Below are 72089 nucleotides of genomic sequence, written 5' to 3'. Positions count from 1 at the left end.
TGGTGTAAACAATATGTTGTTTGGATGCTATTTACATTTGGCACAAACCTGAACACTAAGTGCAAGTACTGATAAATGCTGTTCACACAAAATCAAAATAGAAGTGATGTGCTATTTGTAATATGGGTAAGTTCAGATCGACAGTGGATGGAGTTAATTAAAATAGCATCAGCAAACAAAGTTGGCTATTTGCGCTTAATAAAAATAGACACTCACATACAGTGCATGTATATTGTAAATACTCAAATTATCTACTATTTATCCAAATTACCAGATTACTTGCCGTGTGGAATATTGTCTCCTATAATGCAATGCACTCTGGTTGACTATTATCGGCAAGACTTTTTTATTATGCTCAGTCTCTAAGGCTGAAATATTATTACATTTTAATATAACTGCACTCTAAAAAATGCTGGGTTAAAAACAACCCTATTTGGGTTGAAAATGGACAAACCCAGAAATTGGGTTGTTTGACGCCAGTGAATGGACCCATTCAAACAACCCAATTTCTGGGTTTGTCCATTTTCAACTCAACTTGGGTTGTTTTAACCCAGGATGTTTTAGAGTGTGGTTTCTACTTTAATATATTTTAAAATATAATTTATTCCTGTGATGGCAAAGCTAAATTTCCAGCATCATTACTGCATTCTTCAGTGTCACATGATACTGCTCAAGAAACATTATTATTATTAATTGTTTAAAAAAAAATCTAGGACATAAAAAGTTCAAAATAACAGCCCTTATCTAAAAATGGAATGCTTTTGTAACACAATAAATGTCTTTACTGTCGCTTTTGATCAATGTAATGCATCCGTGCTGAATACAAGTATTCATTTTTAACAAAAAAAATTCACTTTTAGTTAAAAAATGTTTTAACTAAAAGTAACCCCCCATTCTTTTATTCTTTTAAATAGAAAAGAGTAGTTTAGATTTTTTTTATTTTAAATTGTAATAATATTTTACTATATTTTCCATTAAATTAGCATTAGTAACTTCTTTTAAAAACAAAAAAATCTTGCCCATCCCAAACATTTGTAGCCTGACAAGCCAGACCCACATCAAGATGTTTGGTCTGGCAACTCACCATTGACAGGGCTCAATCCGAGGGGCGGGATAAACGGTTGTCTTTCAGACTCCCTCTGCACGTAATTAGATAGCGCTACAACCAACCAGAGCAACGTGAAGTGGAGCTCATTGATAGATTAAACATTCGCCGTATCCGGTCGGCAAAACTCTGAACACATCTTCCCTTCTTAAGAATGATTTCAGTGCATCTTTTCTCAAAGGAAAGCTTCCAAGTCTTCCAGAGTCACAGCCAAAGCCGATCTCAACTCTAACGATCCCATCATTATGTTAAGCCCACCCACCGACTCTATACACAATGTGATTGGCCTGACCAGAGTTTGGTTTTTCAAGTTCAGAAGTCTATTGAGAGTTGCTAGACACTCGCGACAAATTAGATTTACTGCCGCTAGGGTGCGTCTAGATTTCTAGGCTAAAACCTTTGAACAGTAGTATACATTTAAAATATATATATTTATAATAGGCAGTATACACGTTGTGCTGTGCAGTATTCATTAATTAGTAAGATATAGTAATATAATTTTATGAACTTATTCTCACTTAACAAGGCTCTGAGGCAGCTACATCAGGCAATAGAAATACAGCTGCTTTTTATTTTTTTATATGGTTACACTTCAATAGCATATATCATATTAACAATATCAATATCATATCTTTCTCAGTAAAAGCCCACATAGCTGTCAGTATTTCCTGCACATATAACCACACTATGACAAGTTGTTCGTGCAAATTTCCTATGCGCCTTATTTATTCTGTGTACACACAGAGAGAAACGGATGTGGATCAAATAGGAAGCAGGATACTGTGAGAGGGTTCCCTCCTGACTCACACCAAATCACAGAGGGGTCTAATTAAAGCCATACTCCTTTGGGTGAGGCCCGAGTTCCATGGATGTATCTACAAATGCTACAAATATGAAAAACTTTCTTGGCTGCCGAAGGGCAGTACTGAGTATTGACTTGTTTGTCTGCTGTTTAGAGATGAAAAGCAGTGTAAACAAACAAGGGAGAGTGGAAGTCTAAAGCTGTCACGACCATGAAGAAATTCTGGTGGCATATTCATGACAGATACCTACTTCTGTTTTATCCATCTATGAGGAACATCCAACCAACCAGCAAGACATCCTCTATGCCTGTCTATCTAGAAATAACTATCTGATTGTGAAAAGACCAGGTGTAGAAGTCCCTCCGAAATACTTTTGAGATGGACTTAAAGCTGATCACTCAAACCACATCGGGGGTGCTTCGAGATGCATTCGAATAGGACAAGTGTAAATGCATCTGATTCTTGAAGCTACATATGAAGAGTTCAGATGCAAAAACCTCCAAGTCCATCTGACATGGTTTCTTTTAAATGAGCATTTTTATCAGGCTGCATATGTTTTGGCTCAGTAATTTCACATTAATAGCAATGAAAAGGTTATTGAAATGCCTTATTTTAAAAAATGTCACTGTAGTCAATATATTATTTAACTGATTTAACCACCTTTTGCTGCAAAACCAGCTAAGTCCATGAGCTTTTTTTTTCTAAATCCACCTCTTTGGACAACAAACCATAGTAAACAGTTGCAAAATCACTAAAGATGCAACTGGAAACATTGCAAATGATGAAAGCAGAATTCAAAATGTAACAATGAAGAAACTGATCCACACAGTAGGGGGAGCTGTGACGCAAGTGGCTGCCACGTCCGTTTCTGTCAGATTTTCACACTCACAGCACAGCAGCACAAGGAACACTTTTGTTTACTTGCTACTCGCGAAATCCTGTCTTTGCCACTGTAATGACGGACGAAACATAATATAAAACTTGCTTCTCTGCAATTGAAAGTTGGCTCATATGCACACCGTCATTCATCTTGAAATCATATGATTCGATTCGCGTCTTCTGATTGGTTTCTGTGGACTTCTGTGGTTTAGTGGTTTCTGTCAACAAACCGGTATCTCTGAATGGGCTATGCTGGGATTTAGCGAATTTGAAGCGAAAGCATTTGATGAACGAATACTGTGCTGAGAGCATTCGATCAGTATCCAATTTTTGACAGTGCCGTTTAGCAGCTTTTGCATCTGAACTCATGTACATTTGAATAATCTCAAAACGGTAAAAATGAAATGTGTGAGCGTGTGTTATAGGCTATAATGATGTTATAGCCACATCTGACAGGACTACTACAACACGCATTGCCGCAGATGAGTATCTTCAGCAAGCCATTGAAACTGCTGCAAATGAAACTGAAAGTTCAGTCACAGACGCTTTACACACATCTTCAGCAGTGTTCATTTGTTCAGTAGTGAATCTAATTGTTGTTATCAGTGTTGATGCAGATTTCTCTCCTATTATGATCTTTGATCTTAAAGTGAGCTGATGATAAATAAATTGCAGCTTATGGGATAGATTTAATAAACAAGGCAAATTAGAGTGAGAGCACAATTCCAAAAAAACACAGATGGGAGTGGAAAGTTCTGTGTGTTTAAAACGATAAACAAATGAAAAAGATAGTTCATCCAAAAATGAAAATTAGCCCATGATTTACTCACTCTCAAGTCATCCTAGGTGTATATGACATTTTTTTTGTAAATGTTAATACACAAATAAAAGTGGAGTTATATATTAAAAGGTTCTGGCTAATCCAAGCTTTATAATGGCAAGGATTGCTGCTCTGTGTTTTTTTTTTTTTTTTTTTTTTTTAAATGTATGCGATCGGCCGAAACTTTACTTAATAAAGTTTTAAATATGGATATTTTTTTTACACAAACATCTTTTTTTTTTTTACACAGAATCAATTTTTTTGATTGATCTGTTTTAAGAATTTACACAAAAAAGAGGGGAAAAAAACAAGAAAGTGAAGTCGCTGAAATTTTTGCTACAGGTAAGATTCAGTTTACGGCAATTCTCATTCATTTTTATGGTATTCACAAACAGTGATTGACTGTCATACAACTCTGAAAGAAATGTAATGACATCAAGGCTGTGGTGTGATCGGTTATCCAGGAACATGTGATTCAAGTTGGCCGTCTTGAATGGTAGAGCCACAGATCCTGGTATCTCCCAATAAGACCATCTCTGTTCTACCTGTCTGCCTAGAAAACATGTATGCAGGTATCCATCTGACTTTCGTATGATTATTTTTCCCCAAACCAGTTCAGCAACTTTCATTGGCAATGTTAGGTTGTGTGGTAGAGTTAGGTTTGAGTATTTTGTTGTAGCATATAGGCACTCAGCAATCTGATGGAAAAGATCAATTAAATCTTTAAAAATAAATGCATGCAGGTAATGCATTCTAGGAAAGGAAGTGATCTGACTGTCTATCTATAACTACAGTGGACCACCTAGAGAATTTGAGAATACCATTAATGTCCAGGAGAGGTTGGCAGGGACTGACTGAGTCTGATGGCGATGGGATGTGAGGCAGAGCGCTCTGAGCAGAACAGAACAGCTGTGAAAACAGACCAGTCTCACAATACAGACCAGAGCCATGGACTGCACACTACCCGTGTGGTCCAGCCTAACCAAGGATGACATCAAGGTGATCTGCAGCAGGATCCTGACATCTACACATCTTCTGCCACTACAAACAACTGCTGATTCCCAGAATCCCCAAAATAGCATAATTGGCTTTCTATAAATGATCAGGGTTAGCATGTAGATGCGCTAAATAATAATTATTTTTGGTAATTGTTGTTAAGAATAAACTCCAATAATCATAGCTGTATGTGCAAAGTGGACTTACATGCTATTTCTAGACCCAACGGGTGAAGGAGTCCCTTTCAAAAATAAACATCAAAGCAGAAGATAGATCTTTTGAGAATGCTGTGCCCCAACCACAAAGCGTTCACGCTATGTTCGCAAAAGGCACAGACTAATTCATCTTGGGCTAATTAAACAAGCTTCTATTAGCGGCTAATTTTCTGCCATGGAAAGTCACCTCTTGATCCTGGGATCTAAAATAAGCCTGCTGACAACAAGAGGAGAAAACAGGGTTCAGGCCAATACAAATGAAGTTCCAGCTGCCAAAACAGATCAAGCATGGGATCCTGGCACTCTCTCTGCCACTTAATGCCACGTGCCAATTTTTTAATCACACAAGACGTGCATTCAGACATTTGCCATGCGATTCAGAGATGTGCCATGGATATAATAGATAAAACAACATACTGTACATAAAGTCGATACAGACTTTCCTCTGGTGTTTTCAAATTCTGGTCACAGACAAGCGTATGCTAGATCAACTGGCACACACAACCAAACATGCACTCAAAAGTTGAATTAAAATTACACATACATTTCATTGCATATGGTCTTGCTTTATCTCCTGGCATTAGCTCTCAGCCTTCTTAGAGTTACACTTAAAGTGTATTGTTACCACTACGGTATCTTAAAAACTTTCCATGGTTACACACATCACAGCTCTTTAGCAACGAAACACTATCTACCCCCAAAATGTAATATAGATAGTTAGAACATTACCTTTACAAACACGTTAAAATCAACCCTTTTTTAATTAATAATTTGGCATAAATGCCATAATTAGGAATGTGCATATCAACTGGTTCTAATTATTTTTTTTTAATAATTGAAGTGAATCAGTTGGTTTGGATGGTGGAGTGATTCACAGTTTCATCAGGTTTTAATCAGTTGGATAAAAGGCATGAATTGACAGTGCTGTCACAGACACAAAAATCATTACAGTTTTGCAAACCAATCCAGCAGTTTGATGGAAAAATTACACCGTGATGGGTCACGTATGAGTCACCAGTGTTGGTTTGTGAGTCTGTATGAATGCAAGACATCTGATGAAGGAGATAGTCTTGTACCCATACTATTGTTTAAATTAGCACATTAGTACACACCAATTAGTCTACTATGGAAGAACTATAAAAGAGCATTCACATCAGCGGTACTTCACCCTCAGCAAATCAAACATGCAATTACTGAGAAGATTAAAAAGATACACTAGCTCAGTTCCAAACATCAGTGAAATTATAAGAAGATGGAATACACAGGACATTTTCACCAACAGCGAGTGAATTGAGGATATTTCCTTCTGGCTACAAAACTGCATTTTACATTATTTTATTGAAAAATATTTAGTCTTTATGCCAATGGAAAAGTTTTTTTCCTTGCATTTTTGTGGCAAACAGCGCATGTCATTGTGTCACGTCAAAGCATTATATATCTCATATGAAACAAAACCTCTCGTAAAAACATTTATACAAGTTTTGGTGGCTTAACGCAAGTAATATATCACATATGTTTTGCAAGAGTTCTAGAGGGGACACGAAACACTTTAGGCATCAAACTTATGAAGGTAAAGACAATTTGGAAGGTTATTTTGTCAATATGTACATTAATGAAAACAGTTCAAAACAGCCTCAAAACTGGATCACTGGTTACCGAGCAAAACACAGGATGGGGTACTTGGACTCTAACTGCAATTATGAATGGACTCGGACGGACTTGGTTTGACTTGTACTAGAACTTAAAAGGACTCTGACAAGGACATTTTGAATTTGGACAAAATTAAGACTAAATGTCTCCCACTCAAACTCAATTGATTAAGGATTTGGACTCAAATCGAACTCTACAAGGTCGAACCCAACACTAAAACACAAACTCTGTGCTTACTCTACTACAGTGATCTGCAGGGATGCATGTTCACGTTAAGGGGACATGAGGTTAGCACAAGGCCCACGAGGTGTCACCGGCAGTGTGTGAGAATCAGTTAAACATTGCTACGCCTTTGTCTGCACATCTTTACTCATTAACACGCAGCATGAAAGAGAACACATGGCAACAACACGTCTCTCACACACACACACACAACCGTCTGCTCATGGGAGGAATAAAAAAAATGCACTGCCTGAGAGCCAGACACGCAAGCTGATATATCAAGTTGTGTGTTTTTCAGGAATGGCTGCTGCATTTCATTTTTCATCATTTCCCTGCCCGCTCTGTGGCCCCCGACTCTCAGGGCCGCCCACAAACTGAGGACTTCATACCAGACAAGTGCATCACCTCGCATCGGAAAGAATGAACACATTGCTCTCTAATGTGTTTCAAATGAGTGCAGGTATTTTTGAGAGAGTTGGCTTCGTCAAGTATCCCATGACACCCTATACAAGCACCACGTGGCCCAGAGGAATTGTTAGGGCGTGCGGTGTCATTAGCATGAGACGTATGTACAACAATTTGCTAGCATATACAAATTACAAAAGCAAAGATAAATGAACACAGAATAGAAGACAAACACTTTGTAATCTTAATGAAGCTTGTGGCAAATATGAAAGCCTGTGGTCACCACAGCTGTTTCCCACTGAAGAACATTATAAACCATTGCTTAGACGAATGAGCTCTATAATGAAGTCAATACCCAAGTCATGAAACTGTTTTACAGTGAGCATATTTCAAGGTTTTGATTGATGCGTCAATGTGCTAAACATGTGTTAATTCAAAACGTTCAAAAGCTTGTCTACAAATCCTCTTGGACTCAACAGTAGATGCAACCCTATCCGCACGGTGATGTTTGAAGTGAGCTGACCTGCATGGACTCTGGATGGGACCTGCTGAGATGACAGAGCAGAGAGACATCAGGGCCACTTGCTCCCCCTCACAACATCTCCTTTAATTATTTTTATAATGCAAGTGAAGGAGTGAATGGAAACTATGTGCAGCCTCCTGTGGTGGTGGAGGGGGTTGTTTCTTTCCCCTTCTTTTTCCCCTTCTTTTTCTGTGGTACTACTGGAGGGGTTTGATCTATAAACACATCAGAGCTTTCTCTCCCTCTCTTTTTGAGGAGGGTGGTATGACTGTGAGGTCTAGGCAATGTAAATACATTACCTGTCCACATATCTGACCTCCAGTAAAAACCAGGAAACTATGGTTCTGTCTTGGTCTATTGTATACATAAAGTATATTCTAAAGGGCCAATTTCACAAAGTGTGTTCTTGTGTTCAATCTGCATTTTTTGGTCATAGTAACTAGCGGCAGTCGTTAATTTTATTCATGATTTGTCTTATAGAATTGTGTCTGCTGCTCCTTCCACAGCATCACTAACCTCAAATTGTAGTCTTTTTTATTTCCACTCTTCTTTTATTTAAGCAGTGTGCCCTGACTTTGACCTTATTTGTTTGCGCTGTCCTTAATGTTCTCATTAGCATCCATCTCTTGGTTCTATCTCTCCCTCCCTCTTCCTCCTCAAGCATCGTCCATCCTCACTTTTTCCCCGGTCAGCATGTCATTATGCTTACCCACCAGAATGTGGAATCACTCCACTTCATGCAAGCAGAAAAACCACAAGTTGTTCTAGCTGGAGTGTGCCCAAACACTGCCAGTTGTGACAGTGGCTTCAGCTTGCACTTCCCCTGACTTCTAGGAAATTAGAGAGGAGAGTAAAACGGCTCGTGAGTGCTCTGTCTGCTACCTCTCACAGTATGTTGGCGCTAATCCATGGGGCTATGTGCTTCTACTACAGGTTTCAGAAAGCTAACGCTGTGAATGAAAGGTTCAGAGATTGTGTAAGAATGATGGTCAAGGGCCAGATACTCTCAGCAATGGTGGTGGTCAGGTAAAACACAACGGGTGCTGCTATGGAGGGCCAACAAAGTGATATCATCCGTCCTCTACCTGAGAGAACTGGCAGTGATGGTTGAATGCTTTTACTGGATGTGCATGCATAAGGGTCGCAGGCAGGTTCGTGTTCCAGTACGATCTGACCACATGGGCCTTTGCTCCCTCACAGGCCATAAAAACCATGTCCAGACGCCTCGTGTATTGGCCAACAGATTAAATCGGCGAGGAGATGATTTCCAATATCAGCCCTTATAGTCAGAGAGTCACTAAACGAGGGCAGCTTTAAAGACCTAATGACCAGGGCCAAGCATCATCTGCCAGTTCTGCGACACCTGCAGACGTGGCTTGTGAAACCACTAGGATTGGAATGAAACGTCTTCACATTGTGTGTGATAGAAAATGTGCTGCCCCAGCATCACCAGAGCAGGTCAAAGCGCCAGGCCAAAATTTCCCATTACGCTAACAAGAAAAATTTCCATTATTCTTTTGGTTTGTTCATTTTTTATTTGTCTGGTAACAGCACATGTCAAATATTCACTGCTCAGCTCTTTCCAAGCCAAGAAATGCACAACAGTGAAAAGAAAAGAAAAGAGAGCGAGAATATTGGGAATATTCATTTCCCAAAGTTTGTGGATATGATAAACATCAGGCATAAATGGGTTTAAATTATTTTACAGGCAATTAATAATTTTGCTACCAAGAAAAAAGTTATAAAATAAAGAAGAAAACATTGCCGTACCTCCTGCATGTCACTATGTCACTGCATGTCACCTTTGTACTTTTTTGACTAATATGGATCGTTTAGGGGTAGACAGAGTTTAAAAGTGTTAGTTGACGGCACTGTCCTAGTGACAAGCTGCTTTACCACCACAGGTGCAGTTTTTTTACAACATTTATTTTTCTGCAAAAAATAAAACATACCATATCCATGTATCTGAACTGAATAGACATCTGAAGGTTAGGATAAAACAGTAAGGAACCAATAATGTTGCCTTCTTTCTTAGTATTCGGCAACCATTTGGTAACAAGAAACATGACCTAACAAGCTGTTTCTAATGAGAGCTATTTCTGCCCCTTACCCATTGCGCTCTCCTGTTCAGTTCTAGCGGGTAAGATTTACTGTTTGGTTTGGAGTTCAAAGCCATAGCAGTAAATTTTTCATTTACAAAAGAGGACAGGAGAAGTGAACAGTACCCTTGTTATGAGCCGAGCTGTTGTGTTTTTTTTTTTCTTCTTTTTTTCCTCTTTTTTATTGCAGGGGATTAATAAGACAAGCACTTGGCACCCTCAAAGCCAAAACTTGACTGCTCAAGACCTGCTTAACTCACTAAATCAAAATAAATTATCTTTAAAAAGGTAAAGCTACAGAAGAGCGCTTGGACATCAGCCGCACAGTTTAGCCTTCGCTACCCAGGACCCCAGCGGGGCTTAATGGGCTCAAAGAGGCCAGCGAGGTTGGAGAACACATGACTGACACCAGAAAAGACCAATTATGAGAGAGGGCAAAGAAGGTCATACCTCCATACCAGCTTAAAGTGCAGCCAATCATCAAACAACATTGCCAGCATCATAGGCAGTGAGTGTGCAGGGGCGAGAAAGTCTAAAAAGTTACAAACTCATTCAGTTCAACCTCAAATGACCCCATTGGAGATTGAGATCTCTGCTTTACTAAGAAGGGGAAAAGAAATCTGTCATCATATAGCTACACTGTCATGTCATTCCAAACCTGTAACAATTTCTTTCTTCTGTGGAATGCAAAAGAAGATATTTTGAACTATGTTTAATTAAGCTCCGAAAATAAGGCTATTTACAGACAATAAGTTTTATGCAGAAATTAATTTTAATTTAAAAAAGCTGTTTGCGTACAATTACTATTGTTTATGGCAGTAGTTATTAGATGAAGGAGATGGCATATTAATCTGATAAGCTATACACATAAAAATTCTGTTTGTTTTTTTTACCTAACCTGTTTGCCTGTAGTACACAATTAAAAATAAAGGTTCTTAAATGGTTCTTTCGCAGGGCATATGGTTCTATAAAGAACCTTTAATATCCAAAGAACATTTCCATTGCACAAAAGGTTTGTTGTAAAGTATAAATATATATTTAAAAATATATTATAAAATGGTTAGAAAAAATGTTTCTTTAAAGAACCTTTTATGAAATGGTTCTTTGGGGAACCAAAAATGGGTTCTTCTATGGCATCACTGTGATAACCCATTTTTGGTTCTTCCTGGCATCTTTATTTTTAAGGATGTATATGGACTAAAGTGGCTCGAATTGGGAATTTGTCATTGGCTGAATCCGAAATTTCCCCCTATAATCCTCAATCACTATTCCCTACGTTAGTACACTAATACAGTTCACTTGAAGGATTGAATGAAAACGAGTGAGCGAATTTGAACAGTGTATCTTGGCTGTATGTTCGCTATTGCAGTGCAATGTGGGATAGCATAAATGCATTTGATAACGTCTACTATGGTTTTGGACACCACTACAAATGATTGTCCCTTCAAATAATGCCCTATTCGAGTTCAGATTCAGCCACTGATAGATCCTTAATTATCTTTCATTATCAGGGCTGTGTGCTAAAAGAAAAGAGGGACATGCAATGTCCATCATCATTTTGAAAAAAGGCACCTAAACACATAAACAAGAATCAGCCTTCAAACATAGTGATTTGTCCTATCTGAACTAAATATCTATTGCGCAAGCACCGACCACCAGATAATTAAAAAGATATTACGTGTACGAGAAAGTGAACAGTGTGGGAAAATATCATGGAAAATATTAGCAGGATGGAAAATGTTACAGGTATTTGGATTCCATGAGATACTGTAATAATATAAAGCACTTTGCCTTCAAGATGACAAAACTTCCAGAAAAACATTAGATTTCTTCAAATCCCACCTACTCACACACCACACACATAAACACACACATACACACTTCCCTAATGAGTTGGTTTGGCTGCAGTTGTAGTCGGGCAAATTCGTGTATTATGACATAACCCAAAGCCCTCCGACAGACCTGAACTTTGAAGCTGTCTGATTTACAAAGGCCTCAGAGGACTCGCTGAGCAAAATACACACTTTCTTTCCTGAATTTCACTTTCTCTTTGTCTTTCATTCTCTCTGGACATCTAATTGATTAAGGATGTCAAATTAAAGTTTAGATAGAGGAAAGACCAACCTCAGCTGTGTGACTAAGTGAGTGTAGACAGGTCAAAGAGTGACAAAGTGTAAAAAATATGTGGGAGTTTTAAAGAAATTGTGTGTTTGAACGAATGAGAAAGCAACAGAGAAAAGCGTGTGAGTAAAGGAATAATTACCTGCAGATGTTAGTCTTTGTTGGGGGGTATAAATCTCTAACCACATCAGAAATTATCCATAAAATTTACAGCTTAGGAAAACCATGTGTGTGGCTATTTAGCACCCTAAATCTACAAAGCCTTCTCTAGCATTCTCCCACAACAGGACAGCGAGACAAGGGGGGCAGTGTAACGGAAGGAAATGAAACCAACCCTCCCCTCTTAATTGTTTTTATGTAGCCAATACAACCTGCCCCCTTGCTGACATGTGAACGGAATAAATCATCCAAAAGAGCGAAATAATACACTATTAATGTTAAATCTATCCTGCTGCAAGCTTAACAGATGGAAAAAGTTCCTTTATAGGGGGTTAAAATGTGAGACTATCAATCAAAATAATATGGAAGAATGGCTTAGGGATTTGTTAGGACTGGGTAAGATACATGTCGTGATTTAAACGAGAAAATATATTTGCCCATAAAGCTATTACACAAAGTTTCCACCAGCGCTGGAACCAGTCGTACATCTGAGATGCATAACTCCAGACGCATCATTCCACTGGTTGTCTGTTGATTTACACAAACATGTGGTTCTGGGCTACTGTGCACTGACTGACATTTGGGAGCTTGATAGTAGTCCGAAGCCCTAGAGCACAGCAATGAGCCCCTGATCTAAGAGGGAAAGTCAGCAGAGATGATCGAAAAGTCAATGTGAAATTTAAGGGTTGAGATGGAACAAAAATTCAAAGTCACATTTGCTGGTGCCTGGGTTGGATATATTGATCGATGCTTGGGATTATCACTGTTTGCAGTTCTTAATTTTAACTGAAACCAGAAGAGGAGTAAGCAATTGTATTTAAGAGGCCAAGCGACAAGCCATACATTGCATATTTTCTGCAATTATTTATAAGTTGTGGCAGATTGAATATTAAACTATACCTCATTAGGTGATGCTATCACCAAATTATTATGGTTCTCTCGAGACTCTCAAGCAGGGCAGTGCACGGGGGGTGGCCGGGTGGCTAGAGCCACTGCCCCTCTGCCCTAATCAGCTAAGGTGCCCCTCTTGTCCCCTTCCCTCCCTCACCCCCAGAAGATTCCCATAAAAGTGTCCTGTTCCGCTAAAAATCCACTAATCCATTCCGTGTTTTCCGTGTTCTAATTGTTCAAAGTCTGTTGCTGTGTCTGCTCTCTGTGTATCTAGACTACAGACAGTAGTTGAGCCGTGGAATTAGTAGTTTGGTAGTTTGTTTGTTTCAACATTGCAAACATGGATTCAAAGCTCCAGCATGCCAGCGTGTAGGCTATATCGCCATACACTGTTTACTTAATATTATATTTATCTGACAGTTTGTCACTCTTTAACTCCTGTAAAATATATTTCCTTATTATAATCAATTTTATGAGTTAATACTAGTATCTATAACATGAGTCATGCTTATATTTTATTAACACCATATTAATTGTATATAGATTTTTTTTTTAAAGTTAATAAAGGATATTATAAATATAAATGAGTTGTATTATAGTTTAGTCTACAATGGACACCCTAAGAAATGCACACCCTAAGAAAAATGTGCTTTTAATCATGTCTAAGGTCATACTTGTGCAAAAAAAAATCTCTTTAGCAAAGTTTGCAGTATATTCAGTATATATTAATAAATAAAATAATTCATTATTTTTAAAATACAGAAACTATAATTAAGTAAATAATCAGCAAACATTCAACACTGAATGAATGAGATCCCATAATAATTAAATAAAGTTTTAAAGTAGTAACAACTAAATTTATTTGTATTATATATGATGATTATCATCATATTTTTATTATAAATATGATGATTATCTCTAAGGTGGACACCCAACTTTGATATTTACCATCTGAATCATTACCATGTCATTTCAACAAATGTTAAAGTAAGTCAGCTGTGTTTATTATCATGTTAGATATGCCTTTACCCCATACCATACTTTTACATATTCTGTTAAAATGAAAAACTGTTGGGTATGATTTACAAAAATCATAAACAAGACCTTTGTCTCAAAATATATTCAATCATTTTAGTGATTTTCATTTGCTATTTAAATCTCCAATAGAAAAAGAAAAGAAAGAAAAAAATTAATCAAATTAGCGCAGAATCAACTTTTTGGAAGCATAATTACAACAACACACATAGAATTAGAACTAAAGCCTAACAGTTGTATTTACAGTATGATTGTAAAAGGTTTGTTATTCATTCTCTATATTAAAGGACAACTCCGGCAAATGTTTAAGTTTATCTTTATCATTATATCTTTGTGAGTACAGTCTATAGAAGAAAAAAACGAACCGGATTGATCCTTGCAACACGGAGCTGTTAAAGTTAATGCCCAGAGCCCCCACTCAGCTAAAACGTCAGTTATGGGGGCATAATCGTAAAGGGTGTCTTTGTGCCTCTTAACAGACACAAAATGTATGTCCAACATGAACCGGTCCCTTGCATGACAACGAGATGCATTTAGCCACTTAGCCGTTGTTTAAATTTACCTGTTTTAGACGGCTAGCTGTAGTCTCGCGCTGAAGTTCCGTGGGAACTCTGTTGTAGCCGGAAAAAAGGCAAATAGTCCAGTTGGGAAGAGCGTCAAGATAAGCTCAAAAATTCCCTGGAGTTGTCCTTTAAGTTCTCCTAGTTCCTTCAATCTCTGCCAGGGGTGTATTCCAGAACGCAAGGTTAACTTACCGTCACATATACCCTGAACTCTTTGTTGATTTACCCAAACTTTGCTTACTTAAGGTTTGCTGGTTCCAAAAACGCATCCGTGAGAAAATTCAGACAACTCAGACTATGTTAACCATCAACACACAAGACATTCTCAATAGAGCGATGAATCGATGATTCACTGCGGAAACAGATGCTAAGAAAAAGCGTGCCAGTCTACTTCCTCTTCTTCTTTTATTTAATGCCGATTTACATAACCTACTTAATACACATTGCCGTGCAATAATTTTTTCAATGTTTTCTTTTAATAAATAATCTTTGTTCACTGAGCAAATTCATTGAATGCAGGTCCATGTGTGAGATGACAGTAAAATAAATAATTAATATATTTGAATTGTATTAACATTTAAACTTATTTTTATTCTAATTCTTTAAAATTAATATATAATATTATCGCCTCAGAGGATATTATGTAACTGAAACAAATTTGGTTATATACATAACTATATTAGTTATATAAATAACTATATATAATAATTACTTATGTAACACACATCTGGATACCTCTTAAGCAAACTAACCTTGGAACATAATCTGCTCTGGTTACTTACATACCCTGAAAGTTACATCCGTTTTTGGAACCAAAAGTTGAGGTTATTATTAACTCCACCAACTTACTATTAAACATACCCAGGTATGGCACATAACCTGCTTTCTGGAATACACCCCCCCCCCCCCCCCCCCCGGTCTCGTCTATGTATTGAGTGTGTTGTTACTTACCTGTATTGACTCCCCTGAGATTCCTTGCTCATTAAACTTAATCTGATAAATGTATCAGCCCATCTTCGTCTTCCTTCACACACGTGACACAAACAGACAGTGACGCCAATATTATATAATGAGTCTTAATTTCATTGGGACATTTGTTCACTCTATCCCTAATTGGTGTGCCAAATTTCACCATAGCCTATAGCTATATAGATTGCAAGAAGATTAAAAAAAAATGGCTGCTAAAAATTATTTAAAATGCTTGGCAGAAATTAAGTTTTGCTTAACTGTCAAATATAATCTTGTCAGTGCAAAACTTGGAGACCAGCCATGAGTTTTGCCTCATCATAGAGTCATTGAAGGTGACATCACTGTTATTGTTGAAATATATATATATATATATATTTTTTGTCTAAGTCCGACCACCTTAATGCACCTTTAAGAGAAATTCTAGAGAAAATGTAAACAAGCAGAATTGCACAAATGCTGTCTGCTGTTGTAATTGCATCACAGGTGCTCACCTCCTGGTCTCAGTGATGGAAAATGCTGTGGGAACTAAGCCAGTGTACTTCCCTTGAGGCTCCTCTGTTCTGCTGAGAGGAGAAGGTGGGAATGGGTCACAAAGATGTGGCGCGAGAGAGATGGATGGAATGGTCACCCTGTCCTTGTGATGATCTCTTGAGTATATTAGATGGCGTCAGTAGGCTCTAGGAGGTAATCACAGTGTTTATTGTCACAGGTGGACCACTGTGTACGACTCCTTGCTGGAGACCCAGCTGTAGGGACCAGCGTCACTGCCGGCCAGTACGTGTTTGCGCACTAGTGTTTGTTGCAGTGTGTACTACACACTGCCAAAGGCCTTCTTTCTGACAGTGCTCTGAAGTAATCACATTTGACCTTAAAACAAGAGCGTGAGGGTGTTTGGTAGAAAGCTATCAGAAATATTCTTCTCTACTCAGATATTTGCACACATGGCAACCTTAAACCTGTTGGTTTGTTAGGGCAGTGTGAACTAGCCTTGTTTTAACTTGCTTAGTGATAGATTTTGTCAGTATTACCTGCATGTCATTTACTAGTGTTTTTTGCAAGTGCTACATGATCACGTGCCTGAAAACACAATTATTACGAAGTGAACCCTCTAGATCAAATGATGAGTATGATGTGATTTGAGATCGAAAATGTCAGTGGAAAAAAGATAACATCTCCTTAGTGGCCCTGAGTCAAGTCAATTTTCCCCTTGGAGACCAGGATAAACAGCACCAGCAAGAAGAGTTAGATTTGATTTGGCCTGTTCAACAGACAGAGAAAGCAGGAAAATGATGGACCGGGGTAGAGCATAATTGAAAATGAAAACGATGGAGCGATGAGGAGAAGGACTCTGCCAGACAGTGCGGTGAGTCTTGGCTGAGTTCTTGTTTCTCCTAAACAGCTGATTTCCTCCTCATTCACATACTCCATCAGTGTCTCTGTGTGTGTGTCGTCCTGATTCCTGTCCACTAAGTCTCTCGGTTCATCCTAGGACAGATTGTCAGAAACCCAAACGCCAAGTCTCCACCCAGACTAGCCCAGTGAACACCAATGACATCTACAGGACCTCTCACTGTACTCGCTGACTTTCTCTCTCTGGAGTGCTGGAGTCGACAGAAGGTTAGCCAGAGATCTCTCACCACTGTCTTTATAGACACTAATAATACAGAGAATAGGGAAAGAGGGATTCTTTATCATTTCTTTGAATGACAGTGAATTTCTATCTAATCCAACCCTATCCAAACCCATCATTTAGTATTCTTCTCCAGCTGTAATCAATAATTGGTCTTCCTTTGTCTCTTCTATTAGTTCTAATAACTTCATTATGAAACCTTATCATGTGATTTTAAGCCGTTTGGCACTGTAAACTTTAGGAGTAAGAAGTCACAACCTCTGCATTAATATAATCTGGAAAATTCTTATTATACTTAAGTATATTTTTATTTAATTTTTTGTCATCATTAATTCACCCGCTTGTCATTCCAAACCTGCATTATTTGCATTATTTGATTTCTTCAGAGAACATGTGTGTTGCATAGGTTCCTTCTCGAAGGGAGGTACATAAATGGATGAGGGTTTCTCTGTCACAAAATGTAAACTTAACATGAGGAGAATTTTTTGTGTGCAAAATATGTATAAATATAATATTCTTTATAATTTTTCTCAAGTTCACAGTTTAATGATAAAAACTGCTAATAAACAAATGCATACCGCATCATCTTTATGTTGGAATTCAATGAGGCATAATGAAGGTTTAGAGTCAACCACTAAGCAGGCAATGGAAAGCGTGGAAAAGCTTAATTGCTGGAAACATTTACATGACAATTCTTCTCCTCTGTTTTTATCTGCAAATAAACTCCAGCAGATTTTCCAAAGCTATGTGCGACAAATATGTGTGGGTTTGTAAGAGTGAAGAGAGAGAGATACAAAAAGGCTAAAATACAGTCATTTTATATGACTCATGTCAAGGGCTGCTTGTACACAAACACACACACACACTTTCTTTCAACGAAACAATTTTGAGGTGAGCATAACAACAACAGATGGATAGAAAGAATTCCATAGACATGCATCAAATGCCAGTTACTGTATGTAGTTTGAATCATCGGCCTGTCATTTTCACCATGGAGAAAAATATTATATAATGACAATAGAACATAACAATAACCATTCTTTTTTTTCAGCAGTCTGAGTTCCAGGAGTATTGTTTCCCCTTTTGTTTTCTCCATATGCTTTAAATAATAAAAGTATAAAAATATACCAGTGTAATATCCAGAGACTGTTAAAAGTAAGCCATTAGTTGACTGATTTCCCTTGAAAAGTGTAAAAACAGTTTGTTTGAGCTTTCCATCCAGCCCTACAAAGCATCACTGGCTCAAGCAATGACATCAAATTGGAGCTGAACGATCCGTTTGACTGGCCGAGTGTTTAGGGAACCTGTTTGAAAGGGATCATTATTTTTGCTATGCTATTTGTTGTCGCTAGTGGCCAGTGTTTTCATGTCTACTTATGAATGATACTAAAAAAAAAGTTCAATAATTTGTTCAAAATCATGATAAAACAAGTGTATCGTTATTACAACTTCAATCAAAACAGACTGGAGGATCTCTGGTATTCTACTTCCCTGAGTCTAAAATATAATTTCAAAAAGAAAGAAAAAAAGTCTACAGAAGCATATTCCATCTTTAACTACACTGCATACAGGTTTATAGCCTGTGGATAAAAGCTAGAAAATGTTTTCTCTACGGAAAGAATATATGGGATTTTTACTTCTGAAATAGCTGCAGGTGCCAGCTTGAGTTCCACATGCTAATTTATTAAATGTGTTGTGCTTTTTCTTTTTTGTATTTGGTATTTAGGTATGTTTTGGTGGCACAGTAGTGAAAGAAAGGACATAAAATGGTCACATTATCTAGATTGAAAACACATTACTGTAAAACAAACTACCACCTCAATTACTTGCTAAAGTACATTGCAGTTAAAATAAAACTAACAAGAAAGAACATTATATTAGAGGTGTTTACACTGCTCGAATTATCTATTAAGTGTACAATTTAAAAAAAAAATATTTCAATAAGAATAAATCTGATATAAAATCAGTGTGAACTGTCAAGAAAAAAAAATGGTATGGAGTATTTTAACTGTGACGAATCTGACGATTATTGACAGGGCAGTTAAATGGTGATGGGATGCACGTAACTAAGCGACAGAATCCGTTAAAGATGATGAAGTAGTATGTCCCAAAGCTTGCATACTTTTCTGCTACACACTCAAAAGTATGTACTTTTTCTTCACAAAAAGAGTACATACTTTTAGGTCGTAGTATAAGTAGGTGAATTAGGATGCAGCATGTGAGAGAACATCACGAGGCTGGTGGCATGATTGATAATAAGTACCAGACCGCCACACAGGTCTCATATCTCTCATGGAGGAGCTTGGATGCATAAAAGGAGGAAAGATGACAGTGAAGGATGAGAGGACCAGGCTTGTTACATTGGTGCTGAAACCTAAAAGGAAGGGCGGGACATGCTGTGGATGAGCCCTCACTGCTGAGGGGGATCGCGGTCCTGAGGAGGTCAGGCAGCATGGAGGAGCGGAGACCGCAAGAGGCTGCTTGAGGTGATGGTGCTGGTGGTTTGGGGGTGGAGTAGAACACAGTATCAGGAGTACCCCCGAACCTGTGAGGGGCAATGGGGGTATGTGGCAAGCAGTCGAGGCCATGGGACCATGAGAGAACGGCATAAGGCCAGTAGCACAATTAATAATAAGCACCTGTCTCGTATCTCTCATGGAAAAGCTTGGATGCATAAAAGGAGGACCAGGATTGGATTTTACATTGTGTTTTGTTTATGTTTTATTATGTGTGTGTGGTAGCCATCCATGAGGGGCTGTATTTTGTATTTATTTATTAACTGAATTTGAATGTTCACCGGTTCCTACCTCCTTCTTCCCATAACAACAAACTGTGTTACATGGACACTTACAGAACACTGCGAAAGAACATGGCAGCATTAAGGGGATAGGGCCATTATAGAACAATATTTTCAAGTTTCTAGCCATTCGTGTAAACAGTTCAACTCAAAAATACTACAGGCGACCAACTTGGGCATGAATGAGAATGAAAAAAATGTTGAGGATTCACAATACTGTGCTATACTTATAAGATAATGAAGTAGGCTATATACACCACAGAAAATCCACATCACTGTTTTGCCAACAAACGGCAGATTTGTTTACTTTATATGAAAAACGACTGATAAAGTGTCCTAGTTTCACTTTATCATAGACTTTAAAAATATTTATACAATTTAAGACCAAAGTTATGAGTTCTCGTCTTGACACCAGGTCAATACGTGACGGAAGCCATGAGGTTTTTGTTGGCTTTAAAATACAGTACAATAAAATAAAGACTAAAATACAGAGGCAAAACTGTCTGACAGGCTAGTGACATCTTTATGAAGATCTTTCAGTCTCTCTGTTGTCCTGAAGCCATTTAACACAGTCACCAGGAAACATAATTATGTGGACTTCAGCAGAAGAATGAGAGAGTAAAAGACAGAAGGAAAGACAGAACAAAGAGAGGGAAAGGATTAAGTCTAAAATACTACATGGAAAAAACAGGTCTGAGATGGAAACATGCATGTAGAGCCAAGCGGTCAGGGCAGGGCTGAGGTTGGGTGAAAAAGGGCCAGAGAAAAGTGGCTATTTCCCCTGGCTGTGCTCTATCAGATTAGCATCAATACACTGCCTCATCGCCACTGACATGAGAACGCTTATGAAACTGGGATGCAAATGTAAGACTCTGCATGGAAAACGAGAACCTATATAAATCCACAGCCAAATACATCACATGCCAATGTCAGAAATAAACCTTTCAATCAGGATCAATATTTACGCCCTGGAATTTATTTCGTAACATATTTATTTTTGTAAAAAATTCTAACAGTTAACTGTTAACTGCTGTTTTGTGAATCAGGGAACAATTTCAATCTGTTACCCACACAAATCTATCTTATGCCATGAGAAAACTTGTAATATAGCAAAAAGTACCTGAATGGACCACTTTAATACATTTATTGTGCCTTTGTGTCATTTTAGAAAGCTTTTAAAACCTTTAGAAGCTTTTGTCTTCATTTATTGCAAACATAAGGAAACTTGATTAAAAGATACAATGACGACAAAAAAACTAAACTTGAAGTCAATTTGCATACTACATTCATAACTTATTTGTACAGTCTCATTTGAAAGCTGGATGAAAACATTAGCCTACTTGGACAGCTACACTAAGTATTATGTAAGGTCCTTCTCTAGAAGCGCAAGCATAAATAAGTCTGTTTCAGGTCATCTGTGTTTCTCTTAATAGTTCACATGTGAGACAAGCTAATGACCCACAGTGAACCAGGACTCACACCACCAGTGTTCTGTAGACAGGGTGGCCCACAGGGTTCCTGCAGTGCTACAATCGTTTGTTTGTTTGTTTGTTTGCTGGTTTGCTTGAAGGAAGACATTTAAACAGGGAATGCTTTCTGATCCATTGGACATCAAATACCTTGAATAGACTCACAGACATGCACACACTTACTAATACGCACGCATAGGCATTAAAAGACCTTAGAAGAATGAGACAAGTGCCATGTCATTACTGCGTATCATGGTCACAGAACATCACAAAGAAAAAAACTATTGTATGTGTCAGATTCAAAGATACTTTAAAATGTGATGGGATGAAGAAAACTAACCGCAACATTTACTGAGTACTGTGTTCCAAAACCTAGTAAACTGCCACGTAGGCATAATTTTAAAGCATGTGTGAGATTACAAATTTTATAATCTGTTTAAAACTAAGGGAAGTTTTTAGCATTTAAGGTAAAGATGCTGACATCAGATGATTTATGTTAAGCAAAGTTTCCAGCAAGAGTTTTCTGCCAGTTCCTGTTCTATTTATTGTAAGTCAAACGAGCCAGATTACTGAGAATCTCACCTTTTGTCTTTACTGGCTGAAGCCCTGTCCCATTTTGAATAGTTCTGCAGATTGGATTAGGACTGGTGATACTCTAGTGCGGGTCCCTTTACTGTTTAATCTCGTAACCCACTTGCTTTGTCTCCCTTACCACCTAAAATCTATATAAACAACAATGTAAACTGCCTTAGTAGACTTGATTGACTGCAGCTACAGACAGCACGTGTTCTCAATAAAGAATCCTGCTGAAGATACGTCCAAGTATCCTGGTCTTTGCTTCTAATTTACCAACCGTTTTTGGTGTCGTGACCCAGATAGAGCTTCTAACCTGACATCGCTCATGACTTAATTTTTTCTATCTCAACCATCAACCACGATTTGGTGGGTTTTCACTCTATCCAAAGAACCACTACAGAACAATACATGTAGTTATCCTCTGCGCTGAAAGAGAAGTGGTAAAAAACAGCTGCAGGGTTTTGTTAATGATAGTTATCCTCTATGTTGCTAGAGAAGGTTTATCCTCTATAAAATTAGAGAAAATGTATCCTCTGCTTTACCAGAGAAGATGATTTATCCTCTATGTAGTCAGAGAAGATTTATCCTCTCCTCTGCTTTTCTAGGGAAGGTTGAATACATTGCAAAGTGTATTAAAGTATAGGCTATCCTCTGCTTTGCCAGAGAAGTGTTTATCCTCTATGTGGTCAGAGAAGGTTACAACTGTTACAGTGTGTTAGCAAGTTGGTTTTCATCTGCTTTCCTGGGGAATCACATTATGATGTATATTAACTAGGTTATTCTCTGCTCTGTAAGAGAACGTTAACAGTTGCTCTGTGTTGACATATTTATGTTTATGTTTATCCTCTGCTTTGTCAGGGAGGTGTTGGAAGTGTCCAGTTGTGACAGAAAGAGATTACAAAATGTTGAAAAGGAATGCTAGACTAATTCCAACAATGGAGAAAGGTGAACCTGCTACCCCTTCGTGGACAGACAGTGAATTCAAATCATTGTTAGGAAAGCACATGGACTCAATAGTGACAGTCAGTCAGACTGGATTTGGACAAAGAAATCTGGTATTGATCCAGATAAAGTGTGGTACTGACAAATGCAAGAAGGTGTTGTATGCATGTATCAGAAAGAAAACATGAAGGGCATTATCTGCTGCCACAGAGAGTTTACCTTATCATTAGCACAAGAAAAAGCTCAGTGTATTGCTAAGTTAAAATAACAGAACAAACAAATGCATGTTGTGTGTCCTGTCTCACGAAAAAGGTGGGTCATAACAAAGCCTCAACCAAATGTGACCAACAGTCAGATGAAAGCTATTCTGACTTACAGTCTTTCTGTAGAATAGAAGACAATAGCAATGTTGGATTGATGAATAAAGGTGTAAATTCAGATCAAGTGTGTGGAGCAAGACAAAAGGCTCAGAATAGTGTAAAAGGGGTTGGCACTGTTCCATCTCTAAACCCGTTAGTGCAGTTACAAGCAGTCAGCAACACTCTAGGACCTGAAGCCATAGAAAGACTTTCTGCGAGTTTGCCATCAGTGCATGAATTTTTTTCTTTAGGAGAGTTTAGGAGAGAGCTGTCCAGAAAGATGTGGCTCTATGATATATCATTAGCTGAATTCACCCAGTTAATATCACCAATCTTGACGGAATCAGAATTCAATGATTTTAAAAGTGCTGCAAATAATTATGTTAGATGATAATGGACCACTAGAACGCACATGGTTTGATGGCATTTTACCAGAATACAGAAATGCACAACCTTTCCTAGATCGTACATGGTCCAATGGAACTCTTTGAAATAACTTGGACCAGTTAGCTCAGGGATGGAAATTAGCACCCGCCACCAGCCAAATGCGGGTGATTTTGAGTTGTGGCGGGTAAACTCGCTTCACCTACCGGCCACCGTGGCGGGTAAATAAAAATAGCATACTGTTTCCCCTCTTTATAAACTGTGTTCAGTGCATGCGAGTGCGGCCGTATGTCCGAATATGACCAGTCGTTTTCGCCGTCATTACCCGGATGTAGTGCCAGAAGACGCGAATAAGAACTCGCGCTCACGCTGAGAGAAGGTCCGTCACTGTCATCCGGAAGCGCGCACTCGTCTCACAGCGCGCAAATATTGAGTTATCTTTCGAGTCTTGTGCTTAAACGGACCAACTCACACAAAAAGTATGCCAACATGTCCATCTTGATGAGTATTCTAGCAGACATAGTCTGAATATGCCTTAAGAGGACTTTATACAGTCGAGAAAGATGACGCATATCCTTCTATTAGGTCTTAAAGGGGAAGTCGCCTTTACTCTGTTTAATGTCAAACAAAAGGACATCACTCACTGCTCTTGATTGAATAGCTTTTGTAAGTTTATTAAGGATTAATCTTTCATTTAAACAGTTAAATATGCAGTTGCACTAAATAAATATTTGCATAATTTGTAATTACTAAAAATCAAGGCATTGCAATTGCATTAATTAATATTAAAGTTTTAAATAATGAATCACAGTCATAGCATTAGCCATAAATGCAATGGATAATTGGCATAATTTCTTTTAGTGCTTCGGTTTCAGCCAATAATTTTTATTTTGGTGCATCCCTACTGACAATGTTCTGCTATCTATGTCGTCAACACGCTTCAGGAGATGCCAAAACTAGTAGTTTCATTGTTGGTACTAAAAACCTAAAACTGGAAGCCATAAAAGACCACAAATCATCCAAATGCCACATCCAGGTAAAAAAAAAAACAAAAGAGCACACAGAGCCCTACTCATTTAGCCTAATGAAATGTATATCAGTTCATGGTTTGTGTGTGTATTAGAGTGAAAGAAAAACATTTCAGTATTTCATTGAGATTTGAGATTAAATAAACAGCTTAAGTAGTGTAGAGCTTGTAGTATTAATTTTCACGTGCAGTTACACATTGTCGGTTATAAACAAGAAAGTGGCTGGTTAAAACATTGAGTGGCTGGTAGATTTTGAAATCCACCAGCCACAGTGGCCGGTGGACAAAAAAGTTAATTTCCATCTTGGGAAAAAGACCAATGTCAACGCAAGAGTGAAGATTGCAGCAGCACTGTTTAAGGTCATTTGTCATTTGGAGAGGGAATTTGGCATTACTGTGGTAAACCTGGACATTGGATAAAAGAGTGTAGAAAAAAAACAAAAATAATTTAAGAGAAATCAACAATGTTACTCCGCTCCTACTCAGCCTGCTTGCTACTCTGGAGCACCCCCTCCCCTCATCTTTAAACTCATGGGGCAGCTGTGAGTGCTTAATTTTTTTAGTAATTTACAACAATGATGAAAGACTCTTTGTAAATAAAACAGAAGGAGGGTGACTGTCTCTTCCTTTCATTGGAGGACACTTGTTAAGTACATTCACAGCCATAAAATGCTATACTACAGAATATTCCAGTCAGAAACCCATCCTCTGTTATGACATCTATGACTGATGTTTCACTGGAGAAGGGAAATGTGGGGCAATTTATAATTACATTATTTTGGGAATTTTCGCAAATGGGTTATTGCATAAGGATAATTGCATACTGCATCAGGTTACTGAAGGCAACAGTCAGGCAGGATATGCTGTTGCTTCCTACAATACATTTCTGTTGACAAGTCAAGTCAACTTTATTTATATAGTGCTTTTACAATGACAATTGTTTCAAAGCAGCTTCACAGTGTTAAACAGAAAAATATTGCAACAAAATTTGATTCAGCTGTACAGTCGCTCTGGAGAAAACGGTGATGTCATCAGCTCATTTCAATTTATCATATAGCGACAGTGTGGCCAGATCATCATAAAGTTGATATAGTTAATTTAGTAATACATTTTATTTGGATATACAGTTGAAAACTTGCAGTGGCAAAGAACCAAAACTCCATCAGAGTATGATGGAGAAAAATAAACCTTGGGAGAAACCAGGCTCAGTCGGGGTGCCAGGTCTCCTCTGGCCTATTAACAAACAGTCTAAGATTATTATTCTGGCAACTTTACAGGTCAGAAATCATATTAAATCGGAATATTCAAAAGTTCAAGGTTCAAGAGACGGGTTTATTTAGGATGACGTGTCGAGTAAACAATTTTTTAATAGGAATATTTGAAGGATCGGAGCTTGTTGTCTGCAAGCTTATTTACAAGCTTCAAAGCTAAATGAATTAACACTGCAAAAAATGCTTTTCTTACTTAGTATTTTTGTCTTGTTTCTAGTCCAAACATCTAAAAATTCTTAAAACAAGAAGTATTTACTAGACAAGCAAAATTAATTGTCTTTTTTTGGGGAAAAATAACTCAAAATGAAGAGAGCTTTTGCTTAAAATAAAATAAATCTGCCAGTGGGGTAAGTAAAATAATCTTTAAACAACATTATTTTACCCCATTGGCAGATTATTTTGCTTATTTTAATTTTATAATTTTAAAATAATTTTAATTTTGAATTATTTTTTCCCAAAACAAGACAATTATTTTGACTTGTCTAGTAATTGTTTCTTAAATGTAAGAATTTTTAGATATTTAGACTAGAAACAAGACAAAAAGAAATGCATTTTTTGCAGTGAATGTCTCACACTGTATAGTCTGCACTCTGCACACCACCTACAAGGACAGAATAGGACACACAGATCAGTGAAGAGCCCATGGAAGAACCGAAGGGCAAAAGGCATTGGGGGCCAACCCTGTGGCGAAGACTTCCACAATAGGTTTCCCCCTCTCAGTATTTTATCCCAATATCACTAGTCCATAGGTGTCAAATTAATTAAAGGGGGGGGGGGGGGGGGCTTTGCTTTTTACACCTTTAAAGACTTGGATTCCCATCCTAAACATAGACAAAGTTTCAAAAACTAATGTTGGACGTTTGAAAGAGTATTTCTGTGTCAAAAATACTCCTTCCGGTTTCTCACAAGTTTCGGAGAGTTTTTTTCGAGAATGGGTCTACTTGACGTTAATAGAACGGAAGGTCCTTGTATGGGCCGTACGGGCTCTTCTCCCGGTAGGGTGCGCGCACGTGTGACTAGAGCAAGAGAGAGAGGAAATGCACGCCGTAAACAGTCTCTCAGGTGCAAATCCAGTCCTCCGTGAAGACTTATGTCGCGCGCCGCGCTCCACTTTATTCCTATGGGTGACGTCGAGCGACTTCAACACTTCAGCACAGCATTCCGGGAAGGCAGCGCTGCATTTGAACCTTTTTGAACATAGAAATGACGGGAAGCTTCACAACATCGTTTCAGTCGCTTCTCAAAGTGGATTTACACGCCACTGCTGTCACAGGACTTCACCAAATCATACCAAAGAAGTGTGTTTTTGACAGAGCGGTCCCAGCGATAAAGGTTCGGTCCTGCTTTGGAAGCAGCTGGTGAGTAAAACGGCTTCAAATGTCTCTGCTGTTGGCTACCTTCGCATGAGTAAACATCAGTAAACGACACGATCGCGCGCTTCGTCATTCAAATGCGCTAACGGTTACTCCATTGCTGTTCTCTGTTGTATAAGGTTACACTATTCTGACTCTGACGTGCAAAAACGTTTTGCTTGTTACCTCTAAGGTCTAGTCGCATACAATAGTCCATAAACCGAATCATGTCCTCATACACTGCGAGTAAAGACACACAAAGGCCACTAAATACAGTACATACCTAGACGGACATCCTGATGTTGCTGTTTTTCCTGTTCAATTTATTTCTGCCTCAGATTTGATTGTGGATCATTATCTGTATTAGCTGAGATAGCCATGGGTTTCTCCACGCTTGAGGACGTCACCGCTTTGTTCGCAATCGTCATTCTTTAGCTCCGCCCACACGATATGCCTCCAGGCGCTCGTTTTTTTCCGGAAAGTCTCGGTACAGCCCATATTTCTTTTAAAACTAAAGACTTTTCGGAGATATGAAGGATGCAATACTACTCTATAGGTACTCAAGATTGACATGAGATTGACTGAAACTGAGTGTTAAGTTAGATGTAAAAGCACTATAAGATCAACAGACGTATGAAAGAATAAAGTCTGCGAGAATAGTGCTGGTCTGCCGTTTCTTTGTTTTCTTGTGTTACAGGTATGTGTATACGCCATGACGTCTAAGTGCACCTTGAAAACCTCATCCATGAAAGAACTTCATGAGGACAGAGAGTCATCTTAGTGACTCTACGTGGAAAATGGACTACAAGAAACAAACTTCACAGCAACTCTGCTCCATGGACTTTCAAGACTTCCACTCTTATGCTACATGGTTTTCTGTGTCATGTAGTTTATACGGCACGTTGTCATCCTGCGTCGTATACATGTGTCAACTGTTATACTTTAAAAAAAAACATTATATTTGCGTAAATCAAGGACACATCAGATAATAAGTTATATGTGCCTGTAACTTTTTCAAGATGCATGACTGGAAGATGGGGTTTATGCTAAGCTACAGAATGGATTTATGTAGGTTTACATTTGTATTATGTGAAAGCTATTAGAAATCTCAAAAGGGGGACTGTGGAATTACACAACTAAAAGCTGTTTAAAACAAAGAGATGTACATTGTATTTAGCATTTACGGTAAAGATGGTGACATCAGATCAATTATTATTTTAAGCAGTTTCCAGAAAGAGTTTTCTGCCAGTTCCTGTTCCATGAGCCAGATTACTGAGAAACTCACCTTTTGTCTTTAATGGCTCTTGAAGATCCTGTCCAAGTCTCCTGGTCTTTGTTTCTGAGTTTCCAACACATAATAGGAATGAGATATATGTTGATTATTATTATCCTTAGAATTTGTTTATTCCTAAAATATTAATAGAAATTGCACAGACAAATTTTGGGTAAAACAGTCATTATAATCATCAAAATTACAATCATATTGATCTACTACTGATCACTACTGTTCAAAGGTTCGGGGTCAGGATTTTTAAATTTATTTTTTTAAGAAGTCTCTAATGCTCACTAATGCTGCATTTTCTTGATCAAAATATAGTAAAATAGTAAGTTTGTGAAATATATTACAACAATTTAAAATTGTATTATTTTAATATATTAAATAATATATAATATATTTAATATATTTTAATACACTATTTTAATATATTTTAAAATCTAAGTTATTCCGGTAAGGAATAACCTGTCCATTCAGCAGCTTTTCTTCCAGTCTTTAGTATCACATGATCCTTTAGAAACCATTTTAATATCCTTAATATGATAAATATTTTTTTGAAAACCATGATCATGGTACATAGTCATTGATGAATAGCAATTTCAAAAGAAAAGCATGTATTTATAATATTTTTGTAACAATGTAAATACATGATTCATATTATTGTGTAATCATCACGTCATCCTCAATAAACCAGTCTCATGTGTGATCTAATATGATTTCTGTCCTGTAAGGTTGCCAGAATAATAATTTTAGACTGTTTGTTAATAGGCCAGAGGAGACCTGGCACCCCGACTGAGCCTGGTTTCTCCATCATACTCTGATGGAGTTTTGGTTCTTTGCCACTGTCGCCTCTGCTTGGTTTGCTCAGTTGGGGACACAAACATTTCCATCTAAGTTTTCGAATAAATATCCAAACAAAATGTATTACTAAATCAACTGTATGAACTATATTACTGATCTGGCCACATTGTCGCTATATGATAAATTGAAATGAGCTGATGATCACCGTTTTCTCCAGAGCGACTGTACAGCTGAATCAAATTTTGTTGCGATATTTTTCTGTTTAACACTAAGTGCGTTTCCATTACCCTTCAAATTGCGCAAATTGAAATTGCGAATTGAAAATACGCCCAATGGAAACGCGGCAATTTCGCAAAAACTCCCATATATCGCAAAAAAGTTTTTACGCTCTCATGAGGTGGTTTTTCAGGCGATTCGAAAAAGGACATTTTCGCAAAACTGCAATGGAAACGTTTTTTCCGCATTTACATGTCACCTGTTGCGATGACGCATTGCTGCAACATAGGGCCTACATATTATATTTTCCACTCAATTGTGTCGTAATAACAAGATATTGTAGTTAAAAGGACATATATTTTCTCCTAATAAGGACTACAGGCTATATATACTGTATTTAAGACATATATTCAAGAAATGTATTAAAGCAGAAAGAGGCAGCCTGTATTTTCAGCCTTACTCAAAGGCCGAGGAAACAGGCCAGTTACGCACGTCAATCCATTCCAGACGATCTTAGTTTGCTTCTTATCTAATAAACAGGCATTTACTTGATGAAACATCGATCAAAATAAAAATACAATTTATACAAAACTAAATGTATTTTTTTAAGAAAGACTTTCTAGAAAATAAAACTCGAAGTGATCAAAATCATGTGACTCCCCAGGTCTCAAACATATTGCGATTCTTACTCATGCTGCTCACTTTTCATAACCAACATATACATTAAAATAATAATATTACAGGCTAATGTTTAGGCCTAAACGCAGCCTATTTAGTTTCGTAGTTAGGCTATGTTTTCTTTAACCCACGGCCGATAAAAGCGCCGACGTTCTCATTTTTCCTTCTTCCTTTAAGAGAGATGAAACAATTTACAATACTCTTGTCATTTTTAGCTCTACAGATGAGTTCAAGACATAATTATATACTATAAACTGTCTATTTTTATTTGTGGACTCTGGGAACTAATTATTTTGCATGCACTCACTCCAAACGCGGTCTCCATTTCAAAAAAATTATTTTGTTTATTAAATGCCAATTTTTTCTTTTCCAAAGCATTTCTAAATTCAGTTCAAATGCCAATCAAACGAAATATCTAGCCAAAATAACGAAAGTGGTGAAAATAAAAATAAAACATTTGAGTTAACATGCAAATTCAAACATTTCGCTCTTCTCTATATGCGTCAACCTGCCGCGCTTAAAAGGCGATCATTCTTTACAGATGATGGTTCGGTTTGGAGAGAAGACGAGACGGAGTTCTTTATTAAACTCATAAAAGACAATATAGGATTACAGTAATACTGGATTCTAAACACAGAAATGCTACATTATCATGAAGACCTTGAAGCAGATCTGACACACACACACACACACACACACACACACACACACACACACACACACACCTCATATCCGTGCCGCCTAAGTAACCTAAGGGGCTTTCCTTGCCATTAATGCTTGGATAACACACACGTCTCCTTCCAATAAAAATAATGGCTAGTGTGATGGATGGGATGTACAAACCTACCAAGTGCCATCATTTTGGACTGACCTATCGCGAGAGGAAAGTAATATGTTTTAGTCGCATAACTGCAGCTATGGAAACGCTGTCATTTCGCAACAGTTTTTTATCGACATTTAAGAAATATCGCAAAAGTTTTTCGCAAATCTGTAATGGAAATGCAGCTACTGTCGAGCTTCTTCGAAACAAACGGCATTGTAAAAGCGCTATATAAATAACGTTTTTTATAAATAAAGCCACTTTTGAGCTATTTAATGCATCCTTGCTGAATAAATGTATATTTTTTTCAGCAACAACAACAACAACAAAATATTGACCATAAACTTTTCGAAAAATATTTGTTAGGGTGTCAATATGTTAGCTAATTAGTCTTTAATCAGTAAGTTAAGTGGATAACAAACATTAAAAGGCTTGATTAACACTAACAGGGTCTGCTTTGTGGCTGGGGTCAGAAGGGGAGGAAAAAAGCCAAGGAAAGTCACAAATTATTGGGCTAATTCAATATTGTTTCATTGGAAGCATGTGCACATCTTGATGACAGTTTTAGCCTATTGTGCAACAGAAAATATCTACAGTTAAAGTAGAAGCAGGGAACAGTTAGATTGAGAAAGATGTTGTTTAAGAATATCAGTATCCCAGGTATTTTTTTAATTGAGTTTTTTTTTTTTCATGTCCTGTCTTACTCAGAAGCATTACAGAAATAAAATGGATTGCTCTTGCCATTTTATGTTCACTGTCATTTAAATGTTTGCCATGAGTAAGATTTATTTATTAACATTTGTATTCAGTTTTATTCATGCATTGATGCATTAAATTAGTCAAAAGTCAAAGTAAAGACATTTATAATGTTTTAAAAGATTTCTATTAAAAAAATGGTATTTGTTTTCTTATTTATCAAAGATTTTTCCAAAACATTATTAATTTGCACAATTATCACATTAGAATGATTTCTGAAGGATCATGTGACATTAAAGACTGACGTAATGATGATGAAATTTCAACTTTGCCACCGCAGCATTAATTTACATTTTAAAATATATTATGTTATTTTCAATTTAAATCATATTTCATAATATTGCAGTTTTTACTGTATTTTGATCAAATAAATGCACATTTATTAAGCATAAGACTATATCTTTCAAAAATATATATTTTTAAACCTTACCAACCCAAACATTTTGAATGCTAATGTAGTTATGTTACATGAATATTCAGTCAGATATGTCATAATTTAGAGGTTAATCATCTGACGGAAAAATTAAAAGTTAATTTGAGACTCAGTAAGTCCTGTTATTCAATTTTCTGGATAAATATTACAAACTGAAGTCATCATGGGATGAATGGAACACTAAGGCATCACATAAAAGTAACTGAATCTGCAGAACAGACAAGGACCCATATGACGCTGAACTATCAAATGACCCAAATAACTTAATGGTTAACAAAAAACTGTCACACAAAGAAGTGGATTGGGCAGAACAACACTAGTATAGCAATATAGTTCCTCACATATATTACAAAAATCATTCCCAAAAATTCCCACACCTGGTTGGATGTCACTAATGCCATGTGTCAATTCAGTCTTACAGTAAAGCTGTTGTACTCTTGCAGACCATTTAGAATAGTGCACAAGTGCTTCAATTTCTGTAGTTTGACAGCCCTTGTTTACCTTTTGTACAAATGCAAAAAAATGATGTCAAACACTTCTCCTTTTAGGTTTCACAGAAGAAAATCAAATGGTTTTGGAACAATATGAGGGTGAGTAAACATACATTTTAGGGTGAAATATCCCTTTAAATTCTTATTATATCAATTATCTGTCCACTGTGATGTTACTGCTGTCTGTATACTGTATGCACAAACAAATTAAAAAATGCAATCTTGAATTGAATCTTATGAATCTACTCATTGATATTTAGGAATCATTTTCATTTGTACCAGGATGGAAAAGTTCTGGTGGCTGAACAGTAATTGCTTGTTTCCATTGCATTAAGTTTGCCTGAAGGCACAAAACAGCAGAAACCTGTCCAAAATGTTTATAAGTCAAGCTAACCTATTTCTTTCTCAAGCTCAAGCAAGACAGTGAGATAATTACCCTGCTTATCTAAAATCTGAAAAAGGGTCTGCGTCCATGTCCATAAAAAGTGGACATGAACGGGACAAAATGATGTGGACAAGTTTTGTCTCGTTTTGAGGTGGTTTTGAGAGAACAGGAGAAAGAACTTAATCTCTCCTCTGCTCCTGTAAACTCTTTAACCTCTATCAGAGCACAAATGAATGATACTTCTGTATGTCTTTTTTACATATTCTCTCCTTCTGAGTTTTTGAGTTCTTTTTTGAGTTGCTTTAAAGCAGCTGTTTAATAACTGCGTTTATAATGTCTAATTCAGATCAACCATTGTGTCACTGTGATAAATTATCTGTAACTCAAGACTTCCGATAACAAGCTGGTAAGGTACATGCTGTCTATGTTTACTGTGACAACATGTCCTCACTACCGGGAGCATGTTACAGGTTTTATTTTACATTAGGCCATTTTTTGTTACTTGTATATATTTGTGTATACCCAAATCAAACTGTTAATCAGTTACTCACCCTAATGTTGTCATGATTTTGCTCTTCTGTATTTTTCAGAGCATCTACAGTTCTCTTTTACATACAACAAAAAAATGGAAGCTGATTTATAATGTCAAAAAAGCACCATATAATTAGTTTACACAATCCATTCACTACATTCCAAACTAAGCAATATGATATGTGAGGAACATACCAAAAGTCGTTTAAAGGTGCTGTAAGCAATGTCATGCATTTTGCTAACTGCTCCTAGCCAAATGGAGACAATGAATTAAAGTCTGTTCACAAAGAATGAAAACTATATTAGAATCCTCACCAACAGCTGATAAAGTTGTTTATTATAAGCACGACAGAGATTTGTCCTCTACCACTTTAGATGCTGACACTCTTCAAAGTCAGTTAGACTTTGATTGGCTGCCAAAGTTTTTATTGTTTTCCACCAGATGTAAAAAATTGTGCTGAATGTGATTCTAATTATATTGTTCCTGTTTTGTTATCATTATAGAGGTGGTGTGGACTTCCCTATTCTCAAAGAATTAGAGCTATATCTAAACGTTATAGTTATGGGTACAGGTATTATCCTTGGTACGGCACTTTGGACTGCTTAATAAGATTTTTTTTTTAAGGAAGTTATAATATGTGGAACTTGACTTTTGATTAAGCATGATGTTGTTAACAGGAATGCAATAAAAACATTTATTTAGACAAAGATTTTAAAGACTTTAAAGTTTAAGACTTAAAACTTAAACTTAAGATTGTGCTGAAAGATCATTTAATACACAATGGCCGCAAAGCATGGACTAAAATCCACACTCACATTGTTTTTGATTATTGACGTCTACAAGCAATCAGCAGTCACTATGGCTGCAAGCTGAACACATGCTCACACACACACACAGCGCATGTGAATTTTCTCGAGCATAGGTACAGGTGGGCTGGTTCTCAATCACACACACTTGCCCATTCCAGACTCTGCAGCCAGTGTAGTTTGTGTTCAGTCCTGCACTCAGGTGGAAACTTCAAAGCACGCCACACTCTCACAGCAACAAACACAGAGCAGGTAGGCACCATCTGCATTCTTAGTCTGTTTATTTATTCACCAGAAATAAGTTGATCTTTGAGAAGAAATAAGTAAAATGATCGTAAAACCTACAATTGGCAAAGAATAGATCCAGAGTCTTAGTGTTAATTTTACATGGGTGGTTTTTTAAAGAGCATGAGGTGGACAAAAAGTTGAGTGTAGTCCTAAAAGACCAGTCATCGTGACCCGAAAAGTGAATGCTATTCCTTGTTTCCTGTTGCTGTCAGACACAGATCAGAAAGAGGCATGTGAGAAGCGATAAATCTAGTCTGATAAGTTTTTGGGGCGTTAGAGGAAGGGCTGAGTCAGGATATGGGTGACACTCGAGCTGCTTTAGGGAGGACAAGTCTCAAGCTTTAAATGGGAGCGAAAAATGTGTGTCTAAAAGAACATGCTGTAATCTAAGAAAACACTGGAATCAAATGACCCACAAGCACAAAAACAGACAGCTGTTTTTAAAACGAATATATAAGGGTGTGTTTTTTCCATCTATTGAATTGCATACTTAAAAATAGATTTACATGTTATAAATTAACCAAAAATATTATTAGTTAGTAATGTATGTATTGAGCAATTCAAAATTCTTTACAAGCGATAATCGATGCAGTTCAACTTTTAGACTGTAATAGGGAATTTTCTTGGAACATCTAAAAAGCTGACCAAGCATAAAACATAATGTTGCATAAACATTCCATGCTAATTTGTTTCTATTAATCGTAAACTAATACAATGCTGTTGTCACGTACTCCGGTGACATTAAAAATGTCAACATCTTAGTTTTCGATGTGTGCTTCGGGCAAAGATTAACGGAGTGCAGCAAACAGTACTTATGCTAGTAATAAAGTGGCACTTTAAACATATTGTAATGTGGAAAAGTCCTTACAAGGTAACCAAACAGCTTAGTACTCATTTAAATTTATCTACAATGAGATTTAACTAACATGATTGCAAATTAAATAGTGTAACCTGCACGTGCCATCTTCCAAGATCTTTGCTCTTATTATGGGTTTACGTAACATTAAACTTTGGGAGGCTGTGATGGATCTGGTCAAACTTTAGCTAAATAAAGTGCCTCTAACTTCTTGGGAACCAAGAAATTGAAGGTCATTATGGGTGAGACAGAGCCTAGGGCAAAGAAGTTCTGCTCCCTACATACAGGGTGGTTTCGTGCGACTGAACACTGTGTATCTGCATGGACGTTACTAGCTTTAAGTGGGCATGTAATAGTCTTGTAAAGCCCTAGAGCAGTGCAGGAAACATAGCGAAATAAGTTGTACTGGGACTCTGACATTTAGAACATTGCCATATGTACCACATGAGCAGTTTATATGACCTTCTCTCTTAGCTGATTGTGAAAGAAATAATCAATCTGGGATGCAAACATTAGAAACCACACTTTAGACAAGCATCTTTTCTCATCAATGACATTGACTGTGGCTCTAATGATTCCTTCAAAACCAGAGAAATGTGCTCAATGACAATCAAAAATACTTTGCAGACCAGACACACTAGCATTGATGCATGCAGCATTTCACTATTTTGTATACAGTGAAATTTATCTCTGAATTAATGTGGCAGTCAGATCAAAACAGTAAACATAGAAGAGAAGGGGGCTGTTTACCTTTCAGACACTCACTGTATTACTTGCGCCATAATGATTTGATAAAACATTGGCATCCTTTACTTGACCACATGATCTGGTAGCAGGGTCTGTGATGAGAGACGGTCATCTGAAGGACAAAGCAGAATTACACTATTTTAGTATGAATATTGTCTGAATCTTTGTGAATTTACATTCACCATGTCTTACACACAAGTGGCCTGTAAAGTAAATTGAGAAAACGTTTAGGGAAGTACAAGGTGCAGTCTTCTCAGTAGCTTGAAATAATGTAACAGTACATTAAAGGGTTAGTTCACCCAAAAATGAAATTGATGTCATTAATGACTCGCCCTAATGTCGTTCCACACCCGTAAGACCTCCGTTCATCTTCAGACACAATTTAAGATATTTTACATTCAGTCCGAGAGCGTATCTAAGTGTAGGCACACTATATTGTCAATGTAATAAAAACATAATCAAAGTAGTCCATATGCGACATCAGTTAGTTAGATTCTCTTGAAGCATCAAAAATACACTTTGGTCCAAAAATAACAACTACGACTTTATTCAGCATTGTCTTCTCTTACTTGTTTGTGTTCAATCCTCAAATAAAGATTCAAATGAATCAGTGAATCAATCAATGAATCAATACGTTGATTCATAAACGTTTGAATCTTTATTTGAGGATTGATTACAAACACGGAAGGGAAGATAATGCTGAATAAAGTCGTAGTTTTTGTTATTTTTTGACCAAAATGTAATTTGATGGTTCAAGAGATTATAACTAACTGATGTCACATATGGACTACTTTGATGATGTTTTTATTACCTTTCTGGACATGGACACTTTAAGACAGCTAACCCTAAAAAGAACATTCTGTCAGCATTTACTGACCCTTATGTCATTACAAAAACATTTGACACATGCTGTTACACTGAACAAGGGCTGCAGCTTCAAGCTTTCAAACAAATATTCAAAAATATTCAAGCTTCAAATGCAAAAAAAGATGCAAAACACCACAAATGTGTGTGCTATACTTATGTGATATATTGCATGTCACAAAATAGCTTTGTGTGAGAAACAGATGAACCAATCTCCAGCAGGCTGTTAAATGCTGCTTAATTGCCCTACATCAATTATGCAGGGTAATTGGTAAACAAATTATATGTTTTTGTGAACCATATTGACAAATTTAGTCAAAATTGAGAATGATACATTCATGCATTGGACATTACTAATTTAGCAACCATGGAAAATTCCTTGATTGATTTGCTTTACCTGTTGTGGTCACAATTATTGGCACCCTAGTAGATATGATAAAAGATGGCTGTAAAAAATAAATCTGCATTGTTTATCCTTTTGACCTTGCATTTAAAAAAAATCTAACCATTGAACTTCTTTCATTGAAGTAAAATAATTGAATGTAAGGGGGAAATCACATTATGAAATAAATGTCTTTCTCCAAAACACATTGGCCACAATTAATGGTACCCCCAGAATTGTTTGTGAGTAAAATATCTCTGAAGTGCAGTATAGTCCCATTAATATTTAAACTTTTTAGCACACCAGGGTGACTAGGAACACAAAATTATCCAGCCATGACTTCCTGTTACACAGGAGTACAAATATGAGGAAACACAAAGGCCAAATTCCTGTAATCATCTATCACTATACTATTCGTTAGTAAAACCAAAGAATATAGTTCTGATGTGCAGCAAAAGATTCTTAAGCTTCAAAAAATAGAAAGTGGCTGTAAGAAAAAATCAAAACCTGATGGCCTCTTATACTGAGATCTTATACTGGGCTGTGGTTGGATCTTCCATCAGGACAATAATCCAAAACAAACTTCAAAATTAACACAAAAATGTGTCCCCAAGCACAAAATGAAGCTTCACACATGACCATCTCAGTCCCCTGACCTGAACCCTGTAGTAAATGAGTGGGGTGAACTGAAGAGGAGAAGCACCAACATGGATCTGGGAATCTGAACGATCTGGAGAGGTTCTTTATGGAGGAATGATCTCTGATCTGTTGTCAGGTGTTCTCCAAACTCATCAGGCATTATAGGAGAAAACTCAAAAGGAAAAAAGAGGTTGCAAACAAGTATTTAATAAAAGGGTACAAATTATTATGGCCAACCTATTTTTGAGCAAAGCATTTCATAATGTGATTTACCCCCCGCTTTGAATTCTACTTCAATTAAAGGTTAGATTTGTGCTTTTATTTTTATTTTTTATGAAAGATCCAAAGGATAAACAGTGCAGATTAAATTTTACAGCCATCTTTGATCATATTTACCAGGACGCCAATAATTCTGACCACAACTGTATGTTCTGTAGAAGAAAGAATGTTTGAGGTGAGCTATTCCTTTAATACATTTTAGGGCCCTAAACTGTGAAAATTACCCGGGAGTCAGTTCTAATTGACCTATCTGAAGAGGCCATTGTAAATGCTGCTATTCTGAGACACTGTAAATGGTTTATGCACAATGATTGTCGTTAAGACATTGGGCATGACGAAAAGTGATGATGTCTAATTTGGAATGCTTGTGATACAGAGACTGCTTTGTTACCCACTCTAGTGCTCTGAATGCCACAACGCGACTGTAAAACTCACAGTTCAGTAGGCATGCTTTCGAGTTTACTATCAAATAAATCTGTGTGTCAATGCAATACATTTATTTAAAATGCTTTATGGTTAGTAGTTTGGCTAAACCTACATTGAAAAATCTAAATGATACATTTTAACTTGCTTTGGTGGTGATTTTGTGGTTGTCATTTTGTTGGAGCAAGAACTGCGAAAATTATGCTGTGAAATGTATAATTTTACTTGGTTAAAATACGTACTACTTTCTCTGTTTCATATGCAGATATAAGCATTCTAGAAGTATAAATAAGTAACTAAGTATTCATTGGTGCACAGAAACGGCATGTTTCACCCTTTAGGACTGAATGAATAATAGTAATAGTGGAAATTGAGTTTGCAGTTGTAATTGCATAACTTAAGGCAATCTGCACTGTTGTTGTTGTATGGGTTTTTTCGTCGCACAAATATTCAAAGGAGACAAAACCACAGGGCCTCTTCTGTTTGTATCCCACAATTAACTAGAGAAGATAACTGGATTATATTTTGACTATTTCACATGATTACAGAAATATCAATCCATAATCTTCGTGGAACCTGCTGGCCAGTGTGGCTGGGTGGAGGTAGCGATCAGTGCAGAGGATCCTCACAGTGGTTTGGCTGTAATAGATCAGTCCACTGCCAAAAGTTCTCCCAATGGAAAGCTTCCATTCCCTTTTTCATTTACCTTCTCATGGTGTTGCAGTTCAGAGATGCTTCCTTTAATGGTTAATGGAGAAAGCACTGGACTCCACCCAGATAACAGTCTTTTGCTTTCCTGGCTCAGTCCCCTTACCCTGCAATAAGAAAACACCAAGCTTGTTATCAATGCGGAAATCACTTCACCCAAGCTGAAGACTGTCATCATTTACTTATCCTCAATGTTGGTCCAAACCCATATGACTTTCCTACATCAGACAAATGGAGAAATTCTGAATAATATGGTAGTCACTGATTTTTTTACAGTGAAGGGGGACTGGAGCTTAAAAGCTTCAAAAAGGATGCAAAAGCACCAATGTTATCCTTAGTCATATGATAGCTTTATGTAATAAACAGACAAAAATGTATAAATATGTTTCATTATTCAATGATAATTTTCCCCTTCATTGCTTCACAAGTCTTGGAATACACTGCAAAAGTCATATGTGCCACTAAGAGTTTCAACTATTCCATAAGAAGAGTCAATTTAACCAAAATGTAAAGATTAGTTTAAACAACATTTGTTCCATGACAGAAATTATATAACACTCTATATAACACTCAATTGAAATGAACTATTGAGCAGATTTCTAGACATTCTAACTTAGAAGCTGAATGTTGGTAATGTGAAACGCCATATAAAATTTAATTCATTTAACTCATTTAATTCCATAACCAAAGTATTTGTAAATTAAAGTAGATGTTTAGTGAGGAAAATAAAACTAAGCAAGACTTTATGTTATACATCAGGAACTGATTATATCATGAAAAGTGGATGTTACAGGACATATCAGAGTGGGGCCAGGTGGTTGGAGGGCAAGGAATGAAATAAGAGGTATTGGTGACATTAGCTGAAATGTAAAACATTTTTTGAGGCACAACAAATTATTACATTTAGATATTTTTGCCATTTTTACTTATTGACAAATACATTTTTATAATTTGAAATAACCTCATATAATTTTTACATAGTATTTTTACATAGTAATTTTGGCACTCCAGATGAGTCTCTTTTTCAATGCTTTAGTAACAAAGTGCAACATTTGTGGAGGTGAGGCAACAACAGATCTGATGATGAATGAATAGCACGAGATTTAAATTACACTCAGTACTTAAATTACATAAACACATGTAAGAATTACTCAGCAACCCAAACCTAACTTATGAAGAGAAAAGAAATAAAAAAGGCAACCGAGAATAGAAGATATTAGATTTCTCTAAGCGCAACTGCTACACAATGTGGTTACATTTCTAAGAATCCCACAAACTGGAAAGATCACAATAGTTTGTTGTAATGAGGTTTGCATCTCCAGGCAACCAATCTATTATGATAAACTGTATTGACACTGGGCAAAGGGAAAGCTGAAAAAAACAAAAAATGACCAATGATAAACATTCCCAGATTTCCATCTTAAAATAGAACCGGGAAGCCCAAAAGTACCAGTCAAACCAACATCCGACAAAAATTCTGATGAAACACATGAATGAAGTTTTGACAAAAAATAAACAACAGAAAAAAATAGAACTCTCTTTCTTTCTTAGTATAAGCCTAGCCTATTTGTCAGTTACATAGCATCAGCGAACATAGAAAAGTAAGAGAGACAAAACACAAGTAAAATAATGCCATTGAACAGCAAGATTTCTTCAATAAAGTTAATGAAAATAATTTTAAAAAACAGCCGGAAAAAACAGAAGCCGGTTGCGTCGAAGGTCACATGCCAGCATCTTATTACTTTGTTTTATACTTGGTGGTGTAGACAACTACACAAAAGTGACAATGGAAAGTGAATTTCAGCTCAGCTAGTAGTACATGCTTTGATAAAGGACAGGGGAACATTTAAATCAAAGATGCCAAGAATTCAAGCTAAGAGACGGCAGATAAAAGTGCATGAGCATAGGTGGGTAGAGTAGCCAAAATCTTTACTCAAGTAAAAGTACAAGTACTTACGGAAATATTTACTCAAGTAAAAGTAAAAGTAACAATCGTAATAGTTACTTGAGTAAGAGTAAAAAAGTATTAGATGAAAAAACTACTCAAGTACTTAGTTACTAGTTACTTTCGATCTGATTGATAAGATCCAAAAACCCTGAATTTCAGACTACTTAGAGAGCTTTCACACACCTCTATATATATATATATGTGTGTGTGTGTGTGTGTGTGTGTGTGTGTTTAATGGTTAAACAGTGTAAATTAATGGTGTGCTAACCACAGCTCTTTTTAAAACATACTTTGTTCTTATATTTTTATAAGTATATGCATTCTTAAAAATAGAGTCCCATTTTTAAATGTATATATACACTGCAGACTGTTGTCTGTCCGGATATGTGTATAAATGCAAGATGTTACATTAGGCTATTCAATTTGTTTCGTTTTTAGCCTGATCCATCAGTACCTATGGCAACGTTTATGCAAACCACAAAATATGTACCAATACGTACATATTGCGACAGTTTCAAAGTGAAATGTCCACTGGGTGGCGCTAAAAGCTTATTTTTTTCCAGAACAGATTTGCGTGAATCTGACATGTTTTGTTACGTTGTGTTTTTAACGTACACCCACACTAAACCTACCCGAAAGTGTTAACAAAAGCAAATGTGACAAAAATAAAATTGTGTCCATGTATTTTTAGCTTGTGTTTAGAACTCGTCTTTGAGCTCTTTTATTATGACTCGTTCTTCATGGGGTTCGTTCTCAAGCTTTTCGCATTGCAAATACAAATCTGTATCAGCTGAGCTATCGAGCAAGTCTGGTGAATCAGAAAAGCAGAACATGGAGCTGTGACGCAAAATTCAAAATGTTTTAGTTTACAAACCATAGACTAAAAAAATGCAGTTTTTCTGCCTATAGTGTTCATTTCTGTTGGAATTTCTGCAGTGTGTATTGGTACGTATTTTGTGGTTTGCAAAAACATTGCCACAGGTACATTTTGCCAATGAGGTTGCTCGTTTTATGAGAAAAAAAAGATATGTAAATGTGCAGATGTGAACGTTTGTTTGTGGACGTGTGTTGAGGATTCAAACGATTTGTCAATGCTTGCACAAGAGCGCATATGAGGAAAACACTCGGACAGTGTGTGAAATAGTATTACAATAAAGGAAAAGAGCCCATAGTTAACAAATTACCATTAATAGTGTTTAAATATAGGCATCATTGTTACACTTACCACTGCTTTCTCAGGTTGGAGCTGCAATTATGCTGAGATGTCAGTTCATATTGGTGCACACAGCATGCATTAAATTATGAAACTGTTCTTTTTGACATCTTGGACTGAAAACAGGCTGAACTTGAGGCCACGTACGGTTGATCTGCCGCTCACACACATCTCCCTCTGCTTCGGCCATCATCTTCTGACTAAACGCGCGCTAATTATATGCGGGTGATGCGTATCCACCTCTCGCTAAGCAGCCTCTCCAACGTTTCGCGAGACTTGCGAACAAGTCATAACTTATTTTAAAATATATAATTAATTATCACCATTGACAGTAGCGGAGGAACGCCACCGAATGTAACTAAGTAAAAGTACAGTTTTTTCACAAGAAATGTACTTGAGTAAAAGTAAAAGTACCCATTTTTAAATATACTCTAAAAGTACAAGTTACCCAAAAAAATGTACTCAAGTAAATGTAACGAAGTAAATGTAATTCGTTACTACCCACCTCTGTGCATGAGGAGTAATTATAAGTAATAACAGATGTTTAATTTATGGAAAATTGTATAACTTGTGATGCATTTTTGTAATTAGGTGTGTAAAAGTGAGTGAGAATGCATGTGGTTGTGTGTGTGCAGAGAATTTTCTTCATCAAGGACAAAGACAGTCTGGTCATATATGTATTTACATTTCCTCCCATTAATGTACTGTGTGTGTGTTACAGTGCCTTGCAAAAGTATTCGGCCCCCTTGAATTTTGCAACCTTTTGCCACATTTTAGGCTTCAAACATAAAGATATAAAACTGTAATTTTTTTGTGAAGAATCAACAACAAGTGGGACACAATCATGAAGTGGAACGAAATTTATTGGATATTTCAAACTTTTTTAACAAATCAAAAACTGAAAAATTGGGCGTGCAAAATTATTTGGCCCCCTTAAGTTAATACTTTGTAGCGCCACCTTTTGCTGCAATTACAGCTGTAAGTCGCTTGGGGTATGTCTCTATCAGTTTTGCACATCGAGAGACTGAAATTTTTGCCCATTCCTCCTTGCAGAACAGCTCGAGCTCAGTGAGGTTGGATGGAGAGCGTTTGTGAACAGCAGTTTTCAGTTCTTTCCACAGATTCTCGATTGGATTCAGTTCTGGACTTTGACTTGGCCATTCTAACACCTGGATATGTTCATTTTTGAACCATTCCATTGTAGATTTTGCTTTATGTTTTGGATCATTGTCTTGTTGGAAGACAAATCTCCGTCCCAGTCTCAGGTCTTTTGCAGACTCCATCAGGTTTTCTTCCAGAATGGTCCTGTATTTGGCTCTATCCATCTTCCCATCAATTTTAACCATCTTCCCTGTCCCTGCTGAAGAAAAGCAGGCCCAAACCATGATGCTGCCACCACCATGTTTGACAGTGGGGATGGTGTGTTCAGGGTGATGAGCTGTTTTGCTTTTACGCCAAACATAACGTTTTGCATTGTTGCCAAAAAGTTCAATTTTGGTTTCAGCTGACCAGAGCACCTTCTTCCACATGTTTGGTGCGTCTCCCAGGTGGCTTGTGGCAAACTTTAAACGACATTTTTTATGGATATCTTTAAGAAATGGCTTTCTTCTTGCCACTCTTCCATAAAGGCCAGATTTGTGCAGTATATGACTGATTGCTGTCCTATAGACAGAGTCTCCCACCTCAGCTGTAGATCTCTGCAGCAGTTCATCCAGAGTGATCATGGGCCTCTTGGATACATCTCTGATCAGTCTTCTCCTGTATGAGCTGAAAGTTTAGAGGGACAGCCAGGTCTTGGTAGATTTGCAGTGGTCTGATACTCCTTCCATTTCAATATTATCGCTTGCACAGTGCTCCTTGGGATGTTTAAAGCTTGGGAAATCTTTTTGTATCCCAATCCGGCTTTAAACTTCTCCACAACAGTATCTCGGACCTGCCTGGTGTGTTCCTTGTTCTTCATGATGCTCTCTGCGCTTTAAACGGACCTCTGAGACTATCACAGTGCAGGTGCATTTATACGGAGACTTGATTACACACAGGTGGATTCTATTTATCATCATTAGTCATTTAGGTCAACATTGGATCATTCAGAGATCCTCACTGAACTTCTGGAGAGAGTTTGCTGCACTGAAAGTAAAGGGGCTGAATAATTTTGCAGGCCCAATTTTTCAATTTTTGACTTGTTAAAAAAGTTTGAAATATCCAATAAATTTAATTCCAATTCATGATTGTGGCCCACTTGTTGTTGATTCTTCACAAAAAAATTACAGTTTTATATATTTATGTTTGAAGCCTGAAATGTGGCAAATAGTTGCAAAGTTCAAGGGGGCCAAATACTTTCGCAAGGCACTGTATGTGCATGGGTGTTCGTGTTTGCACTTGTGCGTAAAACTGCAAACAAGTCTTTACATCATCCTACTCAAGAGAGGAATGTCCACGGCGTGGTATTTCTGTTTTGCGTTGACACAAATGATGTTCAAAAAAAATACATAAATGTCTACCGTTAAAGGCCATAACATCTCTAAACCTGTTCCAGAACATCTGTTTACATAACTAAATTCTGTGTAAACGTTTTTAATAAGCTATAGCTATTATTTCTTAACAGGGAAAATATAGAGCAACACATTTTGACTTGAGGTAAAAGGGGAAGGCATCAGTCAGCTGCTGTCTCACAGAACTACATGTATATGTATTTGACAACTTGTCTAAGCCATGAACCCAGATTTAATCTTCTTTTTGACCCCCGATTTTAGACCCTTCAGCAGGGTAAAATGTGGATTATGTCAAAAGATCCGGTCTCTGTTCTGCTCCAGCATTCCATATGGTGTCCTCAAGTTGAGCTTGTGTTAAGTCATCTCCATAAAAAAGCCAAGCCACTGACCGCAACCCGTTTCTTGTTCCACACATCACCACCCAGCCTTAAAGTTGGCCGTAACACAAGTGCACTTGGCGCTTATGACCAAGAGACAAAGTATGATGGTGTTTGAAAAAATATGTTCTCGTAAAGGTTTGCAAATACTACATTTAGCATTATGTACTAAAACACAATACCACACTGTGGTAAGTCTTATTTACTTCTTATATCAACAAAAACATCCAATTCAAGCCATATTTTAAAAGATAACATGATACAGTGTTTACTGATAAACCATGCAAACAAAAGGCCAACCTGCCACTTTATAAAGCCACCTGACAACTTCAGATTTTTACCTGTCCATGACCCGAGAGGCATGTTCGACTATATGGAACACAAAATTTGAAAAAGCCACCATAACAGTTACTATCACAAACAAAGATGAGTTTAGTGTAAATAAAAGTTTACACAAAAAAAAGTTCACGAGTGCGGCCATCATGTTTTGTAAAAGTGTTTTGTGTAAGCACTGTAAAGGCCCGTTCACACCAAGAATGATGACTATAAACAACTATAACGATAACTATATTAGTGTCTACACCAGCTGACAATATTGTTGTTTATTCTAAGCTCATGCTGCAGTTATGCCATCTGCCAGTTTTAAACACTTAAGTTCTATAAAGTCTTGTGGATTCTGATTGACTGTCATTACAAATGGTAAAAATTGTTGTGAATCGATTTGAACAATATAATTTCTATTTATTATTGTTGCGGTATTATAATAATTATATATTTAGAACTACATATGTATCATTAATTATTGTCCTTTGTGTGAATGGACCTTAAAACTTTTCATACATCTATGTGTTTGAAAAGACTCAAAAAGGCAAATCCCCTAAAGGCATCATTAAATTCTGAGTCAAAATCTTGAATGCCTTGTATATTGATTTATCGTTTTAGGATGAGATTTACGGATGCCCTGAGAGGCCATGCATTTTGTGTGTGCATGTGTGTTATTGTTTTCTGTCTTATTTTCTCAGCACAACAAAAGTTATTTTCTCATGATCTCATGACAAAAAAAAGTTTGGTCAGCCATAAACCACTTAATCGGCGTCTGTCAAACATCATTCTATGACCACAGATGTCTGATCCCTTAAGTTGGCTGGAAATTAAACTGACCACATGTTCAGAATCACTATTGCATACATAATGATAAAGCTGTAACCCACTTCTCGAGTTTCAGGTTCTTATTTTTTTTTTACATTGATGAGACTGAATGGTGTATCTGTTGGTCCCCCTTTTGCTGCCAAAAATGCGCTGACCCGTCAAGGCATGGACTCCGTCAGACCCCTGAAGGTGTGCTATGGTACCAAGATGTTAGCAGCAGATCCTTGAAGTCTTGTAAGTTGCGAGGTGGGGCCTCCATGTATCGGACTTGTTTGTTCAGCACATCCCACAGCCGAATTTTCCAGCCGAACATTTGGCCAAAGCATCACACAGCAATCAGCCCCATATCCAACAAATGCGATAAACTATGTATTCTGACAACTTTCTATCAGAACCAGCGTTAACTTCTTGAGCAATTTGTGCTAAGTAGTACATCTGTTTGATCGGACCACAAGGGTCAGCCTTCACTCCCCACGTGCATCAATGAGCCTTGGCCACTTTCACCACTGTTCCTTTCTTGGACCACTTTTGATAGATACTGACCCCTGCAAACCGAGAACACCCCATAAGAGCTGCAGTTTTGGAGATGCTCTGACTCAGTTGTCTAGCCATTACAATTTGGCCCTTGTCGAACTCGCTCCAATCCTTACCCTTGCCCAATTTTCCTGCTTCGAACACATCAACTTTGAGGACAAAATGTTCACTAGCTGCCTAATATATTCCACCCACTAACAGGTGCTGTGATGAAGAGATCAGTGTTATTCACTTCACCGGTCATAATGTTATGCCTGATCAGTGTATCTATACATACACACACACACACGCGCGCACGCGCCCATACACACAAAATCTCAAGAGTGATCACAACAAAACAAGACAGAAAAAATTATAATAATGCATGGCCTCTTAGGGCTTCTGTAACAATGTGATCTGTATATATTTGCATGATTCTTCCGGCTAATGTAAGTGGAGTGTTATGGGTATACCTGTAAATCTGATTACGAATTTCTCTCATTTCTAGACTAAGGCAGCATGAACTCAGGCACGGTGCAGTATTCCGGAGTGAAGTGCAGTGACAACATTCCTAGTGTGCTCACAGATGACGGCTATTACTCTAAGAAGAAACGGTATGTAAAAAAAGATGGGAGCTGTAACATGGTGGTGCACCACATTCCAGAGGAGTGGCTTCTCTGGGTGACTGACATCTTCACCACCCTGGTGGAGATCCGCTGGAGGGTCATGTTCTTGACATTTGCCCTCTCCTACATTTTATCATGGCTATTTTTTGGAATTTTGTTCTGGATCATTGCGCTGACCCACGGAGATATGAAAGACCCCAACAATGAGCCATGTGTTTATGAGGTTCGAAGTTTTACAGCTGCTTTTCTATTCTCATTAGAGACCCAAACCACCATCGGTTATGGCTTTCGGGGCATGTCGGAGAACTGCATGATCGCCATCATCGTAGTTACCATCCAAGATATCATCAGTGTCTTCATTGACACTTTTGTCATTGGCATTGCTGTCGCTAAGATGGCATCTGCCCGTAAGAGAGCCCAAACAGTTGGTTTCAGCAATTGTGCATTGATCAACTTACGTGACGGTCACCTATGCCTGTCTTGGCGTGTTGGGGACTTCCGAAGGAACCACATGGTAGAAGGGACAGCTCATGCACAGCTGATACAGCACCTGGCACAAAGCACAGGGAAAGTTGATGTTACATACAAAGACCTCAAAATTGAAGAGAATAACATCATCCTGGCCACCCCAACAACTATAGTTCATAAAATCAGTCCTGGCAGTCCCCTTTACAAGGTGAGCTTGCAGGACCTGAGGAAGGAGAGCTTTGAGCTGGTGGTCTTTTTCACCTACACAGACGACTGCACGGGCATCCTTCACCAGACACGCACATCTTACACTCCAAACGAGATTCTATGGGGCCAGCACTTTCAAGAGATGATCAGGGTCACCCACAAGAACTACAGAGTGGACTACGCCCTGTTCAACCACACAGTTAAAGTCCTGGTCCCAGAATTAAGCGCAGAGGAATATGACCTAAAGAAGAACTCTCAAGAGCCAAAACACAAACCACTCCACACAAGTTCTCCAATGGCAGCTGTGGAATTGGTTAATGGGAATAGTCTTGAGGCAGAAAAAGCATCCACAAGCAGTGCTGTCCAAAAGCACGAGCTATAACAATGGCCTTGATACATCCTGACTCCGCTACAGCACTTTGAAATGGGGCTTCCTCAAAGGCATCACTAGTTTAAGAAATAGTGCACTTATAGTTAGATTTAGACTTAAATGTTTGCTGTCAGTTAGCAAGAAGATCTTAAAAGGACCTTCTAACAAAGATAGTATCCTGGACAAATACTGGAATATGACATTAAATACCTGTAGGTTCTTTGTTTTTGATGAGAAACCATTTAGAGCACTACTTTCAAATAAGATATCATAAAATAAAAGCTGTGTTTAAATAGTATTTTAATTATGTTCTATATATTTCATGTACTATTAAATGGTTAGTTCACCCAAAAATGAAATTGATGTCATTAATGACTCACCCTAATGTCGTTTCACACTCGTAAGACCGCCGTTCATCTTTTGGAACACAGTTTAAGATCTACTTTGAAAACATCATCAAAGTAGTCCATGTAATATATGACATTAGTTAGTTAGTTAGAATCTCTTGAAGCATTGAAAATACAATTTGGTCCAAAAATAACAAAAACTATGACTTTGTTCTGCATTGTCTTCTCTTCCCTGTTTGTTTTCAAACCTCAAATAAAGATTAAAACGGTCATGAATCAGCGTATTGATGCATGATTTGGATTGTGTGTCAAACTGCTGAAATCACATGACATTGGCGATCCGAATCATGAATAAATACGCTGATTCAAGACCGTTTTAATCTTTATTTGAGGTTTGAAAACAAACGCGGAAGAGAAGATAATGCTGAAAAAAGTCGTAGTTTTTGCTATTTTTGTACCAAAATGTATTTTCGATGCTTCAAGAGATTCTAATTAACTAACTGATGTGACATATGGACAACTTTGATGTTTTTATTCCCTTTCTGGACATGGACAGTAAAGTGTGCCTACACTTAGATACGCTCTCGGACTAAATATAAAATATCTTAAACTGTGTCTGAAGATGAACGGAGGTCTTACGGGTGTGGAACGACATTAGGGTGAGTCATTAATGACATCAATTTTATTTTTGGGTGAACTAACCCTTTAAGCATCTTTGCACAAAACTATTTTAAAAAATCAAAAATATCTTTGTACACAACGCACATGTGCATTACAGACTCTTCTGTGACCTTGAAGGTTCTTTGATATGAAAAAAAGACCTCCTTGATTAAATTATGACCCAAACCCTCAACCTACATAAGAGGCAATGGATCAATTATAATGACAGTGACGTTAACCTGACCAAACTGTGGTCAGTCAGTGTGTCTCTTTGGCATTAGCTGAGGAAGTGCAGAACATTGTTCCACCTTATTTTGCAAAGTGGTTAACCTTTCCTTCCAAACAACTAATAAAATCTTTTGGAAAAAGAGAACCAGTGACAATTTTCAATATTTACACAGCATGCATCCACTTATCCAAAGGACAAGCTAACGGATGATAAATGATCATTTAGCCCTCATTGTATAAAGACTCTACCTCTCTCCATACTTTCTATATAGTATATATATATATATATATATATATATATATATATATATATATATATATATATATATATATATATATATATATTTCAATGTTTATGTAACAACAAACAAAGATGACTAAGATTTTTAGAGAAATTTTTTGTTACTGTTATATAGTTTAGTTATATTGTTAGAACACTTTAGTATGGGGAACACATATTCATTATTAACTATGACTTCTCCCTCAATCTCCTCATTTACTGCTTATTAATAGTTTGTAAGGTAGTTTTTGTAGCATTTAAATTTAGGTATTAGGTAGGATTAAGGGAATTAAGGGTAGAATAAGGTCTTGCCATATTAGGGATTAAAATTAGTACTTTATAAGTACTAATAAACAGCCAATATCCTAGTAATATGCGTGATAATATGCAACTAGTTAATAGTGAGAATGAAACCCTAAAATAAAGTGTTACTATAATTGTTAAGCCATACACTGATGTAATCCCATTGACCACATACAATCATTTATCATGACAGAAAAACTGTCCTCTTCAAGACAGACCAGGATTTTAAACAGTGGCATGTATGGTCTCAGAGATATTAATAAAAAACATATGTCTACTACAATGAATAAAATTGCTGGATCTCGGGAGGTTTTCCTGAGAAAGTTAAGTCTCCAGCCCTCCACCTTGTGGTTGGATGCAGTGCTGTCCAAGCATCGCCTTAAATTAGGCTGAAAGGTAAACAGAGGCCGGACAGCTCACGTACCACGTTTCGCCTATAAATAGTCAGTATTATTTATAGACTTGAACAAGAAAGTAACTAAAATAAGCACTTTGCAACAGCTTCACAAATAAAAGTTTAACACGGCTCATTACTTATGACAAGTAAGCAGTGTGTGACACGCAGCAGCCAGGAAGGGCAAAGGCCTGTGGAACACTTACTGCTGGGTTTTCATTGGACCACTTATAAAGAGAAGGAGAAACATTCCTCTGATTAAACAATAAACGATCATTCATTTCTTTCACAATGGGCTAATTCCCAACAATACAAAGTAAGAAGCTGGAAATTAAACAAAGCCAGAATCAAATCTGAGTAATGCTGTGGATGCATTTTATACCATTTGTTGATCATATTTTATTATAACAAAACCCAGAATAGCACACAACTGTATGAATTCAATGTTTTGGTCAATGATGTAGTATAGGCTAAAAGGTCACAGTTGTCTTTCATGTAAAAGTATTAATAGCCTACAGCATTTGATTAGTGAAACAAAATGTGTGTGGCCTATAAAGTGTTTGGCTTAAAGATGAATGGTATCCATGATGCATTTGGTCTCACTATCAACAAATTATATAAAGTGTGATATCTAAGTATGTTTGTTGTGAAAAGAAGTAACGTAGGCCTATGTTCCATAAAATCACAAACTAAATTGCAAGTGGAAATGGTTGTTTACATTGTTCCCAAATGGCGATTCTTGAACACTAACTTAAATGCATTTTCAGTTAATTCTCGGAGGTCAATGTTATAATTACACAATGGTTTTCAGCGAAGTTGACATTACTGTAATTTTCAAAGAGAAACCTGTCGCCCAAAAAATGTGGCTGTTGTCCTCACCGGCCGCTACCTGATGTTTTAAATCACATTCATATCTTGTAAAACAGGTAAGGAGCGTGTGTTTTGCCGAAGTAACCCCAGACATTGACAAAATAGTACTGTTGGTAATGGTTACCGTTAGGCCTAAGTTAACTTTACCTCAGCCGAACTCGACTTGTTTGTCAACAGCATTCTAACTTGTTACGGAACTGTGGAGGTTAATGAAAGTATTGTTTGAAAACTCTGTTTAAACATATACTCATTAAAAAACACATACTTTTTAGACACCAGCAACCCTTTTGTTTTGGCTTCCTTTGGGAGGATTCAAGCTTTAATTCGCACGCTGCTGTTCTCTGTTTCACTTGCTTGTGCCTATGTTGCAAGCTGACTGGAACATTATTGCTTTATCCGCGCGTGAAACTCTCCCTCTCGCCGGATTGGCCAGCTTTAAGAGAGGGGGCGTGACTAGCCGGTGCGTGTTGTTTAAATGGGTTTGAAGCCTAGAAGAAACAGCACATGAGTTACCGCACGCCGCAAACAAGAAGAGAAACGTGGAGATTGCTGTTTCTATACTTCATGTCAAATGCTATACGTTGCGTGGAGAGAACAAGATCAACGAGAAGACAGTGTGGATAGTAAAAAAAAAAAAAAAAAAACATTCGTTGGATATGTATATATGAGAACTGTTTCGTGTTCATTTACAAATGACCAGGTAAGGTCATACATATTTGCTGATATATGTTGTTATTGTATGCAAGTGTAAATAAATTCGGCTTTTGTGACGATGTGAAGTGTGTTGTGTTGTGCTATGCTTTAACTTAATTTCGAGTTGAAAGATAGGAGAATTGATCTCAGAAGAAAAAGCAGAAGACTTAATCATAAAGTTATATTGCTGTCTAGGTGAAACAAGAGACTGCAAATAAGTTTTCACTTTTCATCCTATGGGATGGTGAGGTTTTGTTAAAGTTAATTTCTGACCTTCAGAATCAGGCACATGATTACTATTGTTTTTAATTTTCTCTGAAGACAAATATTCAATGTGACGCGTAATCTTAATTGTCTTACTACTTTAAGCACTTCTTATTTATTCCTTTAAAAGAACGAGGTTTAGACTAGAGAATATCTTTTTCCTCCCACACCTGTTGACTTCTCCATATGACAGACGTTGCCTGCATGACAGATTTGCCTTATAAAAGTAACATAGGGGGTTTAGTGGCGCAATATGTGCATTGTTGCATGCAAAACGGGAGTTTAATTGTTATATAGCCTAGTATTGTTTTTAGCAGTATTCTACTGTGCTCACTGTTGCTAAGTATGCATTTGTCTAATATATTTGGAGCACAGCTGCGCTCAGCAGTTGTCAGGCGTCAGTCGGCTGACAGACACGCAGATCCTCTTTTCTGCCTTAAACACGCAGGGACTTTCAATTGGCAGCTAAATTGGTGCTTAACTTGTTTGTCAGGACCATGCAAACCACATAGTGTAAACTGTTAACAGCGATAATGGGGCAAAAGGAATTTCCCTAAAATATGCACCCATGTTTTAAAAATATTAATCTAGTTTGATCACTCAAAAGAATGTAGACTTTTATGTAACATTTTCCATTGGTCCTCACTGGTGCACGCCATCAAAATAAACATCTTTCCTGGATATAAACACTGTCATATTATGTTTCATGTAAGAAATAATGGCATCTATCAACCTGCTCCTTATCTGAATGTCTGTGGAGCAACATGCGAAAAACAGTCTTTAGTAACAGAAAAATGTTACACCAAAAGAAACTGCTTACTTTTGTTCTAGATGGCAGAAACGTCCTCGCTACTAAAAATACTGATGTAATTTCTGTTTTAAATACAATTTCCTTTTCTCATGCTCTCTCTCTCTCTTTCTCTCATTAATTGATTGTCATGCGCTCTTACTCGCCTGCTCTCTTTTTTTCTCTCTCAAATCCTTCTGCATTCCGTGCATCTGCTAAATAAGATAAAATAGGACCTTTATTTTCAGTTATGGTTGCTAGGAACATTGAGGGCAGAATAGTAGCTTTAATGAGTAGTGTTTTAGTCCTCCTCGGGGAATTGTCACAGGGCTCTCATTATACTGCTGAGAGAGAAGATGAGGTCCCAGAGGACAAGCTCTCAAGTCAACAAGTCTCTTCTCGGTCCCTGCTCTGCACCCTACAGAAAACCACTCCTGGCTTGTTTTTACCTTCACTGATGTTTAAGCAATAGTTCAGCATGTTATGTACTTTGAGAAATTAATTAAGGATACATTTGATCAGAATGCTTGATTTTTGCCACTGACTAAATTAGTCTTTCCCTTTTAAAAACACTTAATCTTTTAGGGAACCTGTCTTATTTTATAGTGCTGTTTTTTTACGCAAAAGATCAGCTGTTGCAGCTTTTACGTGGAATAATTGTGAAGACATCCCGCAAGACACGTTTTAAAAGCATGTATTATTGTTCAGTACACTACAAATGTAAAACATATTAAATATACAGAAGGTAGAGCTTCTTTCAGGATGCCACTATTGGTGGCTAAGAGTTTTTGCCAATTTAAATTAGTGCATTGGTAAGAGACATACATGACTGAACAAAGCAATTTTTCCATTCACCCCTACCCTGATTAGCACAGTATGTGAAATGGGTATTATTAATGGTCCTGTGGGCAATTACATTATATGGCAGAGCACATAAACTGACAGTTTGGCACTGCATTATCAAGTAATGTAGGGCACTGCTTGGTAAAATATCATTGTGTTTAATAAAATTACAAATGTGCTTTTTTATTTAATTAAATTGACGAAAGTGTTGGTGCAGTTGGTCATTAAAGTTGGCATGATGTAAAACATTTGATGTTGCCCAAGAAAAAATAAGTCAAATGTATCTTTGCCACCATCAATAAACTGCGATCAGTAAAAAAAAAAAAAAAAGAAACAGAAAGGAAAAGACAATCAAACAACAACAAAAAACCTTATATTACAGCCTCACTGAGCTAATAATTTAAAGAAGTCCATCTTGGGTTCTGTTATTTTGACCATTTTGGTTTTGTTGGCTAATACTGCTGTTTTTTTTTTTCTTCTCAGTTTGAAAGGAATGGACAGGGTCCTCTTAAGTTTCAAAGTATACGGTTTTTGATTAAGCACATGCCATGTATCAAAGTTAGTATTATTTGATGTGATACTAAATTCACAGGGAAATGTTAACATTATGATTTAATCAGTGTAGAAATTTATCAGTTCAAGCTGAGACTTGCATGAGAATGCGTGAGAATTATGTGCATCACGTTGGTCTCAGAGACACGTGTGCTGTTAGAGTCAATTTTAAGTGATTAAGTTAATTTAGCAACTGAGACTGAAACAGATCTGCAGTGAGAACGCTGAATTTAAAGTCTGTGCCAATTAACGTTAACGTGTATCTTGTTTCTTGTTTTTGATAGGACACTTGATCGATGATATCACCAAAGTCGGTGAGAACGGAGTGATCGCCCCATCCTTGGCCCTTTCTGTCAATCAAAAGGTCCAACTAGAGCAAAGAGACGCCTCCTGCGTCCGGCTCTGAACAGCCCTACCATTTCCTGCTTGTGTTGGTCCCCGTGAGTGTTTCAAAACTGTTTCTCCAACGCTTTTTCCAGAAACTAAGACTGTTTTCCAAAGCAGAAACAGCACAGACCTCCCAGACTGAGGTGATGGGAAGTGTGCGGGCCAACCGCTACAGCATTGTGTCATCAGAGGAGGACGGTATGAAGTTGGCCACTGCTGCGGTGCCAAATGGGTACGGTAACGGGAAGAGCAAAGTTCACACCCGTCACCAAACCCAGAGCAGGTTCGTCAAGAAAGATGGACACTGCAATGTGCAGTTCATCAACGTCAGCGAGAAGAGTCAGCGCTATCTAGCCGACATCTTCACCACGTGCGTGGACATTCGCTGGCGATGGATGTTCGTTATCTTCTGCTTGGCCTTTCTGCTGTCGTGGCTGTTTTTTGGATGTATCTTCTGGCTGGTCGCAATATTCCACGGCGACCTGGAGAACGGCAGTCCCAAATGTGTCTCCAACGTCAGCACCTTCACGGCTGCCTTTCTCTTCTCCATCGAGACACAGACGACTATCGGCTATGGCTATCGCTATGTTACAGACGAGTGCCCCATCGCGGTGTTCATGGTGGTATTTCAGAGCATTGTCGGCTGCATCATTGACGCCTTCATCATCGGTGCAGTCATGGCTAAGATGGCGAAGCCCAAGAAGAGGAACGAGACGCTAGTGTTCAGCCACAATGCTACGGTGGCCATGAGGGACAACAAGCTGTGTCTGATGTGGAGGGTGGGCAACTTGCGCAAAAGCCACCTGGTAGAGGCCCACGTTCGGGCTCAGCTCCTCAGATCTCGCACCACAGCTGAGGGAGAGTTTATCCCTCTAGACCAGATGGACATCGACGTGGGCTTTGACAGTGGCATTGACCGCATCTTCTTGGTGTCACCGATCACCATTGTCCATGAGATCGACGAGGACAGCCCTTTCTATGACATGAGCAAACAAGAAATGGACAACTCTGACTTTGAAATCGTAGTTATCCTGGAGGGCATGGTGGAGGCCACGGCCATGACCACCCAGTGCCGTAGCTCTTACGTGGCCAGTGAGATCCTGTGGGGACACCGCTTTGAGCCTGTCCTCTTCGAGGAGAAAAACTATTACAAAGTAGACTACTCTCGCTTTCACAAGACCTACGAAGTGCCCAGCACCCCACTGTGCAGCGCGAGGGACCTTGCTGAGAAAAAATATATCCTCTCCAACTCAAATTCTTTTTGCTATGAGAATGAGGTGGCCCTTTCAAACAAAGAGGAGAAAGAGGACGTGAACGTGGACAGCTTGGGCCCTGGAGGGACAAACACAGACACTAGCTCAGACTCTGACCACAGCCAGGCCACCGTTCCCTTAGAACCGCGGCCTCTACGGCGGGAATCCGAAATATGACTGTGCAAAACTAACGGGAAGGTTTAACAGACACCTCTTCATACAGGCACATTGAGCTGAACTGAGCCCCTCGGCGAGGCAGACTCAAGCTAACGGTACAGTTACGAGGAGGAATCGACAGAGAAACTGTACAAGAGTGTTCTTACGAATATGCATGGTTAAATAAAACACAGCATAGAGGCACTGCACAGCTAATGAAGAATGCACATCAAGGGAGGAGAAGTGAGAGTTTCCCAATTAGGCGACACTACCTTTTTAGACTGTTGCTTCTGAATGGCATGAAGCAGAGAGGATGTAACTGGTTGGCAAAACTTGAAAATGAGCAGGCATGTGTCCATGTGCAGTTGTCAATGTAAGAACGATTCAGACCAATATATTAGAATCATGCTGCTACCAAAGTTTATAATATCATTATTTATCATGCAGATATTTAGTTCTGCCAATTTAATTAGGCAATTGATATAAGAATAGTTAGCCTAATTGAAATAACATTATACAAATGAGGGAAAAACAGCCAAGAGTGTTAGTCAATGTCTTAAGTATCATTAAAAAATCCTGTTCCTACCATCTAGTTAATTATTCCATTATCCCCATTTTCCTTTTTTTATTATTCCATTTTCCTTTTCTATTTGAGTCCGCTGGCTTTTGTGTGAGCCTCAGGTATTTCTGGAACAGTCTTGCGGGGGGCTTAGGTGGGTGAACTCAGTGTCTGTCTGTCTGTTTTTTTTTTTTTTTTTTTTTTAAAGAAACATTCATTTGGAAGCCCTCCGCATCACATTTCAGGTTATCTGGAAAAAAAACGCACAGGAACATGCCTGTTTATTACGATATATCGGACAGGGTCTTTAGATCAGTATCAGAATGAGAATCGCAGTCGTCATGTCCGCAGGGACAAAGAGAGTGAACGTGTTATTGAATGTCTTTCTACAAGTGCTGCTATGTTGCATATTATATAGAGTTTTTAGACTTTTAAACCAAAGAGTATTCAAAATGATCCTTCATAAAGAATGCATCAAATTCTTTTATTAGACGTAGAACAATAGGACAAGTCATGACGTGGAGTAAAAAAAAATATATATATATATTTGTAAGTGAAAAGAAACGGTTTTTGTTTGCTTACGCACACATATGGTTTATTTGTATTGATTATTTTCTTATTCTAAGCCAAATAAAGACTATGGATAACAAAGCCCATTGGAAATAAGACTGCTACAGGTTAGCTTGCCTTATTTTCAGACCGCTACTCTCTCCTTTTCATCCCATAACTTCAGTGTTACTGTAGTTTAGTGCTACACAAGTGTTTGGGTTGGAAAATATTGCTCGTAGAAGCCTTCAGATTAAAGATTCTAATTGCATGGATTACATATAGTTGTGTGAGTGTATAATGGCTAAAAGCTTTGGGTTTTATTGCAAAGAAACGGGACAGAACACAGAATCCACTCTCCCTTCTGACTTTAAACCTCTCTAATAATTAATTGTTTCTCAATCAACTCTAACCTCTTGTCTTGCCTGACAAACTGCAATACAACCCTAATGACTTGTTTGGCAGGTGTACCAAGAACTGTGGATGTAGGACTGGGTAATTAGACTGAGATCATGGTACTGTGATCCAATGACAATCAGAACACAGAATCTGAGCTCAGAACCGCACTTGCACACAATGTGCTCCTGAGATATCACTTGACGTTTGATTGTGATGTCTAACTTGTCTCACCTTTTGTTTTGTTTTTAAATACCTGAAGTAACCCAAAACAGCCACTAGAGCACGTTCTCCGGAAAGCTCTATAAAAGGAGACAATAAATTTAGGGGATATTTATTTTGAAAATACTGTGTGTTATACGGCTGTTTTAAACATACAAAATAGTATAAATTGCTATTAATGCTGTTTTATGGGATTGTGGGAGGGGTGGGGTGGGGGGTCATGTTTGATGAACAGCCAATTATGCAGTAAACCTGGTTCGGACCGGTGTACTGTTGACTCGTTCGAAGGAAACACTACTTTTAACAACTGTGGCAGCGTTTCTTTTTCTTTGTTGTAAATATCCCCATACTTTATGCAGTTGCTTTTGTACCAGTCTTCCCTATTGTACTGAAAGAAAACAATGGAATGTACAGATTTTTATATTATGATAAATATTATTGTTCTTATTATAATTATTATTATTATTGTAATTATTATTGTACATGCTATTTTATTTCTTTTTTCAATAAAACGATATTGAATGGTCAAGAGTCATTGTGTTCCTTGGGTAACTTGGATTGATAAGTTCTTTAAATAAACATGGAAAGACTAACCATAACACATAAAACACAGATATACAGCCTGAATTTTGTGACCTACAGACAACTGCTATAAAATTGTCTAAAGCTGCTATAATAATATTCTTTAAAGACATCGAGTTCTTCAGATAAAAATACATATTCTTTTATTTATGCATGTGTCTTCAATGTAAGGCACTTTTATGTCTTAGAGTTTGATTTCAACCTTTTCTTCTTCTTCTTTTTTTTTTGTCAAGGTCACATTAAATCTGTCTTGGAAACTTTGTACCATTATTATATATCCATGTTTTATGTGGAACTTTTCATAATTCATTTTATACAACACTTACTTGGATTAAAAAAGCATAATTTTTATGATTGATAATCCGTTATCTTCATTGGGATTTGAGACCAAAAAATATCGCCGTCCTTAGGGGATTCAATACATAAGGGATACCAGGAACACACACATACACACACACACACACACACGTTTTTGTGACATATGGGGACATTCCATAGGTGTAATATTTTTTATGCTGTACAACCCTATTTTCTATCCCCTTACACTGCCCCTGCCACTAAACCTACCCATCACAGGAAACATTCTGCATTTTTACTTTCTAAAAAAACTCATCCTGTATGATTTATAAGCATTTTCAAAAGTGAGGACATGGCCAATGTCTTCATAAGTCACCCTCTCCTTGTAATACCTATGTCATACCTATGTCATTATACACATTATACCCTCTCCTTGTAATACCTATGTCATACCTTTGTCATTATACACATTATACCCTCTCCTTGTAATACCTATGTCATACCTTTGTCATTATACACATTATACCCTCTCCTTGTAATACCTATGTCATTATACACATTATCCCCCCCCCCCCCCCCACACACACACACACAGTTACTTTTCAAATCTTTTATATAGACATTGCATTATTGATAATATGTGACCCTGGACCACAAAGCAGTCATAAGTCGCACGGGTTTATTTGTGGCAATAGCCAACAATACATTGTATGGGGCAAAATTATGTATTTTTCTTGTACCAAAAATCATCAGGACATCAAGTAAAGATCAAACTCTATGAAGATATTTTGTAAATTTCTTACCATACAAATATATAAAAAAAAACATACTATGCATTGCTAAGTACTTCACTTGATTTTCTCAATATTTTGATACTTTTTAACTATCTATTTTGCACCTAATAACATTTTTAAATGTATTAGAATTACCAAAAATGGATGCATCAGATGTTGGCTATGAAAATGTACTTAGCAAGACAAAAAGTCTAAAATGTCAAATGTCAAATTTTTTGAAAAATGTTAACTGTTAACTGTTATTAGTAGACAATTCAAATTATAGTGTATTAAAAACATATTTTAATAGCGTTAATATTCTAAAAGGTCTACAACCCAATGGGTGCATGTCTTAGTACTTTTCATGAAAAGAAGACACTCTCCTATTCATTCTCCTATTCAAAAAATAAATAAATAAAATGTCCTTAGAGGTAAACTGTATCCCAGGGCAGGTCATGTCCACAACTTACATAAAACAGCCTGTTGCCTTGAGATATAAAGCAGAGGCTAAATATCCTCACAAAATTATACACTCATGCCATTCCTTTAACTCAGTGCAGATCTTTGTCACATTGGCACCCCTGCATCAAGCATACAACCTAAAACAGTCAATATTATTACAGTTAGGGTTAAGTGAAAAGTGAACACGTAAGAAAAAAAGTTAGTGTAGGCACTTGTCAATGAACTGCAGGGGTTGACCTCTGGAGCTTTTAATACTATAAAAAATGATTGACATCAAAATGTCACTTCTTTTTCGTAAGTGCTACTAACTTAAAAGCACTCACTGCTTACGCACCACCATTATTATGTCAAGATGAGAAATACCAGTTTGTTAGAATCAGGAAATGAGTTCTTTAGTAACACCAAATGCACATCAAATACAAGATTTGTGTTTAAGAAAAATGATGGAGAAACTAAATTCAGATTAGTGCCATGGAAAATATCTCTATACACAGGAGGCTTAGATTGACATTAATGTCAACTGAGGTAGCCTGGATTTCTGGAGCAATGGAAAAGGAAGGAACTAAGCGTGTGTGTGTGTGTGTGTGTGTGTGTGTGTGTGTGTGTGTGTGTGTGTGTGTGTGTGTGTGTGTGTGTGTGTGTGTGTGTGTGTGTGTGTGTGTGTGTGTGTGTGTGTGTGTGTGTCTGTGTCTGTGCGTCCCTGCGCGCATGTGTGTGTCACCTCATCTGCTCTGTTAGTTAATAGTCATTAGCGGAACTTACAGGAAGAATAGAGTAATATGGACAATGTGGAACAAAAACAAAACGAAACATTCAAGGTTTCTGACCATGAAATATTTGACGTATAATACTGAAGATTTTCAACTCTATTAGCATTAAAAATGTATTATGTAATATAACATCCTTAAACTTAAAGCATGGCACAGGACATTAGTTCTCTTCAATATTTCAAAATTGAACATACATGTTTTAAACATGCATGAATAGTTCTCTGCAAAACAAACATAACAAACAAACAAACACAGTGCTCTGGACATCATGCAGACATGTAATCCATTGTAACTTTACAGCAAGTGGTGCCACATCAGATTTCATTGAAGTCACAGTATGATGTTTATAAAATGTATATATAATTGAATGTTGAATTTTAAAACAGGTGAAGTATAGTAAAATGACTATGAAATTACAGCAACTAGCTAATTATTGTACAAATGCACAAATGTTGTACAGTGCAACAGACTATGTCAAACTTAAAAAATGTATACAGCCTACAGTATATAAAGAAACTGGTTGTTTTAATAACTCACATGCAGCATAATCTAGAACACCTAAGCCAAAGTGTAAATTAAAAAGGTGCAGTATGAATGTGAAAAAAATGAACATTTAAAGAGCTTTCGAGAAATGAGAACACACTAAATCTCACACAGAGGGGAGGCTCTAGAGTCTGGATCGTATGGGACAGGCTGTCACACTGGTGGGAAAATAAGGAATAGGGTGTCACCTTTATCCGGTCGCACCATTTAATATTCCATTTATTTATTGAATTATTCAATGCAGTGACCAGGAAAGGCGCTTTGAGTCTGTGCTTCCTGTCTGAAGAGATCACATTGTTGGGCAAGATGCATGAGTAACAGTGCTTAGTAGGTGATTTTTTTTTTCTTCTCCTGCTTCTATAACTCCACCCACGTTTTTTAGATTTCCCATGTCGGACATGCTCCAACAAAGCTTCAAGTACTTGAAGCATCTGATAAGGTGCCAGGTCGTGCTGAAAAACGAAATCTTCATCTCCATAAAGCTTTTCAGCAGATGGAAGCATGAAGTGCTCCAAAATCTCCTGATAGCTAGCTGCATTGACCCTGGCCTTGATAAAACACAGTGGACCAACACCAGCAGCTGACATGGCACCCCAGACCATCACTGACTGTGGGTACTTGACACTGGACTTCTTCTCTGCACTTTCCTTCTCCACAGTCTTCCTCCAGACTCTGGCACCTTGATTTCCGAATGACATGCAAAATTTGCTTTTATCCGAAAAAAGTACTTTGGACCACTGAGCAACAGTCCAGTGCTGCTTCTCTGTAGCCCAAAGTGTCTTGACCTGGGGAATGCGGCACCTGTAGCCCATTTCCTGCACACGCCTGTGCACGGTGGCGCTGGATGTTTCTACTCCAGACTCAGTCCACTGCTTCCGCAGGTCCCCCAAGGTCTGGAATCGGTCCTTCTCCACAATCTTCCTCTGGGTCCGGTCACTTCTTCAGCGTTTTTTGCCACACTTTTTCCTTCCCACAGACTTCCCACTCAGGTGCCTTGATACAGCACTCTGGGAACAGCCTATTCGTTCAGAAATTTCTTTCTGTGTCTTACCCTCTCAATGAGGGTGTCAATGATGGCCTTCTGGACACGGTCGGGTCGGCAGTCTTACCCATGATTGCGGTTTTGAGTAATGAACCAGGCTGGGAGTTTTTAAAAGCCTCAGGAATCTTTTGCAGGTGTTTAGAGTTAATTAGTTGATTCAGATGATTTGGTTAATAGCTCGTTTAGAGAACCTTTTCATGATATGCTAATTTTTTTGAAATTTTGGGTTTTCATGAGCTGTATGCCAAAATCATCAGCATTAAAACAATAAAATACCTGAAATATTTCAGTTGGTGTGCAATGAATCTAAAATATATGAAAGTTTAATTTTTATCATTACATTATGGAAAATAATGAACTTTTATCACATATACTAATTTTTTGAGAAGGACCTGCATAATATAAATGATTAACTGTTAACTGTTACATTAATTTTTCACCAATCATTATTTCATGATTGCTGTAATAGAGATGTCTTAAGCGACCCAAATCTAAAACACAGATGGATTTCTGCTGTCGCAATAATATGAAACTCTATTAAAGTACAGAAGAATAAAATAAAGCATCTTTTGTTACCTTTTGGAGCTTGTAAGGGTTCTGTTTGAGCAGATGTTTTATGTCCTTGTCAGAGCTTATTTTCCTGTACAATCAGAATCATATTCTCCATCTCAAACATCTATCATTTTCAACATTTTCAAAATCAAAATATTAATCGCTGACAGCTTCTTCACCAGATCCACCATCAACTGATGGTGATGCTATTATTTGATTGCGTTAAGTACTTGCTCTGCTTTTGCTGATGATAGCTCCTTCCTGTTCTTTTGTTTTCTGCCTGCTGTGACTATGAATGAAACACGACTTAATCATTGTGTAACAGACATGGCAACGTTGTGGAATAAATGTGAATTGCACTTATTCAGTCATCAAAGATTAAATAATTGTTGTGCAGAATTTTTTTCTTGTTATATTGTTTATAATGAATCAGTTGAGGAATACTTAGAAGGCTGATGTCTAACTTTATAAAATGAATGAGCTGGAAAGTAATAAATGGCATCCCGGATCACTAACGATGTGTTTAAGGTTTAAAGCTTCTGGATGCTTTCTGGAGATGTATCTGTACATTTTCAATGATTCAAAGCAACATTAAAGGTGCATTCCTGAGAAACTAAAGTGGATTGGACCGAGCACCACAACACACTTGTATCCAATCAGCAGTAGGGGGCGTGTCCATTCATGAGGGGGGAGGAGAGAGAAAGATCCAGTGATCACGAGGGAGATTGGAAGAAAGACTGTAGAAAGAGAGATTGCAGAGAGACATGACAAAAGAGAAAATTTAATACCACTCAAAAAAGAAGGGTTATGATCAGGCAAGAGCTTTAGGATCCACGGAAATATTAGAAAAGCTTTCCAGCTCTGGAGAGACCGAAGCGGAAATGCCTGAAAATGGACACAGAGATTGTGTTGTTTCTAATCCATACTTGAGTAACATTGATTGGTTGCACAGAACCAAGGTGTGAAGTTATTTAACGTAATTTCGGGAGGAGTACGGCCATCTAATCTTTCAATTAATTCCAAGGTATAAAACCAGCAGCTTACCTCTTCCCCCTTTTAGTTCCTTCAGCATCCGTCCTCCTCCTCTGCTCCTCCTTTTGTAGAATTTTGTACACCACACTGGTGGCAGTTGAGGAGAGATCCCTGACACAAGTGTAAAGCGCTTTGGGTGTACAGTAGTACATATGAAAGCGCTATATAAATGACTCATTAATTCATTCTTTTATTCATTTAATTTTGCCTGTTATATGGGGCAATCTGAGCTCGGGTAGAATGAGCTCCGAGCCCCTCTATAACAGCAAGCCAAATCTGTTTACCCCTTTCACTAAGATTATATGGGCACACAAACTCGTGAAACACTGTTATTGTAATTTTAGCTAGTGACAAGTGTTATTGTTTATCTGGAGACATTCATTCTTGTATTGTGTCTTCATTTGGTGGTGAAGTAATGAAGTGAGGGGTGTGTTTGTTTTGGGTTGATTTCAAATATCAAAAGTGTTTCTCAGAAATCGCCTAATGTACCTTTAAAGTAAGAGATAACAGTGTTAAACCGCATCTTCCACAGCTAAGCATTCAGAATTGGCCTGCAAAATCAGGAATTTCGAATTGTGTTAATTTTGCTACATTACATAATTTGGATAACTCCTTTAGAGAGCATCAGTGGGCACCCAGTGTCTTTTCATAGGAAATTGAACCGTTGTATCTCAGAAGATCAAGGAAAATATTATTCCTCATGATATTCCTGCTTAAATCGTTAAATTAAATGATTACATTAAACGGGGGGAGGGGGAGGGGTGTATTTTTGTAAAGAATCTCGATTGTGTCCACAAAAATGTTTGATTTTGAGGTCTGGTTTAAGTGGACCTGCCTGTATTTGTCCTCAAACAGGTGATTTCTTTTAAGATTTTCTGCCCAGCTGTGATCTGAAGGGAGGGTAAACAATGCTGAACTCAGAGGCCCCTGTCCAGGCAACACAAAACAATCCGTGTACCAAACTATCACCGGAAAAAACCTTCTAACAAGCCACCGTCTGGGAAACTGCTCTATCAGACACTCCGAGCTCTGCCGTAAGCCTGTGATCTTCACAGTGTTGTGTCTGTTTATTGAGAACACTGTTCCGGTTTCACACAATCTCCTGTTCTGCAGCGGCACCCTACAATAAATAGCTGAGACCTGAAATTATGTCTTTATGAAAACAGGTAAAATGCAGTTTCTCAACCAGCTATATGAAGTATGCAAGACAAGACCGAACATGAACATGGATGCAAATAATGCCATGATACTTTCACTGCAAAACCCATGAACAAGGTCAGGGCATATTAAAGAAGATATTTAAAAACAGGAGGAAAAATCAATGCAAATTTCTGTTGTTAACTAAACATAAGATTTGTCGGACAGAATTTGTTGTTCTAGAAAATATGGCACCACATACAGTAAAGAACAGGCATAACATATTGAGAGAGAGAGAGAGAGAGAGAGAGAGAGAGAGAGAGAGAGAGAGAGAGAGAGAGAGAGAGAGAGAGAGAGAGAGAGAGAGAGGATCCCTGCTGTCACTGGGGAGCATGTGTCATTTTTAGCGACTTTCTCAGAAATCTTTGCTTTAATTCCAGTCTTCAGTTTGTTCTCTGTGGCATGTCATGAAGCTCACTCTGCCCCTTCCCTGTCATATTATTTGTTCATGAAAATATTTTGGCATAACTTGAGATGGGTGGGAGACTTGTCGCTGATATGGGTGCAACTAATTTTCTATGAATATTGCATGAGTAAGCAGAGTGAAATGCCTGGAAAACAGCTGTTGTGATGAATAATGGAACCTGTATCGGAGGATGTCCCCTATAACTGGGCTGAACTGTTGATGATGCACCCATATTAATATTCATGAGAGAACCTAATTGCTAAAACTTTGAGAGAATAGGTGTATAGCCCTTGCATAACGCAGCACACAACGACAAATCATCAATTCCCTTAAGTTTCTAGCATCTGCTGAGTGGATGAAGCCTCAGGCTGCAAACAGTTTGCTCAGAAATGGATTGTACTGCACTGTAAAAAGCTGAAAGGAAATGTCATGCTGAAATATAATAAATTAACCATTTTTCTTCTGGGGCTTGATGTTCATAGAAAAGCAGTGCAGAATTTAGGGTAAAAAAAGTACTATAAATATCTGGCAAAGCCATGCAGTTTCAAAAGAGATTGACAGTTTTACTCCAATCAGTGTCTGAAAAACCATACATTAAACTTTAAAGCTTCCGTTAAAAAGGTCAAATTCACGGATACCCAAAGTTTTAATTCCATGTTCCATCTGCTATCTTTCACAGCATCCTGTTAAAAGTAATAAGACCAAATATTTAGCTCTGGCTCAAAAACCTTATGGTGCTATATATCAGTTATAAAACCAGATGATACCTGGACAATTTTTACACTTGGCAGTAAATGACAGCTTCATAAAAGAAGACACTGAGAACATTTTTGCACCTTTTGCACTCTGCTTCTTTCAATCAAACTTGAGGAAACCTCAAAAGACAGCACTGTCAAGAATGTTAGTCATTTTAATGGTAAGCAATGTAAGTTTTTTTTTTTTCAAAATGAACTCAAGTCAATATGTCATCAATCCTACTTCTAAAACATGTTTTTATCTTACCCTGATTAACTAGCTCCGGCTACTTTGGCGTGTGTATGATATGGAGTGGCAGAGGCTAATTGTCACAACTAGTAAGAAATTTAACATTAAGCTCTCAAAATCTCCAACCTCCGAATCTCCAACATTGACTTGGCTTTTCAGAGATGTCAAAACTAAGGGATTCAAACTGTTGTAAAAGCAATGTGGAGAAGCTGTTTTTATTACACATCTTATCTGTTTCGTAACCATGGGAATTTCAGTTAGGACCGCATTTAAGACAAAAGCAATTACACAATTGCACTAGCCTGACAAGACAGACCCACATTAAGATGTTTGGTCTGGAAACTCACCATTGACAGGTCTCAATCCGAGGGGCGGGATAAACGGTAGTCTTTCAAACTCCCTCTGCACGCGATAGGATAGCGCTACAATCAACCAGAGCAACGAAGGTGATGCAGAGCTTGTTGATAGATTAAACATTCGACGTATCTGGTCGGCAAAACTCCGAACACTTCCGTTTTTAAGAATGACTTCAGTGCCGTTCTTTGTTCTTTTTTCAGAGAAAAGCTCAACTCCAAGTCTTCCAGAGTCGCGGTCAAAGCTGATTCGAAAGACTGCCGTTCGCCAGTTTCTGTGTTTACTAGAAGCACGCAAACGCAACTCGGCCGTCGTCATTATGGCCCCGCCCACCGACTCTATACACGATGTGATTGGCTCGGCAAGAGTAAGGGGATTACAGCTCAGAAGGGTATTGAGAGTTGCTAGACGACACTCGAGGGCAGATTAGATTTGCTGCCATTAGGGTGCGTCTAGATTTCTAGGCTACAATTGCACATCTTAAATGAATAATCTTATCTTAACTATGGATAGAAAACGGGGAATACATCCTAACTCGACAAAAAAAATCCTAAAAGCAGTCTTAACTTTAGGACAACCCCACTGGTGTCCCAACTTCAAAACTTTTTAAAATCCAATGGTAAAAATCACAGTACAAAAACCCTTTTTCAACAGAGTGTTATATTTATTTATTATACAGTCGTGGTCAAAATTGTTGGTATTCCTGGTAAAAATGATCAAATATGGCTGTAAACAAATTATCTGCATTGTTTATCCTTTTGATCTTTAAAAAAAAAAATAACACAAATCCAACCTTACATTTAAGTAAAATAATTGACAATGGGAGGTACATCACATTATGAAATAAATGCTTTTCTCTAAAACACATCGGCCACAATTGTTGGTACCCCTAGAATTTTAAATGAGTAAAATATCTCTGAAGTATATTTACATTAATATTTACATTTTTTAGCACACCAAGGTGACAAGGAACATGTAATTGTCCAGCTATGATGTCTTGTTTCACAGAAGTATAAATATAAGGAGGCATAAAAGCCTAATTCCCTTAATCATTTATCACAATGAGTGAAACCAAAAAATATAGGTCTGAGGTGCAGCAAAAGATTGTTGAGCTTCACAAAATAGAAAGAGGCTCTAGGAAAATAGCTAAAGCATTGAAAAACCCCATTTCCACCATCAGGGCAATAATTAAGAAGCTCCATTTAACTAAAGATGTTACAAATCTGCCTGAAAGAGGACGTGTGTATATTGTCCTAATGCACGGCGAGGAGGAACTTTTGCGTGCACAAAGACTCTCCAAGGATCACAGATGGAGAATCGCAGAGATTAGTTGAGTCTTGGGGTCAGAAAGCCTAAAAAAGAAATTCAAACAACCCCTACATCACCACATGTTGCTTGGGAGGGATTCAAGAAAAATTATCCTCGCTCATCCAGAAACAAACTCCAACACATTCAGTAGTCAGACACGACTGGAAAGTCAAAAGGGACTGGGTTCTGTGGTCATGATGAAACTATAAAATAGCTTTTTGGCAGCAAATCTTCCAGATGGGTTTGGTGCAAACAGGGATAAAAAGTACCCCATGCCCACGGCTAAAAATACCACTGGATCTTTAATGTTGTGGGCCTATTTTTTTGCTGGAGGTCCTGGACATCTTGTTCAGACACATGGTATCATGGATTCTAGCAAATACCAAAAGATAAAAAATCAAAACCTGATGGATTCGGCTAGAAATCGTATAATGGGCCATGGTTGGATCTCCCATCAGGACAGCGATCCAAAACAAACATCAAAATCAACACACAAATGTGTCATTGAGCACAAAATGAAGCTTCTGCCATGACCATCCCAGTTCCCTGACCTGAACCCTATAGAAGATGTGTGGCTGAACTGAAGAGAAGAAGCACCAATATGGATCTGGAAATCTGAAGGATCTGGAGAGGTTCTGTATGGAGGAATGGTCGCTGATCTCTATTCAGGTGTTCTCCAAACTCATCAGGCATTATAGAAGAAGACTCGGTGCTATTATCTTGGGAAAAAGAGGTTGCAAAAAGTATTTAATAAAAGGGTACCAACAATTGTGGCCAGCGTGTTTTGGAGAAAACAGTTTTCAGAAAACAGAGAAAGGGTCTTGTGAAGGGTCTTCCCAATGAGCTATCAAATAGCCTAGTGATCTAGTGACAGAATGTGTGAGGTTATTGAAGTTGCAAAACATTTAAAGGTCCCGTTCTTCGTGTGTTTTCGAAGCTCTGATTATGTTTACAGTGTTACAATATAACATGAGTTTATGTTTCGCGTGTAAAAAAACACAGTATTTTTCACACAATTTACTTATCTGTACAGCGCTGTTTCCTCTGTCCTAAAAACGGCCTATGAAATTGTTCTATGAAATACGTAACGAGTTATGATTGGGCCAGCGCTTTCCGTGTTGTGATTGGACAGCAGCTTAGCGCACTTTGCCCGGTCCCGCCTCTTACCATAACGGGGAGATGCAAGCTCAATGTGCGCTCTTCTCCACGTGGGAGAGCAACAACACCCTCTGGGTAAATACTCTGGGTTCGGGCAAAAAATTCCTCCCCCGGAGCCCTCCCCCGGACAGCACGCCAAATACGCATTATCTTTACTCTATTTAATTTGATGTAAGTGTGAACTCGTGAAATACATATTTTAAATCCATTAAATTCAGGAACATTGACTAAGCGTCTTAATTGAAATGACTAGGTGATTTATGAAGTAGCTTCCCATGTCATTTAATATTTGTGGGAGCAGCATGAATTCTGATGAGAAAATGACCTCTGGCCATTGCGTTGGGTTGTTTGTCCAGTCAGAGATACTGTATGGACAATATGACCCAATACGGCTCAGTTTGTCTATATATCTTGCAGCAGAAGTGATTCTTCGTAAAGGCTATACTGGGTTAACACCATGCTTTTCCAGTGTGGGGGAATGGATTGTTTTCCCCCACACCAACTCCGCCCCCATGCCATGACACCGACCAAGTCTATTTTAATCAAAGAACAAAGGCAACAGAGAAAATTGTAAGGATTAATCTATATTTAGTTTATAATGTATTAAAACTATGAAGTGTTTGAAAACAATTGTATTCAATTTCTGTATATTTATTATATATATGAAGGCCACAGGTAAATGTGTAATTTATTATAATGGGCTTATGTAAAGATTGTTTTAAGTTCACTTAAATTAAAAGTTGTTATTTTTTTAAAGGCCAATAAATGTAAAAAAGGACAACTTTTAATTACACTGTAATGTTGAATGTCTATCATTAATGTTTAAAAAAAATGAATGATAGACATTCAGCAGTATTAGTATCAGTGATACTGGCCTTCATTTGTAAAAATATGCCATTATTTTCACAAATATTTAAAATATAGCCTACTGTCTTTAAGCTGTTTACATTCATTTGGAGAGTAACTTTGAATTATTACAGTATAAAAATATTTTAAAAATGCAGATGTGTTTTGATGTGATCATTGTTTATAAAAGTTATTGTTAGTTTTATAAATAAAATTATCATTTATATTATAATGATCTGATTTTATTAGATTATAGCCTATACCAATAGCGAGCACACTTTTTCAACCGAGTATGCTACACTGTAAAAAAAAAAAGTTTGTAAAAATAGGGCACAATGTACTGTTTTCCATATTGTTTTTTTACAGGTGTTTTACCTGTATTTTGAATTAAACATTAGTTTGTGTTTTAAGGGTCAACAGAAATTTCTGTAAAATTACTGGATTATGTACTGGCAGAAAATGACCAGGACATTTTCCGTTTTTAATTTTTACAGTGTATGACAAGACAGAGAGATAGAGAGACAGAGATACAGACAGACAGACAGACAGACAGACAGACAGATTGGCTGACAGACAAACATACAGGGAGACAGAAAGAAGGCAGGCAGGCAGACAGAGCTCCTGTGTAGGACGGAATTAGCCCTGATGGACAGGAGATAGACCTGGCGCATACAGACATGACCTTGACGAGACAATCCCACAGTGTGAAGCAAAGTTCAGGCCTTCAGCAGTTGGTCTCTGGTAGGCGATCTGGACCTGGCACAGGAGTTAAAACCTAACAAATGTTCCTCTGGTCATTCACATTTATAAACTGCAGCTTTTAGATGTGGGATAGAATAAATGATTTTGATTAGTATTTTCAAGTCCCTGATCTTCAAGGGATATGAGAGGCTGGGAAGTGTTTTAGGTCAAAATTTTCCAGGAAAAACAAGGCATGTCTGATTTTAATTTAATCTTGAGTCTTTTTGTGGCTGCCACAACATTCTTTCAGTAGTTCAAGAGAACTTGAGAACCGTTGTGATGTCTCTCAAAGTCCAC

General features: G+C 37.6%; 2 protein-coding genes and 1 long non-coding RNA gene across 8 annotated transcripts; 2 read left to right on the top strand and 1 right to left on the bottom strand.

Moving 5' to 3' along the window:
- Positions 1-32692: 32692 nt before the first annotated feature.
- kcnj16a (potassium inwardly rectifying channel subfamily J member 16a) lies at positions 32693-49525 on the top strand. 2 transcript variants are annotated; one of them, XM_067429375.1, is made up of 2 exons: positions 32693-32832; positions 47843-49525. In XM_067429375.1, the coding sequence occupies exon 2, from the start codon at positions 47854-47856 to the stop codon at positions 49015-49017; it is 1164 nt and encodes a 387-aa protein (XP_067285476.1). In that variant the 5' UTR covers positions 32693-32832; positions 47843-47853; the 3' UTR covers positions 49018-49525. The 2 variants fall into 2 exon arrangements, with proteins under 2 accessions (XP_067285476.1, XP_067285475.1); XM_067429374.1 differs by lacking the exon at positions 32693-32832 and adding an exon at positions 34567-34708.
- Positions 32721-57770, top strand: kcnj2a (potassium inwardly rectifying channel subfamily J member 2a). Of its 5 annotated transcripts, XM_067429372.1 has the most exons (3): positions 34682-34708; positions 47843-47948; positions 55511-57770. In XM_067429372.1, the coding sequence occupies exon 3, from the start codon at positions 55760-55762 to the stop codon at positions 57041-57043; it is 1284 nt and encodes a 427-aa protein (XP_067285473.1). In that variant the 5' UTR covers positions 34682-34708; positions 47843-47948; positions 55511-55759; the 3' UTR covers positions 57044-57770. The 5 variants fall into 5 exon arrangements, with proteins under 5 accessions (XP_067285474.1, XP_067285472.1, XP_067285473.1 ...); XM_067429373.1 differs by lacking the exons at positions 34682-34708; positions 47843-47948 and adding an exon at positions 32721-32832; XM_067429371.1 differs by lacking the exon at positions 47843-47948 and having other exon boundaries at positions 34666-34708.
- LOC137055549 (uncharacterized) lies at positions 37128-52477 on the bottom strand. Its single transcript, XR_010900022.1, has 3 exons — positions 52353-52477; positions 48419-48510; positions 37128-39749 (listed from the first exon to the last, which is right to left on the bottom strand). It is a non-coding gene; the product is annotated as an uncharacterized lncRNA (long non-coding RNA).
- Positions 57771-72089: the final 14319 nt, after the last annotated feature.

Source organism: Pseudorasbora parva, chromosome 21 (assembly GCF_024679245.1).
Source record: "Pseudorasbora parva isolate DD20220531a chromosome 21, ASM2467924v1, whole genome shotgun sequence".
Classification (NCBI taxonomy): Eukaryota; Metazoa; Chordata; class Actinopteri; order Cypriniformes; family Gobionidae; genus Pseudorasbora; species Pseudorasbora parva.
This window is presented reverse-complemented; position numbering and strand designations above follow the sequence as displayed.

What these genes read in the sequence shown, in the direction of transcription:
- kcnj2a (XM_067429373.1), top strand. Translation starts at nt 55,760, where the DNA reads ATGGGAAGTGTGCGGGCCAACCGCTACAGCATTGTGTCATCAGAGGAG.
- kcnj16a (XM_067429375.1), top strand. Translation starts at nt 47,854, where the DNA reads ATGAACTCAGGCACGGTGCAGTATTCCGGAGTGAAGTGCAGTGACAAC.